Genomic DNA, 72,089 nt, shown 5'->3' with positions numbered 1-72,089 from the left:
GCTTTACTGGCTTCTTAGATTGTGAATAGAATTGCTTAGAAAGTTATTTCCAAGCAGACAAAACAAGGCTGGGACATAATCAATATCCTACGCACCACTGGCACCCACTTAGTTTTCTGCAAGGTGATACAATGATGCTGACAATTATAATCCAGATATATAAATCTTAGTATCTCATGCTCTGCTGTTTATAACATAGCAGTATTGTGTGCAGAATGGAGTGCAACAGTAAGCAAACCATATTCCAGTCTTGGTTGCAGTATGTTAAAGATAAAATATGATATATTCTGTATGACACTTTCAATTGCTTAAGAAAATATAGTTGTGTAAAATCTTAACATGACAGGAGATGTCCTTCTTTTCACTGTTGCAGTATTTATCACCTCTAGGATCTCCTGCCAAGGATAGCCCAATGTGCAGCCAGTGTACCAAAGCCTTTATTGCCTAGGAGCATTGTACATCACACATATACTACTTACACAAGCATAGGGCATAAAAGTGATGTATGAACACTCCCAATGCAGAACTGAAGTGCCCCAGGAGAACTAAGAACCCCAGTAGAAAGGAGAACATGTACATCCATATTAAAAGAAAGAAGAAAGAGAAGAGGGAGAACCTCTTGGCCAGAAAGAAAATACCACCCATGGAAAAAGAGAAAAAGAACTAGAGGAAGGAGGGAGGGAATGGATACTGCAACACTGATATGAAGGACATCTTTTATGGTAAGATTTTACACAACTGTACTATGTCCTTCCATATCACTCTTGTAGTATTTATCATCTCTGGGAGAGTTCAAAAGCTACTAAGAAGGTAGGGAGGAAGAAGACAACCCCATTAATGATGGCCTTGGCAAAACATGCCCTGGCTCTGGAAATGACATCCAATTTGTAATGTTTAGTGAACGTGTGAACTGAAGACCAAGTAGCAGCTTCAAGGATAGAGTTGGTGTCTAAACACGTGAAGAAAGACCCCGACAAAGACACTGCTCTATTAAAATGAACCCTAACAGAAGCAGACAATTGCTTGCCATGAAAGGAATAACAAAGGGAGTCATCAACAACATTTTTTAAGAGTACTTCTCTATCTTGTGAAGGACATTGGGAAGAAGAAGAAGATGAATAAAAGCATAAAAGAACTTTCCCTTCCAAGACAAAGCCATGGTGTCTACTTTCCAAGCCAAAGGACTTGGGACTGTGGAACAGAACAGATGAAGTTGCCTGTTCAGAGGGTAGGCAAAGAAATCCACTTGAGGAATTCCTCACAGATGAACTGTGTTTAGAAACACATCCCTATGAAGCATCCATTTATGAGCTCTGTCTCGGACCTGTGGGTGACCCTACAGGCAGTCTGTATACCTTCAGAATTCAGTTTTATAGCAGTCTGAAGGCTATTTCCCATGCTTGAAGGGCTAGCTTGCAAGAAAAGGTAAGACCTCATGCTCCCTTAATTGTTGATGTACCACATGACTGTGGTGTTGCCTGTATAAACTTTAAAGGGACCTGGCACCCAGAGTGAGTTGAAAGCCTGAAGAGCCAGAATGAGAGCCCTCATCTCCTTGGTGTTGATATGATCTGCCCTCTACTGAGGGGACCAAGGGGACTGAACCTTCAGATTGCTTAAAGCAACTCTCCAGCTGAACTCTGAGGCGTCTGTGTAAAGTTCCCGGAATGGCTGAGGAGGTTGGAAAGGAGCCCCTGGATTGAGAGAGATCTGCCAAATCCACCAATGAAAATCCAGTTTGAGACAAGGAAGCAGAGGAACTAGATAGCCTAGTGGGTGGTAGTGTTGAAGCCACACTGATCTTACCAGCATTGCAACTTTCTCATATGAAGCCTGGTCCAGAGAAGCATGGGGATGGTAGAAGCCTTAATCCTAGAGCCATGAGAAACTCCCTGCTGGAGGACACTACAGGGGAGCAGGAAAATAAAGTAAGTCATTGGAGACAAAACCTTGGAGACAGGGAGAGAGACTAACATTGGAACAGTTTGGATCCTGCAGTCTAGAAAAAATGTGATCCTGAGATGAAGTCAGCATTAACTTCTGAAGGCTGATAATGAACCCCAGGCTGTGTAATAGAATCTAGGTAAAATGAAGATCCCACACTTGCTTGGTTTGGGATGGGCCTGAAACAAGAGGTCATCCAGATATGGAAAAATCTTAATGCCCTGAACCCTGCAAAAGGTGACCACTGGAGCTAGGCATTTGGTGAATACCCTTGGGGCTGTTGATAGCCCAAAGGTCAAAGCATAGAACTGAAAATGTGAGGAAGAAACAGAGAAATACAAACATTTCTCGAATACAAGGTGGATAGGAATATGAAGGTAGGCATCATGGAAACTAGAAAGGCCTGGGGAAGCAGCAAAAGAAAGAGAGCCTGAAGAGAAAGCATTCAAATGATGACATGAAACATCCAGGGCATTTCTTTAATACCCCTTTTTCCTGGGGACCAGAAACATCTTGGAATAAAAACCTGGACCCCTTTCAGTCTGTGAAACTGGTCGAATGGTACCCTTGCAATGCCCCTGGACAATGAGGAAGTTGTTCTGCAGGAGGTTGAGGAATACTGGAGAAGGAGGGAAGGGTTTTCCAGGCCATATAGTAGTCCTGCCTGATAATGGATAGAACCCAAGAGTCTATGATCTTATCTTTTGCTAAACTGGGAGAGACAGAGAAAGCCTGAGGGACAGGGGAACCTGGCCGAGAGGAATGGAGATGGCTGCAGACTTGTCAGGAAAGGAGTGCTTTTGAGCCTAGGCATTTGAGTAGGCTTATCAGAAAACACACCCCTAGGAGCCTTCTTACCCTTGGAAAACTGTATAGGCAGTCTACATAAAAAGGAAGTTTACTAGGATAGTTCCTCTACAACTTGGAAATGGGAGAAACAAAAATATGCTTTAAATTGTTCATGACCTTATCCTTATTCTGCAAGATTTTAAACTCTGTCACAGTAGTGCCAAACAAGTGTTGGCTATCCAGAGCCAGATCTGGTAGTTTTGCTTTAATATCATCTGGCAAGGCTTGAAGGCAAAGCCAGAAATAGTGCTTCATCTCACAGCCAAAGGCAACAGCCTTAGAGGAGGCATCTGCTGCATCATAGCTGCACTTTATATAATGATGGACACCCTGAAAAATGCAACCCAGTAAGGAAAGAGCTGAAGCCTTAATCTCCGAGTCAATCTAGGAAAGACGAGACAAAATGTATCTTGTCATACAGGTCTGGTAATTTATAGCCCTAAAAGTTAAAGTAGCAGAAGTGTATACTTTCATATCAATCTTCTCCATAGCTCTACTGTCCTTGTCAAAATGAAGGAGCTTAGAGCAGGGCAACAACCTAGAAGGCTTATCAGTCGACATAGAAATCATCCAGCACCTTACAGAAACTGTCAGGCTTCTTATGGCCTGGTGGGTGTGAGGCTGGTAAGAGGGAAGTAGCAGAGAAGGTATCCAAAAGAGCAGCCAACCAACATAAAGTTTAGGAGAGTCCATTTGTAAGAACTCATAATAACTTTTCTGGCCATCCGATACCTGGAAGCAATCCCATTTGAAATGTTCCATCATATGCAGGACTGTGTTTCCAAAGGAGAATCAGGGCTGACAGATTCCTCCTTCTCAGACCCATAATCTGAAGGAGAAGGCAATTGAGAGGAGTAGGCTATAGAGTCAGCATGAGAGTCAAAATCCTCATCTATGGATTCAAGGTCCCTTGCCCTTTGGGGTAAAAGACCATAGGGGTGCAGGAACTGAAACCCTATGAGGAGGCTTTAAAGCCATCAAAGCACTGAACCTTGAATGAAATCTTGCCATTTCCTTTGTGGATCTTGGGCAGCAGACAATCTGTTTAGACATTTGTATTTTCTTTAAGGGGATGTCCAGCCTGATAAAATTGGATGGTTCAGATCAAGTTACGGAGCACCTCTTCCCTAACAAGAATCTGAAAAATCCAGCCATGGCTCCCCTTCAGTGCCTGAGTCAAATGTTTGCAAGGTGAGTGATGTGCGAGAAGTAGGTTCTATGCTGGCCTCCATAAAGGTTATGGCAGAAGAAAACTGTCCTCTGGGTTCTCATTCACCTCAAGAGAGGCATCTGGTGGAAGCTGGACTGCAACAGCCTCAGGCCTACATTTTGACCTTCCTGAGCAGCATCTGTACATCTTGGCAAGCGGATTCTGCTATGGCACCTTAGATCAACAGCTTGAGATCCTGGTACTCAGGATAAATGGTAAGAGAAGAACGACAACTATGTTAAATCTTAGGTACAAAAGCCTGACAGATGGAACAATGAGCATGGTCAAGAGATACATCTAAGCAAAACCGGCACCTATTGTGGCAGTTCTTATGGGAATCTGCCTTCCACACTGATATTTCTCTTTGTTGGATGACATGTAACACACTGAAAAAGAGTATAAAAAGAAAAAGGAGTTGAATGGTGTACTTCTCTTGAAGAATTAGGCTCAGTATAACCAGCAAAGTAAATGGCATTCAGACTAACAAACTATGACTTTTAGACTGGAGGCAGTGAAATTCTGCATTGGGAACATTCATACATCATGCCTTCTTCTTTGAACAAAGGCCTGCAAATTAGTTACTTTTCTGGCTGTAGCTGGGTAACTTCCAAGTATAATGTAAAATAAGGTCTGAGCCAAACATAAACAAGGGTGATTAGAGACAGAAAAGAAGCAGTCCTTTTACAAAATGTAAAAAAAAAATAACAGTGACAGTCCAAAATCCCATTATATGTCAATGGCATTGGAATTCAAAGTTACTTCCTTATGTCTGGCATGAGTCATACAAACTATTATGGGAAAGAGAAAGGGTTGAGGGAGAATAAGATCACATTGATACATCAAGCCCCATTGGTATCCATGTTGTGGAAAACAGGCTAAAATTACAAATAAAGCACTTAGAGTGACTTTGAGGTGTTAAAATAGGTCAGGAAACAAATATAAAGTGAAAAAAAAATTTTTTTTTTAGTTTTAGGGTGAAGATTTTCTTTAAATCCTCTACTAGAGCAAGTGTTTCACTTAGGATTCCCCTATCCCTTCACTTAGCCTTTTCCCTAATACCAGTTCCTGGCAGGGAAGACAGTCTCTAGCCTGCAGTCCAAATGTCTTCATGGCCTCTTCCCATTCTATTACCTTTCCCATCCCAGTTAATATTTATGTCACCAAATACAATCATCTTGTCATTCTTAGAGTATGATAGTATTTTTAGTGTGTTCTGGATAAGGTTTAAAGAAGCGTGAGTAGGGGTGTATAAATTTGTCATATTTTACCATGTCCATCTACTAAAATTTGGGTATGTTTCCATCATCTTTTGATGTATTGCTTTTACTGATGAGAGATGGGTTAAGGTTTGAATTTTTTATGAATTGGTATATAAATACTCCCTCCTACTCTAGATCCCAGCCTACAGATTGGTTGTAGTGCTGGTGTATGAAGGGTGATATCGAACTGTCCTCTTTTAACTAGGATTCTGTAACTGCTACTATAGTTAGTACAATTATCTGTTATCCAAGACTTTAGTAATGACCATTTATTGTTAATACTGCCAGTGCATATACAGGCTGTTGAAGGATATGTTGAGCTGAATTTGGATAACTGGGTATGGTTTCAGCTTAATGGGCTTTTGTTATCCTCTGTGTCTCTGTATTGTAAGCCTAATATTATGAGTAGAATGGATATTTTTTGTCTGCTACAGAGGGAATATAGTGGCTGTTGCTTCTGCAGTAGCTGATAACAATATCAAGATACCTCATAACAATATCAAGATACCTCATAACAATATCAAGATACCTCTCATTTAGTGATGGGATGTAATGAAGGAAGTTCTGCCACCCAACACAACTCATTTGGGTTAGCATTTTGAAGTAAAGACAATCTTAAGAAAATTAGTTGATTAAAGAGGAATAAGCTGACAAGTTTTGTACAACAGAAAATGTTTGCAACGCTATAAAGTGAAAAACAAGAAGTTCAAAACTTGGTACAGAAGTAGGAATATATGCATAAAGTTGAATATGCGATAGAAGTGGTGTGAGAACAGGAACTGATGCTTATTTATCCGTGGAATGTTCAGAAAGTATTAAAGATATGATGTATGTGAAAGTGGTGTGAGAACAGGAAGTGATGCTTAGCTGGAATGGACAGGCTGTATAGAGAATATGATGTATACAAAGGAAAGGGATGCAACAACAAGAATTGATTTTTATGAGTGGGAGCGGTCTGTAAGTATAAAGGAAATGGTGTATGGGGTGGTTGGGATGTGGCATACGGGAGCAAGAAGACATATGGATGCCTGCATAAATATGCAAAAATATAAAATATCTATACAAGTTAAAATCTAAAGTAATCTACTAGCTATACCTATTATTTCTCAATACTAATTACGTCCAAACATGTTAATAACACTGTTTAAATAAAACGTATTTATATGTAATATTTTCTAAACAAAGTACTGGCGTATTAACTGACATGCATAGAAAGTATAAATACATTTAATATGAGCATTGAAATTCTAGATACCAGGGATTGTTCTTCATTTTGTGCCTTAATGGCACTGACATCATGGGGATGGGGGGAGAAACAAAACATTGATAGTCTGCACACTGCAGAATCCCAGACATCAAAGATACTAGCAATGGTGCATCTTAAAGGCAGTAAAATAGATTCATGGCACATTTTGGCCATGTAGTATGAAGAAAAATTATGCAAATTTGAAAAAAGAAAAAGATTTGAAATTAAAATCAGTAAGTAAAACTACTGCTTTCTCTTTTGAGAAAATATACATTTGGAGGTTTTTACAGTGTGCATTTTTTATACCACTGGATTGAAAAATAATATGAAAAATAATTTTTTATACATGCAAAAACTGATTAAAGCAGACTGGCAGCATATATTTTGCAAGTATAACAGGTTAGCATAACTCTGAATCAAGTTTCAAGAATTTGCCCAGGCCCTTGGACAGATAAATGCATCATATATTTTTCATAATCCCAAACCATTGGGTGTAAGTATAATAGCTGCTAGCAATACAGTAAGTAGAAACTGGGGAAAAATCCTGTCACCATTAGTTTCTGAATTTCTTAACACAAGCACTGTAGTTTCTGAGAACTCAATTAATATACTGTTAGCAAAAAACATTTTATGAACTTTAAGAGTTCTGGCCAAAATGTTCCCTGCATTAACGAAATATAATAAATGATACTACATGACTTGATACATTTGATTTGTTTATATATTAACAATAAATGCTATATATAATTTATGTTTGTGTAGTTTGTCAAAAAATGAGATTTGGCATGCCAAGTAACTAGTATATATAGATGTATACTGTATTTAGAATAGCATACAGATTTTACATTACTTGAGATAAAATGCAATTTGTATTTTCCAGTTTGTAACTTCTAAATGTAATGTTATTCAGTTATATTTGAAAAATGTTAATATTTATTTATTTATTGTGAAACTTTTAAAATGGAAAATGAATATAACCTACAGGACCTCCACTGTGACAGCTTACTCTAAGGTTGTAAACATAACACTAATTTAGCATCCCAGACCAAGCAGTAGGAAACCTCCACGATTAGTTCACATTGTAACACACCCACCTCCACTCTGCATATTAATAGCTGGTACACATACCTCTCGAGTCAAAAAAGGACAAACCCCAAGCCCTTAGAGTCCACTGAAACTGCCTACATTAATGAGAATATTTTAGTAATAAGCGACTGTCAAGCATTCGGAGGCCACCCATAACATGCTGGCTAAGAATAGGGTGATAGTTATTGGTCTTTCTTGAGCCAAGATGCAAGACATAACAAGGGCTCTTAGATCCTTCCATCTTGGCAAATATGATTATAATGGGATAGGGGCTCATGTCACTGAATGACCTTGACTGCTCTACACAGAGGGATATGACTGAGATTACTATGCATGTGTCTGAGGCAGGAACGATTCACTGCTGTTTTGCAATCACCTAGAATGATGATGATAATGCATTTGAAAGATAAGATAATTGCCTTTAATAATTGGCTATGCAGCTGGTATCATTCCAGGGGGATCCAGTATGTGTAAGCTTTAAAATAGATGGATCACTAGCATCCCTGCTTTGCCAAAGATGGTGTACAACTCTTTTTCCCAGGGTTTTTGCATTCTAGCTAAAGCCTTTGCTTCACCCACAGTGCATTTTTAGGCAGAGTCCATCTGCTGGGCATTCTAGCCTAGTAGTTTCCAATTCAAAACACTGTGAAGTTAAAACACCTGGCTTTGATTAGAGTAGCAAACAATGCCTGAAACCGTGGCCGTCCTACAACTTGAACGCATTCGTATATTGCAGTTACACAGACATTGTTTCAAAGTAATGAAAGCATTTCCCACTATTTTTGGGCTTAGTGCCTATCATATCTTCAGACCTACTGGCAATTGTGAAGGAGTATCAGCATTTGTTAAGGATATCATCACTTCATGAGTGATTCCTTGGGACACCAGCTTTGAACTTTTGGATGTCCACATCAACATAAGTAATTTTATTTACCACTGCATAGTTAGCTATCGGAGACCTCCTACATCTTCTTCTGAAAATAATAATAATCTTTCAGGTTTACAAGATATCTAAAGACAACACCTTTCTATTGTGGGACTTCAGATATCTATCAATAAATTGACTGGTCAGTGATTGTAATGCCCAACAGTTTCTTAACTTTATAAGTGCAAATTTCCAGGTGCAAATAGTTAACCAACCAACGAGAAGTGTAAGCACTTTGGTACTCACAAATACAGCCACTTCTTTTGCAGCTTCATCTTCCTACATAAAGTCAGGGCATAAATCGGTGACGTTTTCCTATAAGTCTGGCAGTACTTTCCTTGGAAATACCTCCGGGTTTAGGGACTTCTCAAAAGCAAATTGAGTTTGGTTACTTGATGACCTAAATTCATCCTGCTGTAATCCACTTCCAGTGGATCCCTTGTTAATGCCACTGCCTAAGCATCTGATGTACACTCCACCTTAAATAGTTGTATCAATAAAGCAGTCCCTATCCACACCAAATATAATAAGAAATTTAAAAACAAGCCCTGTGGATGTTAAACAAAGTAAAAAAGAGCTTAAGATAATCATTAGAGAGTTTAACACTGAATGTTGTTGTTTGTCTTTCGGCTTTTTCCCAGTAAGGGGTCACCACAGCAGAACTCCGGTCCGCTAATGATTGGCAGTAGATTTTTACGAAAAGCTGAGGTGCCAGCTCGACGCCCAACCTTCAATGAAGGCATGCCCATTTATGCACGCATGTCTTTCGAACGCTACCCAACCGCGGGGAGGACCTGCAGACTCCACACAGAAGGCACTCCCAAGCCAAGCCGAGAATCGAACGGGAGAACCTCTTGCTGTAAGGTAACAATGCTACCGCTGTACCACCGCGGCATATGAATGTGAAATAGTCAGTGAAACCAGAAATAACTGCAAATCATTTTTAAATATTCCAGGAAGTCAAGAAGTAACACGCAAGAATGCTAAGAGTTATTATACAATAGTACTGCCCACTCTGACTCAACAGAAATAGGCAATATCCTAGTTGATAAAGTTATTGGAAATTTTACTCCACCCACAATTATAGCTATTCATCAAATTCCACAGTCCCAGATACCATGGGAACAAGTCCCCTCAGCCTTCTAATAAGGTAAGAATACCTCATCCAGAAGCCGTGAAAACATGCTGGGTTGCCATATTATTAGTACCAAATACAGCCTATCTGAACCCCTGCTTAACATCTTTTATTTAAGCCTCTCCATTTGGTATATTCCCAAAGCATGGAAAACAACCATTGTGATGCTACTGGATAAGGGTGGCTTAACCACAGACCCTGCTAACTAAAGACCAGTTAGTCTCATTAACCTCAAATGAAAAGCTATAGACATATTATCTTAGACCACATTAATCTGGACACTGAAAATCTCTTAACCTTGGACCCTCATCAATGCAGCCTTGTCAAAGGCAGAACCTTCATCTTTAATCTTATTTCTTTAAAAAAAGTCACAAAAACAGTGAATAGTGATTACAGTTATAGAACCCATGTGGTAAGTGTGGAAGGTGCCACTTCCAACAGTAAAAAAGAGACTAGTGATGAACCATAGGGCTCAGTGTTGGACCCTCTTCTATTAGGCATCTATTTTTAAAAACTTTAGGACAACATTCCAGCTCCATAGTTATTTAAACTTGCAGATGCCTGTAAACTTCCAGCTGTTATTCAATATTCCACTGATTCACTACTACTGCAACATGGGCTAGACTACCTTAACAACTAGTGCAAGTGTAGTGGTCTCAAACTAAATGTGAAAAAAATGTTGACTATTTCACTTTGGTAAATGAAACATTTCCATACCATACCGTATAAGTGGCATACCCCTGCAATCAAGCTATGTAATAAGAGCTCTATGCTCTCTTATTGATAATTCATTATCTTTTGACCACAGAAAGACATCTCCTATAGATACAGTGAAGTTTTAATTCTTCTTTACTCATACCCTCTTCAGACTGATTATTGAATATAATGTCCTTTTTGACACTTGGACTGAAGTCCTCAGAGATTCCTAACAGAAACATAGCTAGAGTGGGGCAAAGGCATCAATGGTGCAAGACATCAGGAATTGTGATCTTCAATAGATGTGCTGATCAGTGGTAGTTTCTGAATGCCAGTGTGATGAAAGGAGATACTGCCAGCACAGCTAGCTAAAATTTTGTAAATAATTATATGTCATTGGTGAATATCGAAATGATTTATATAAGATGCTTGTGTTCAAATGTATTAGAACTGTATGTCATGTGCATATCAAACTGCTCTGTATAGATGTTTGTGTTGAAAAGGTATTTTGTAAACTGCTTGTCCTTAAAATGTATCCACAGTGTGCCCTACTGGAAGAGAACAGAAATGTACATGCACTTGTTGTTGTGTCTTTCGGCTTTTCCCGGTTAGGGGTCGCCACAGCGGAACTCCGGTCCGCTAATGATTGGTAGCTGATTTTTACATGCCGAGTTACCAGCCCTGACACACAACCTTCAATGAAGGTACGCCCATTCACGCATGTCTCCATGCAGAAAATGCTCTAGCTGAGAATTGAACTGGACAGCATCTTACTGTGAGGCGACAACGCTACCGCAGCACCACCACCGCAAGGGTGTAGAAATGTACATGCACTATTGCAACTATTTAAATGTATATGTCAACAGACAAAACTGGAGGGTTAACTTCAGTACAGCAAACTTGAGAAAAATAGCTGAAATTAAATTACTTTACAGGACACAATAAAGAGGCTCTCTCTCAAGTTTTCAATGCAGCTAGAGACAGAGAGTCTGTGCAAGGAAGCTCTCTGTATTGTTCTTGGAGAGAACAAATTGCTATTTTTGAAGCATGAAGGAATACAATTGTTTTAGGACTTCCAGGATCTGCCAAAGATGTGAGGAAAAACCCCTGTTTGGATATTTTCACAGGTAGATGCTAAATGCTTCCAGCTTCTAGCAATGGGGAGTTTGGCCTGGGAACTAGAAGTCAGATGACAAGAAGTGATGTCGTCTTGCAAGCTAAGCCAGCAATAATATTTTATTATTAAGTATCTTAGTGAGACAGGCCATTCTGTATTCTATCTTGGACCTGACAAGAACTAGAAGAGCCATTCATCACATCTGCCTTGCTCTAGTGAAGTAAGTTTCTAGAGTACAGTATAATTCTAAAATAAAAAAACTATATACCAGCCTCTAGGTGAAACAAAGTAAAAAATCACATAAATCACCAGAAAATGAGGTACCACAAGGAATTCCGTACAAAAGGACTTTAATTTTCACAGAAATCCACAAAAAATGCTAAAAATCCACAGTGTTGCTCAGGTGCAACTCAGTAGATTTTTAGCATTTTTTGTGGATTTCTGTGAAGATTAAAGTCCTTTTGTACCTGAGCAACACTGCGAATTTTTAGCATTTTTCATGGATTTCTGTGAAGATTAAAGTCATTTTGTATGGAGCTCCCCTTTATTTATTTGAGACTGTCCTGCAATGTTGTTTTAAATATTTCCTGTGATTTTGAAACCTGATGTCACTGTGAATATATATTTATTATTGTCTTTTTTTATTATTTATTATTAAATATATTTAAACCTTTTATTGTGGCTGGTCTGTATAGAGATATTTAAGTTTTGAAAATACTTGCATATTTATTTGGTGACATTGTGTGGGCTACTCCTAATAGCCTTGCTCTTGGTCAAACTACCATTTGTGTTAATATTAATGTTACATAGTAAGATTGGACACCCTTTGTTAAGGGCCCTAAAGTAGCTGATAAGAACAGACTGGTGGCAGTAATAACTACCTTATAGTCTGGGCAGAAGGGGGCATAGCTAGTAAACCTGTGCCAGCCTTTCCCAGGGTTGTGTGTGTGTGTGTGTGTGTGTGTGTGTGTGTGTGTGTGTAAAAATCAAACCTCAAAGTGTGTGTGTCAGCTATTTGGGCAGAAACATGAAGCATTGGTTGGACAGAGAGGGAGTTGGGGGGGTCTTAGCTTGGTAACTCAGTTGAGATCTCAACTAGCTGTGTCAGTGGGGAATCTTATTGGGGATCTGGAGGAAGAGTGAGAAACCAGTCTCAGACTGACTGTGATCTCTGTGTGCTCTTAAGGTAAACTGCACTTAATGCAGAAAGCTGCATCCAGAAATACTCTGTGTGTACCTGTTATATTCCCAGTGCATGTCCTACACTGGTACCAGTGGTGAGGATTGAGGCTCTTTGATTACTGGTCCAGTGATGGGGCGTCACAGCCAGTACTGGATTTGCAGTCAGGAGTGAAGCATTATAGCTTCAGCACTCATTGGGGTTATTCAGAATATAGCCAGTCACTTCTTACATTTACACCAAGCATTTTCTTACAATTATTCAGAAAAAAGTAACTTTCTTTTCTTGATCCCTTCGGTGAACATGTTTATTTTTTTTCCATTTTTCTCAATTTGGAGAAGACGACTTAGAGATGAAGACGGGAGCAATAAATGATTGATGAGCTCTTTGAAGGACATGTTTTCCTCCTCAAATCAGAGGGGCAAACCCTTCTTTGCTCCTCAACTCATAGTTAAAGGGGGTACCAGACTGGGGAGCTGCAACCCAGCTCCACTGCACCAAGCTATGCCTCCAATTCCTAACTAAAAAGATGACTGGCCTTAAGAGCCTCAGCTATCCATACAAACTAGACTGACAACTCTCTTTCTGTATTTGGTTGGTATATTATGGACTTCATGGAGATCTGTCTCTAGCCTTTTGAGCCATGAGAAGATCCATTCCTTCTTCACCTCCTTTTCCCTCACAGAATAAATGGTTAAAGGAACTAGACCTTTATCAACAGATAAATAAGACACATAGTCATAGCCCATCTCCAACTGTGGGGGGAGGGGGGACTTCTACTACATGTTGAGCAGAGAAGTACCCTCGCCCACGTTCAATGTACACCTAGATAACAGAATGGAAAGCCTTAAGTTCCCTACTGTATAAACACCACTCTCCAAACAAAGAAATATACATATATAAACCATAGAGGTGACAAAAAAATTGCTTTATGTTTAGTGCCACGGCACCATGCCTTTTAGACTTTAAAGACACTTACATTTTAACCTCCTTCCTTATATAAAATGATCTGTTACATAATCAAACAATTAAGCAATTACACTAACATACCTAAGAAAACACCATAAAAAAGGAAAGAAGCAGAACTGAATTCTAAATATCAGACACTGAAATTCTATGGGTTAAATAATGAACTTGACTGGAGTGTCTTTTAAAATTAGATCTTGTTTATTATTGTTTTCCTTATTTGTTTCTATTAGTTGTTCTTAGTTACTTTAGTATAACTGATTGATTGATTTTGATGGTATAATAGAGGATTTCATTGTTAGTTGCATAGGAGGAAGGTTGAAAACAAATATCTTTTAAGCCTATAAAAGCATGCTGCTGAGGCGCTAGACGTAATAAAGCATTTTTCTGGTCACCTTTATGATGTTATGTGTGTGTGTGTGTGTGTGTGTCTTAAAAAAATCACACACACACGCATGCATATATGACTTACCTTCTGTTGGTAGGCTAATGCGAATGTCGACATCCTGAGGTAAACCACTCTACTTTGAAAATGGACACATCGATGTCCTAACATGCATACACTAAGGTTTCTTCTCAGCACATGCAAATATTACTTAAAAAAATAAACAAAAACAACATATTCCCATGTGAGGGGAGCTGTGCACCCCCACTAATTACATATACAAACGCCAAGATTGCACATACCCCAGGGGAAAAAGGAATGATCCTCTATCCGGGGATATCTGTATAGCCACCCAAATGTGGTTGATTAAACAGATGTTGACCACACTCCCTGTAGACCAAATCAATGCAACCTATATAAAATTCTTTCCTGGCCTACCTTGTGTTGCCCTCAAATAGGTTGTAGAGGAAATTTAGTCACTTGAACTACAGAGGTCAGTCAATAATTACCTGTGACTATTGCATTAGCCTCTTGCCTTTCTTCCTCCTCACTGATCGACTCCAGGAAACTTTTAATAACCTGCTGTAACCCGCTCCGATCGCCCTACGGGCTCACTCCGCTCCCCTACCTTACCCCCAGTGCTTCTACATTTATACTTCCTTTACCACACCCCTTCCTGTTTCTTCCCCCTATCACAATCACTTATCAATTCTCAGCCACACCCCCACTCTAACAACATCCTAGCTAAATTAAGATAATTGCCAAAATCTTTCCCTTCATTCTCAGCATAGAACCACTTCTCAGTATAGCAATACCTGTACAACCTCCTTTTACCTATCTTTATTAACCCTGATCTCACCCAAACCACCTCATAAAACTTTCTACTCACTCCTTCTCCTCCTTCCCTTATACTTTCACACCAGTTTTACTGCCTTCCCTCACACTTCCATATTTTATCTCTCTCTCCACTGACTACTACCACATCTATATTCTACCTATGGATCCAAAACATAAATCAGTTTATTCTTACCTTCCACTCATAACTTCAACTCTTGTAGCTCTCTCTATACCTTACACTCTAACCTCCCTTGAACAATTTTCCTTTCTAGAACACTATCCCTACCAACAAACTCTCCCTATTTCCCTAAGTTATACTTACAAACATAGTAATATAACCAGTACCTCCACATACCTACTTCCTAAATACCACAGATCAACCCACATAACCTACTCCCATGTTAAAAGAACCATTCTCAATATCTACAAAATTCTTAAGTGGATCAAATATCCTCAGAAACACCCTCTATTAGCCGGCGATATTCATCCTAACCCCGGTCCTAATACTAATATATTCAATCTATCAAATAACTCATCAACACCTATTAATACTACTATTAATAGATTAGCAAACTCCCTTCTGATAGCACACCTTAACATCCGTAGCATTAAAAATAAAATTACCTACCTTCATGCACTCATTCCTTTGACATACTCTGCATCACAGAGACATGGCTAAAACCCACTACCCTTGACCATGAAATTATCCCTCCAGGGTATGATATCCTTAGAAATGACCGTAAAATCAAAAAAGGTGGTGGAGTAGCCATTCTGTACAAATCAGGACTCCAAGTTAGCATCTTTGACATGCAACTACCAATTACACACAATACTGAAATCCTAACTGCCAAGCTAGAAATTAACAATTCCAAATCCATTTATGTTATCTGCATTTATCTCCCCCCAGGAAACAATATAAATACTCTTGAAAACATACCTAATCACCTCTCCGCTCAACTACCTCAAGAAACCATTGTTCTAGGAGACTTTAGCATAGACTGGATAACCTGCTCTCTGCCCAATCCTACCAATCACATAAATCTTCATGGATTCTCTCAAATTATTACCACTCCTACCAGAATCCATAAACCAACCAATAAAGCAACCACCTTAGACTGGATCCTTCACAATAGCCATCATAATACCTACAATTCAGGAACCCTTCCAGATGATATTAGTGACCACATGATAACCTATGTTATTAGGGATAAAACCCATTGCCCAAATTTTCATAATATTATAACCCACCGCTCTAAAAGTTTCTTCAATCCTCAGTCCTTCCATAATGAACTCAAAGCATGTGATTGGTCTCCCTTGCTAAATCTTGAACTAGATGAAGCAGTGACCTTTTTCAATACAAAATTTATTCAAATCCTAGACTCCCATGCCCCACTTCAATCCTCCCGCTGAAAGTCCAAAATTGCCCCCTGGCTAACAAAAGAAACTAGGCAAACGATCCTCCTCAAAAATAAAATTTGAAACAAATGGAGAACCTCAAAAAGTCCAACTGATCATCTTTACTTCAAACAGCTAAGAAATGCCACCAAGAAAGACATTCTCAGAGACAAAAAAGACCATTACTCTCAACTCCTTCAAACCCATAAAGCACAACCTCAAAAATTCTGGTCAGGCATTAACAAACTGCTACAGCCAGGACACTGTAAAACTCCGTCACCGTCTGGATTCCAAAATAACCCCAACCTGATTCCAAATGCTTTCAATAACTACTTTACTGAAGCCATTCTAACCCTTGCCAACTCAATACCTTCTAACACCACATCACCTCTAAACAACCCTAATCCTACAATTCCCACTTTTCATATACAACCTGTTCCTACATCCATCATTTCTAAACTTCTCCAAAAACTTAGACCCTGCACCCCTTCTGCCGATTGCCTTCCAGCAGAATTCCTGCAACTAGCAGAAAAATCCATTGCCTACCCCCCATCTCCATCCTTATAAACAGAACTATCTCTGAAAGTAAAATCCCATCCATATGGAAAGTTTCCCATATCATCCCCGTACACAAAGGTGGCACATCTACTGAACTATCAAATTTTAGGCCAATAGCCTTACTCTCACCAATTGCTAAAATAATGGAAAAATGTATACACAAACAACTACTAAACCACCTTATCCATAATAATCTACTTGCCAACTGCCAACATGGTTTTAGACCATTCCACAGCACAACAACCACCCTACTATCCTTTGCTAACTCTATTAACGAAAATCATAACAACAATACTTTCTCTTCTGCTCTATTTATAGACCTTTCAAAGGCCTTTGACATGGTGAACCACAACTTACTCATTGAAACCCTGAAAGCCCATTCACTTGACTCACAATCAATTCATTGGTTTAAATCCTAACTTGAAAACAGACAGCAGGCAGTCCTTTGGAATAATACTCTTTCTTCTTCCCTCCCTGTGAACATAGGAGTACCTCAAGGCTCTATTTTAGGTCCTCTTCTCTTCTCACTATTTATTAACAACCTACATACCAATATTCCACAAGCCACTTGCATCCAATATGCAGACGACTCAACATTAATTTGCACTGCCAGATCCATAAACTCTCTCCAACTCCAGACCCAAACAGTACTAAACAGTGTTGAAAAGTGGTTCATGCAACACCGCCTCCTTCTAACCCCCAAAAAACAAAATTACTACTTTTTGCTCCTACCCCTAAGACAACTCCCCCTAACTTCATAGTAACCTCCAACAATGGCACTAATATAGTCCCTGATACCACAACCCACTTACTGGGAGTTACAATTGACAACACCCTCAGCTTTGACGACCATATTAACTCAACAATAAAAACTGTCAACAAAAAATTAGGATCACTCTATAAAATCAAACCCTTCTCACCCCCCCCCCCAGCAAGACTTACTCTTGCTCAGACCCACCTTTCCGCTACCCTCTTCTATGCTTCTCCAATTTATACTAATCTATCTAGAAATAACATTAATAAACTGTCCACCTGTTATAATAACATAGCTAGATTTGCTACCTGCTCCCCCTATAGAACTCACCATTGCCAAAACCTCAAACAACTGGGATGGCTTGAACTGCATAATAAGCTTCTCTATCAGCAACTTCCTATAACTCAAAAAATCCTCTATCACCCCAATAATACACCAATCCTCACTAATTTGATCACCCCCTACAAAAATCTCTCTACACTTCACTCAGCAAACAAACTCCTAGTGTCTACTGTCAAATCAAACAACAAAGCAGGGGACTCGCTCTTCACCAATACAGTGGGAAAAAGTTGGAATCAACTTCCAACTGAACTTACCTCACTTGCTTCCACTCAACTATTCAAAAAGCCTCTTAAAGAATATGTAAAGAACCACTGGCTTTGCCCCTGCTCCAACCCTGACTGATTACACCCAATATACAAACATTTACAACACAATTTGGTTCCTAATGTTCTCTCTATTATAGCATCCACCCCCTAATCTTACATTCCCTCATCTTCTAAAAATAAAAGTAATAATAATTATTAAACACATCTACTTTCTTTAGGGTTTTTCACAAAGTATTTTTATCTCATCTCACTTTTACTGTATGTTACTAATTTATATTGTGAATATGTATACTGTAAAATTGCACATTTGTCTCTGTAACTGGTTGGAGCTTTTCTCTCTGGGCCTCTACTGAAAATGGACATATATCCAGTTAGACTAGCCCGGTCAACAAATGTAAAATAAAATAAATAAATAAATAAATAAAATAAAATAAATGGTTTATTTGTTAAGGTGGTAATGGCTTGTAGACTGACAGCTATTACTTATTTATGAATCTATGAACCTGTATCTTTTCTTAAAGCAAGTAAATGGGTTAAGGATTATTCATTCAGTGTAGCTACCTTCACTGCTTGGAGGAAACTACCATGATTATCATTCAAATAACTGCAGTATATTTTTAGAAATGCTCTAAATCCTGCAACTATGCAGAAAATATGATGCTACCTATGTTCTTATCAGTAACACTTTGTAATTCAACACTGCTTTTCTACAGCTATTACATTCACATATTCATCACATTTTGCACATGGGGTCGGGGTGTCACTTCAACAGTGACAATCATCTGTAGTCAAGGTTTACACCACCAGGTCGCTAGCCCTGAAGTGGTAGTTCTTCCACACTACACACTTGCAAGCACACTCCCACCTACAGCAAATTTAGAATGCCTAATCCACTTACTGCATGTTTTTGGAATGTGAGAAGAAACTGGAGCACCTGGAGAAACCCTGTGCAAACACAGGTAGGACATGCAGACTCTGCACAGAAGGCACCCTTGCGGAGACTCAAACCAGGGACCATCTTGTTGTGAGACAGCAACGCTATCCACTGTGCCATTGTGCATTGACATACATTCCTTAATATTCAACCTGCAGATGTATAACTATTTATGCCCTATTAGGTGACTATATTATCACTGATCTAGTACAACCAAATAATATTACTGATTTTCAGTGTGGTATTTCATTATGGAATTTTTTTATATGTAATATTTACCATGCTTTTATCATGTATGAACTACACTATTCTTGAACACTGTATTCCATCAGAGGATTATAAAGTTCTCACTGTGTCAGCTCACTGTAAATCTAATTTTCCCAGTATGACTAAGCAGACAACAAAATGCAGACAATAATACATTCTAAATACTAGTCTAGGGAGTGTAGATTTTCTTCACGTGCAATTCAGCATTGCTAACCTCCTACATCCTTCTTCAAAACTGTAATAGCCTATGCTTGGTGGTTGGTTGTGGCCGATTTTAGTAACTTGTTTAACAGTGCAGCTCTCACTTCCATACAGGAAATATCTCCATATGATGGCTTAGCCCGACATTATGTAGGTGGCCATCTTAGCTATCCATGAAAAGTGCATTTATTGCACTCTATTTAAAGACGGCTTCGGTATCTGAAGTTCTTGGCTGTTTAGTATTTAGTGGGCAGTCCGTCAAATGTTCTATTTTCCCTGGCCCCATATAATTTACGTGCAACAACATGAAGTGGCAAATGTTTGCAACTTTGAGAAACTGTTGTATTCAATGGCTTTACAGTAACAATGGAAATGGCTAAACAGCATTTATGGGCACAAGCCATGTGATACTCAATGTAATCATTACAAAGCAGGAAGTTAGTCTTTTGAGGGATCTACTACATTTTTTCAAAGTATTATAAATCAGATTTCAGTATATTAATTCTGTTGCACTAAAATAGTAAATTGAAATTTTCAACAAATAGTCAGCAAGAACACTGATTCTCATGTAGAAGTTCCATCCCACCAGTCTGATATAGTACAACCAAAACTGAGGTGAAAGTTCCTGATGGTATGTTATAACTCTCTTATTCCAACATTTGGACTTCTTTAGACTGTATTTCAATATAATGGAATCCAAAGGGGCTCTTGTAATCATATCATAGTGGTTTAATGATGATACATTATCATTTAGAAAAATGCCAAAGGGGAGGAGTTGCATTAAAAACTGTAGATCTTGGAATGTGCAGGCTTTTACTGAAAGCTTAGGAGAATAAATCTTTTAACAGTCAGAAATTCTAAGAAGACCATCTGATTTATTCAGGCTTTTAAAACTGTGTGCAGCTTTCTCTACCCATCAAAAACATTGCCCAGTGATGTCTCACGCACTCAGGCTGACATTTTGCAGAGTCTGTATGACTTCCATGTGCCCTTATATGGTTTTTCCCCAGGTGCACTGGTTTCCTTCTGCACCAAAAGATGAACTGTAGCTGAAGTAGTGAACATTCAAACTTTTCAATGGTGTAGATGCCATTTTTGAGTGTATGTGTTTGTGTCCTACAGCTGACTGTTATCCTGTCCAGGACTAGTTTTTTCTGTCTTATGTATGTTGAGTGCACTCCTGTGACCTGAACTGAATAAAACAGACATACCAGAATGAACAAATGAACACACAAAAGTAATATTCTTCTTCGTTTATGACATGTTTCTGTAAATCTCAGCTGGCTGAATTTCCCAGCATCAGTGAAACCCATTGACAAGACTCTGCAAGGAATGGTTGACCTACAACCTAGATATTTACAAAAAATGGCATAGCACAAAACTCAAAGGCACAGTAAAAAAGAAACAAAAACACATCAGGAACAGGTAAAAGGAGTAAAAATATTATACCTGTACTAGGAAGTGTACTTGACTGGACAATGAGATCACAAATCACTATAAGATTACAAAAATCTTAGACTAAAATAATAAGTTTCTTGCAGGCTAATTCAGATCTGCTATAGCATCCTTAAACCACTGAGAGTAGCTTTTTTATTTAAAACCACTGTCTTCACTTTTATCACTGGCCAGGCCCAGGAAATAGCAATTCATGTGATTTCATTCTAAAATGTTATATGTGGTACCTTAAACAGACCATAGCTTTTCCATGTTCTGCTGCATTTCAGTGAAAAATACGAAGCTTAAGAGTCTATTTGTAGATCTAGTATGGCAGATAATATTCCAGCTAAGTTATGCAAAACAAAAGCAATGGTGAGAGAAGTGTATCCCATAAACAATATTCTGCATTCTGAACCATGGTTTTCCTGATATCCTATAATTAGATATAATTACGCTGGAAGTTGGCACAGTAATGCAGTAGTTAGCATTGTCACCTCAGAGCAAGAGGTTCTCCGGTTTAATTCTTGGCTAGAGTGCCTTCTGTGTAGAGTCTGCATGGCCTCCCTGTGTTTGCATGGGTTATCTCTTGGCACTTCTGTTTTTTTCCCACATACCAAGGACATGCAGTAGGAGGATTTGACACTCTAAATTGCTTTTAAGCGTGAACGCATGTTTGGTACAGTATGGAAGAATGACCACAGCAGGGCTAGCCACCCAGATGTGAGAACATTAGCTCTAGATGACGGTCAGTGTGGATGAGACACCACAACCTCATGTGCAAAAATGGGGTAAAGGGGTTATGGATGGGTGGATCTAAATCAGAGAACCAATAGCTATAAAGCACAGCAATGCTAACTGCTGCATCTCACTGCACTCCCTTTTTTACCTGGGATGTCTTCAATGTGAAATCTGCATGTATTCTCTATATTCACGAGTTGTTTTTTTGTTTTACCAGGTGTTCCATTGTCCTCCCGCATCTGAAAGACAAGTTATTAGTTGGTACAGTTGCCAGATGGATTGCCCCTAAGTGTGTACATGCATGTGTTTATATGCACACACATGCACATGTATATGTGCATGTGACAGACTGTCATTCTATTCTACACTCATTCTCTATACTTCATACCATTGCTTGCAAGGACAGGGTTTGTCTCCCCTTGTCCCTGAATAGGATAAAGCAAGTACTGGAGAAAGAAGGAATGAAGAAATTAATTCATTAATTACAAATTCTTTGAAGAGCTCACTCACAGATTTTTTTTTTTAATTTTACAAAGACAAATGTACATATTTTAATAATTTACAGAAAAGAAAAACCTGTCTTGCTTAACTTGCATTATTTAGGGATTCTACTTCTATGGGTGGTTGCCTGTTTTTGAGCAGTTCTGAACAGAAATATAATTCTGTGACAAGTCCATTTCAGAATTTCTAATAGACTTTCACGATAAGGCACCAATGGTGATAAGTGCTCATCTCTTGTAAGGAGCTGCAGCTCAACACTTGACAGGAATATGCACTTTGCATACATATGATATTTGCTTCCATGAAAATGGTATAACTATTGGGACTTGTAAGGCTAATGTAATATTTTGGATATGTCCCACAAATGGCACTAGTGAGTGGGCAGTTTGGGTTTGGATACAAAATGTTTCTGAGGTGTGAATGAGTACACATTACAATGCATAGTAATGTGAGTTTTGCAGCAGTAGACTGGGTATGATAATATTACATGCACCCCTTTAGCAGGAAACTCATACTGATGAGGTTTTGATTACTTGGGTCTCCCATTTCATCACATTGGTACAACTATGGAGTTTATTATATTAAGCAAAGGGGGTGCGAAGGGCATTACTCACTCAACAAAAATGCCAATATTCTGCCATTAAATATTCTGTTAAAGGATATATAGCCATTACTAGAAAGTGATTTGTTTCAAGTGATGAACCTCTTAAATGACAATAGAAGAAAAATAAAAAATAAAAATAAAGTAGCCCCAAATACAGTCAGGACAAGTACCTCAAACCCTTCAGACAAAAGTGTTCATCTCCTATACCCTCTTACTTAAAATAACTATCTCTGAGATTGTACAACCTTGATGGAGGTTTTGAAATTATGATTAAATGTTCTTTGCTGGAAGCAGAGAGTTAAATCCATGTAGTATACTGACATTTGAATGACTGAAACCAGTCTTCCAAAATAATTTTCAGAGCTCTGCAGTTATTAGTGAAATTTTAGATTTTGGCACAGTTTATTACAAAATTTTATAACATGCTATATAGTCAGGCAAGATTGTATAGAAGGCAAATTCCAATATTAGCTGCTGTTGAGTATGATTTAGTTAACCTGGGATCAAGATGCCAATCTCAAAAGGGGGAGGGCAGTTTAAATTGCCAAGGCTTTCAATAAATAGACAATGACTGGGGAGGTGCAAACGTATAGTAATACATACACATGCATGTATGGGAACAAACAAGTATGTTCCACAATAATGTCACTGCATATCAATGCTTGGGGAGGGGATCCCACACTAGGGCAGTACAATAAAATATTCACATTGTAATCTCAAATATATTTTCCTGTTGATAATTAATAATGTTGTGGCAGAAGTTGCAATGAAATTATGCCATCTTAATTGTTGGGCTAATAAGTTAGCCAACATCGACAGACCTCTGAAGTCTATAGTGGAAAATACCTGGGTTGTTTTTGTTTTCAACAGTGGGGTTAAATTCTTTATTCCAGCATATCAAACATTTAAGGCAAGACAGGAACATAAGAGTAAACTGGAAGAGGAAGACATTTAATAATGTACTATACATCTCTGTCACAGATCACTAAGCAATTTCAAACTTTCAAAGATAAATCTAAAACACCCCTGTATAAATCTTCAATGAAGAAATACAGATTAGCAAATATATTTAAGTGACCAGTGTTTTTGTATATTTTACTCTGTTGGTCAGAATCCCATCTGGATGAGAACTACTGCCCAGGATGTTGAATATCACAACATTTCAAGTCATTAATATATGTCCCAACCCCTCCCATAATTCCATTTGGAACACACCCCATCTACACCACACCTTTATCTATGCAAACATGCAGCTCCTGACACTTCACTGGCCTTTTTTGTTCACAACAGGCACTGGAAACTGGACTGTTTTCCACTGTCTGATGATAGCCCTGATCCCCAGAATCATGACAATTATATACAACTTGGCACAAGTATTTCCCTTAAGAAGAACCTTTGGATGAACATGCATTAGGAGTTGTTTAGCAGTTAAAACAATGCCTTCACTGTGCAATGTTAGCTTCAGTTTTACTTAAAAATCTTTCAAATTACTGACACTCTTCAAAAATATACTGAAAGTATCCATACCCCTGTTCATGTATTACTAACTAGCTGGAATAGTACCACAGAAAATGGAATACCATACAGGATCTGTAACTTCAGTAGAATTCAAGTTTATTGTAAACTAATAAAAACAAACCAACCCTTCTCCTGGAGAGTTACTGATGCCTTCAACACAGCATCATAACTATTCAACTGATTATGACAATGTGGATTCAAGAATCATATTATATATATAAAAAAAAAATAAACAACATGCACACAAAATATAAAATTAACTTGCTACTCTTCTGGTAAAAACAAAACAGAGACATGTTTCATCAGAGCACAACAGCCATGAGTAATGGTATTCTCCTGGCACAATGTGAACAAAACAACCTACACCTAGCAAATGTCTCCAGGAAAAAACATTAACTCCCTTCAAATAACCTCAACAATGCTTATAGATTTATCACATTAGCCGCCAAACAGAAACACTATTGCAATGTCCTCACCAAGGCGAATGGGCTCATAATCCAGTGAAAAAGTTCCCTGTTCCTAGAGTCTGTTACCTACAAGAATGGAAACCTTGCTCTTTTGTTATCAATAGACTGACTTAATGGACCTCCATCTACAACCTTGGATTTCAAACCAACAATACCCCATAGCTATTAAACCCCCAAATAAATTGGACAAACATGGAACTTCATCCCGCTACATATTTGACCACGCCCCTCCTACAATGAATTCCAAAGCTAACTAACATTACTTCTAAAAGAAGTATCCTGTAAGTGCTACACAAAAGACTCAGTTAATGACAGCTACTCATTTGGACTTTACTCCTCACTTATTCATATTCCGTACACTGTTTGCACGCTGACAGACAAACATCGATACTCTTTCCTTTTTCTCTCACCATTTCTACCCATTCCTCTTTTCCCATCAATCCTCCGTTCACTCTCTTCCTTATATTTCTAAACAGAAATTGTAAATATTGAATGTACTATTGACAGCCAAGAATTTCCAAATGTAAAATTTCTTCTGGTATGTTATAGTTTCAATGCTTAGATGTCTAGAAGTTTGCTTTTTCTCACAAAACTTGTTGCATACCAATAACTTTTTGGCAACTGTCTTAAAATCTTGCAACCTAATTGATACTGTTTAGTAATTCTTGACTTGTGTATTATTTGTAATTCTTTACTTATCTATTCTGTAAACTTTTTATATTTGGATTGTATCTTAACCCCTGGGCTGAACCAGTGTTCTACTCTGGTAAGCAAAATAAAATAAAATAAAATAAAATAAAAATACATCATTTAGGACCAAATCTTCAGTATGCCTCTTCATCTCCAAAAATATATTTAGCAACAGACCCCTTTTCTTTCCTAAACTTTAAAGGCTATAAAGTGTAGTTATCTCAAAAAGGTCAGAGAGGAATGAGACACATAGATCACCTCCCCCAACAATGTCTTATGGACACCTTTGTCAAAGGAAAGATAACTTCAAAATGATCAACACACGGCAGGTTCAGGTTAAGGCACTTTAATCTTGCAGCAAGGAGACAAAAATGTGCTAATACAGAGTTTGTCTAACTAAAATCAGGAAGTGAAGCCATTCTTATACATTTCTTACAAGACATTGCCTACTAAGCTGACGTAACAAATCACAAGTTCTTTCAATATTATTTCATAGCAGCTGTTTGTCCATGATTTTCTGCTGGCATATCAAGTTTACAAAAAAAAAACTTCCTAAGAAAAACAACGTGGCCTTGATGACCACCGGTCAGATATGACTTCTCACTATGCAATGTTACCATTCAAGGTACTATGGCTAATTTGAGCACAAAGCAAATACAGATTATAGTTCATTTCTTTAAGCAGTCTTTGTTTGGTGTATCTTTTCTTTTCCGCAGCTGTGCATGTTCTCATAACACAAACAGAGCTGATTGTTCATATTCAATCATGTTATAGAAAACAGTATTGTTCTATTCACTCACTATTCATTCATTTTCCTGACCTAGCAGATAATCACCTGCTTCTCAGTACATTTCCAAAAGGCATAAACATGAATTTTGCTGTGCTAACAAATACTAGGTCAGAGAGCATCTTGCAATTTCAGAAAGCATACTGCAGTTTGAAAAAGCATCTTATAATTTCATACAGAATTAAGCTATACATAAAATAGAATGAAATGTGTTAATCCTTTTAGCTTCTAATAATCACTGAACATATACATTAGTACATATTTTTCTAACATTTCCCCCCTGTTAATACTTTTTATTCTATTTTCAAAAACATAAAAAACAGTTGCTTCTTCTCTTAACCTCTTTCTGTTCAGAATTTGCAGTTTAGAGAGTCATTCAGTTTAAACTTATGAAAGTGTTTCATTCTTCAACAGTTCTTCAATTTCAGTACTTTGATATAAAGTCTCAGAAACTGACATGTCTATAAAATCTTTGATCAATCTTTTCATGCAGGGAATACAACAACAAAACACACACTCCTAACAGGAGTAATCCCACACAGATGGCAATCAGGATGTTCATTAGGATGCTACCCCACTCCTCAAACAAATTCTGGAAAACGTCCGTCAGTGGGTTTGGGCCTGGTTTGGTCATGGCCGACACTTGCTGAATTACCTCAAGATGGTCGTTTATCTCATGCTGGTTGTCAGGAATATACGAACAGCACTCCTCTTTATTAAAGCGCATGTACCACCTTTTGCTGCTAGGGTGAAGTCAAGAGCCATGCTGTTTTGAAGCACCACAATTCTCATAGTGTTAAGTTCATCAGTCATTAATTTGAGAGCAGAAAAAGTTGCATTACTCATTACTTCGAGAAGTTTGGACAGTTTTCTCAGCTCCCAAATCGATTTCACTGCACCATATGCACGGGCTATACCTGCCCACGATATAATAGTGTCACTCAAGTCCATGTGTGTCAGTTTATCTTTATTTTTCACGGAATTATGGTTTCTCCAGCCTGCTTCGATTCGTCCCACTGGATTTTTAGGCCTTTTGATTGGATTTTCAGTTTTCTTGGTGACCTCTCTGACATTTCGAATTTTTCCCTGAGGCAAGACTGCAGTGTGTCGTATGGCCGGAACCAGGTAACCCAAAAAACAACTGCCGGACCAGTTCTCAGGTAACCATTTGTATGCCTTTTTCCCACAAACAAAATTACAATTTTCTACTTTAGTATTAATATACACTTGCCCTGCATGAAACATTTTCTTATCAATAATAGATAGTTGTTTAAAAAGAACAGGATTACATTGTATCTCGTCAATGGTTTTATGTATCGACTCAAGATACGAGTCATAGTTTGAATCACAGATATAACCTGCATTATTGGCTTTGGTATAACATTTGTAAGGAGCAGTCACATTATAATTACTCCAACCTACCTGAACAGTATAATTTTTGTGAAAACATAAAATTCCCTTTTGTCTAACAGGCAGGTACAATGCTATTTTGTTTTGTGACTTCACAGTTGTAGTATCAAAAATCAAATTTTCCAAGGTCTCATTGACCCCTAGGGGGACAGCAGTCATTAATAATCCCCCGTATGCTATTGGTATAGCTGTGCAGATCCAGCAATTCAAAACAATAAAAGTTTCAGCATACACATATTTAATTGCTTGGTAAGTGTTAAAGTTCAGATGCCAGTCTATGAGTGATTCACATTTATTCAGTTCAGCTTGTGTGGCTGGAAAAAGGAAAGGCCACAACAAAAAGATTAATGTTATCAGTATGGCCAACAGAATGACCATGCAATACTTCTGAGGTTGTTCATCATTTCTATTTGTTCCGTATCTGGTCATTTTGTTCTTGTGTAACAGTAACAAGTTTTTTGTCCAGTTCAAAGGTTTTAACCAATTTACAGTGTGTCAGATGAATCCAAGACGCTTGCCCTGCAATCTTGACTGCAGTGAGTGTTGACAGTAGCACTTGGTACGGCCCTTCCCACTTCGGTGAGGTCCAATTCTTCTTCTTGATAACTTTCACCCAGACCCACGTGCCTGTGACTACTGCTGCTTCCGATGGTCTGGTTTGTTCTTTATCTGAAACAGAATTTAACTGCAAAAGTTGTTTATTACTTAAGTCGTCTCATATATTCTGCAAGTGAACTGTCGGCCTCCTGGTCTGCAGGCATGAGAGGTTTCCACTGAGGTATATAATATGCCCTCCCAAACAGTATTTCAAAAGGAGTTAACACCTTTGCATTTGGAACAGTTCTCATGCTCAACAGTGCCAGAGGCAGGCAGTGCACAGAGTTCTTTTGCGTCTCATTAATCAATTTCCTAAGTTTGTTTTTCAAAATCTCATTATACCTCTCTACTAATCCTGCGGATTGGGGGTGGTATGCACAGTGGTTCTTTAAGGAAATTCCGAAATATCGGCTCAACTGTTGTATAGTTTGATTTACAAAGTGTGTGCCATTGTCACTGTAGATCTTTTCCGGTATGCCAAATCTAGGAATAATTTCTTTAACAAGGACTTTTGCAACAGTAGCTGCATCTGGATTTTTGGTCGGAAAAGCTTCCACCCATTTGGAAAACATCTATAATGACAAGACAATATTTCTTATTTTCACATTTGTTTAGTTCTAGGAAATCCATCCAGATAGTATGGAACGGGTACGGTGGTGTTGGGAAACTCCCTTGCTTAGGCTTCAATGCCCCTTGTGCATGATGCTTGTTACAAACATGGCATGCTGCACAAAAATTTTTTGTGTAGTTTGTAAATCCATATGCAGTGAACACTCGGTACACTAACTGTACCATCCCCCCTGTTCAGACATGGCACTGCCCATGGCTCAACAAAGCTGCATATCTAAACAAGTTAGACAGCAAAATTGGTTTTCCTTCTTTGGAGATGTACAGCCCTTTCTCAAGAATTGCTCCTCGTTTTATCCATTTCTGTTTTTCTACATTTGTAGTAAGTGTCTGCATTGTTTTCAACATTTCTAAATCTAAAATCTTAGAAGGTTGTAATTCCTCACTCAAAAGAAATACTTCTGAAGCTGAAGCTGCCTGTTTTGCAGCTGCATCAGCTCTCACATTACTTTTTGAAATCCTATCCTGTTGCTTGGTATGAGCTACACATTTACAAATAGCTACTTTCTGAGGTAACTGAATAGATTCTAACAAATCTAAAATAAATTGTGCGTGATTAATCGGTTTATCAGTAGATGTTATCATTCCTCTATTTTTCCACTGTTGTGCAAAAACATGTACAGTAGAAAAAGCGTACTGGCTGTCAATAAAAATGTTCACACATTTAGCCTTTGCTAAGGTACAAGCCCTTGTCAAGGCAATCAATTCTGCTGCTTGTGCAGATAAGTTGTGTGGTAAAGACTTCGCTTCTAAAATCTCAGTATCAGAAACTACTGCATATCCTACTAGATTCTGTCCTGTAGGACCCCTTCTGCATGAGCCGTCCATGTAATATGTCACCTCGGCATCATCCATGGGAACATCCGTTAGATCTTTTCTAGGCAGTGTCTTTTGCTCAATCTCCTGCAGGCAGCTTTGTGGTGTGCCATCTGCAGGGGTCGGGAGCAAGGTAGACGGATTTAAAGTTGTACATCGTTCAATTGTCATATGAGGTTGGCTCAAGAGTATAGTCATACAGGAAAGATGTCTAGCAGGAGAAAGATATGCAACTTTTTCTTGCAGTAAAATAATTGCGACTGCATGAGGCACTCTCAATGTGAGAGGGTGGAACAACACTACTGAGGCCGAAGCCTGTACTGCCATTGCAGCTGCAACTACTGCTTGTACACAGTGGGGCAGGGATCGCACCACTGGGTCCAGCTGTGATGAATAATAAGCTATGGGACATTGCTTATCTCCATGTTGCTGTGTTAACACTGATATCATGTAACCTTGCTTACAATCTACAGTTTGGAAAAAACGTTTATGATAATTTGGTAATCCTAAAACTAATGAGGATGCTATCAGTTGTTTCAGTTTGCAGAAAGCTGATTCTGCTTCTGGTGACCATTGTAATAAATCTTGTGCCGCCATAGGCTTCTTGTATATCAAGTTGGTCAGTGGAGCAGACTCCAAGGCATAGTTTGGAATCCAACTCCGACAGAAATTAGTCGTGCCCAGGAAGGACATAATTTCCTTCTTGGTAGTCGGTTTGGGTGCTTGTAAAATTGCTATTTTCCTATCTTCATCTAATGTTCTGCCTTCTTTGGATATTACATATCCCAGGTATTTAACCTGTTTTCTCCAAAGCTGCAATTTGTTTTTGTTTACTTTATGTCCTTGAGTGGCTAGAAATTGTAGTAATGCTATGGTATCTTCCCTGTATTCTTGCTTGGTGGGGGCTGCCAGCAGGATGTTGTCTACATAAAGTAGAATTTGGCTGCCTCTTGGTGGGCTAAATCCTGCCAAGTTGCTTGCTATCCCTTGTGCAAATATTGTTGGGCTTTCACAATACCCCTGTGGTAGTCGCGTGTATGTATACCTTTTCCCCTGAAATGTGAATGCAAACCAATGTTGGCTGTCAGGGCGTATCGGTATCGAAAAGAACGCATTGCTAATATCTACCATAGAAAAATACTTCTGTTGTGGCTTTAAATCATTCAACAGGGTGTGTGGATATGGCACCGTAGGTGCTCTAGGTATTACTGTGTCATTTACAGCTTGTAAGTCTTGGACCATACGCCATCCTCCGTTTGCTTTCCTAACAGGAAATAAGGGTGTGTTACATGGTGAATCGGGAGATTTTACCAGTACTCCTTCCTTAAATAAAGCTGCTATTATAGGTTTGATTCCTACTTCTGCATCCTTTCTTAAGGGATACTGTCTCTTTTGAGGTCTGAATGCTGATTTTGGCATAATAGTAACTGGTCCTGCTGTACGAATTAGTCCTACATCTGATTTCCCTGTTGACCAGAGAGTTTCTGGTATGCTCCGTAAAACTTTTTCTTCCTCTTCTAGTAAGAGTGCTAATCAGCTGTCCTCGCTAGACTGCAAGTGTACAGCTGGGTGTGTCTGTGTTATCTAGTTTAACTTCTTCTTCTGTACTCCCTGTTCTGACAATTCTAAAGTTTGTTTTTCCCACCTTGTGACTTTTTCTCCAAGATCTGCCCATTTCATATTCTTGTCCTTAATTAAACTAACATGTGTTAATTGATTAGATTTATAGAGTGCAAAGAATTCCTGGTGCAATGAACAGCTAACTACACTGTTCCCTTCTGTGTCCCAGTACAGATTACGTAATACTAATCTGTTTGCATGTCTTTTAAACAGTTCTTGCTTATATTCCTTATCAGGTCCTGGTGTGTTACAATAATACAGAGTACAGTGCAACAAATGCTGTTTGCCAGTGTCAAGGGAGGGGGACTTACTGATGGCTACATTATCAGTTCTTCGGTTACTGCCCCTGGACCAGTCGTGACTAAGTCCTGGCTGTACCAATAAAATGTTTCACCCTCCGGTCGCACCACAAAAGTATCCATTTGTCGCTGTGCTTCCATACCCTGCATAATCAGTACTACTGCTATGCCAAATATCTGCATAAGATCTCTGCCGAAAAGATTTACTGGGCATTTTGCAGAAACAACAATTTTGCTTTTCTGGGTCATCCCTGAAACAGGGTCAGTTATTGCTATGTTATGGGGGAGTAGCTCTCGATACAGCTGTCCATTAGCTGCTTTCACTAATATGTAATCAAGTGATTCTGAATTTTCTGGTAGTTTAGAAGGATGTATCAGGGTTCGTGAAGCCCCTGAGTCGCACAGGAATTTAACTTCCCTCCCCTCCACCAGAAGTGTAACTTCCGGTTTTGTGTCTGCTAAATAGAGCTCTAGGCTTAATAATGCTAAGTCCAAAATTTCACTTTCTTCACCATCGGTGATTTCTTGTACTTCCTCTATTTCTTCTATCACATCCTCTATTCCCTCTATCACATTTGCATTTATCTTTTCTCGGTTACTCCCTTCTAGTGATTCTTGACTATCATATAGTCAGTCCTCACCCTCCTTATCTTCTATGGCTACCTTCTTGTTTTGCTTGCAATCCCTTGCTAAATGTCCTTTCTTTCCGCACTTAAAACATTCACCCCTTTTCTTTCTCGCTTCAAATTCTTCTGATCGTTTATCAGATTGTTTGTTTCCCTGGGCATTTTTCTTGCCCTTTTTACCAGACTGTACTACATAAACTTCGGCTCCATCTTTTACAGCAAATACTTGGGTTTTCTTTTTCTTTTTGTTATTAAAATGCTTTTCAGCATGTCTTGCATATTCAAGTAATGACTGCAATCTACTTGTACGGTGATCTACCATGTGCTTTGTAATAAAGTTGCTAATGGGTGCAATACTGCCTTTCAAAAATGCATTCTTTAGCTGCTGCTCATACGGGGAATCATGTGTCTGGTCTTCGGGTACCTGCATTCCACAATGGTTATTAAAATACTCTAATAATCTAGCATAATATCCTTCAACAGTTTCACCTTCCTGTTGAATGCATTGATTAATGCAAGTCCAGTCTGCCCTAGGCTTCCACTTCTCAGAGATTCAGCCTGTTAGACCTTTATCCAGTTCTGCATTGCTATGTGGGAGTGGCTTGTGTTCTGCGTCACGGGGATTCCAGTTGCCACTGATCATGTGCCAATCTGGACCTACGATTTGTCTAACTACTTTTTCTACTTCTCCATTTAAATGATAACTTAACCTCATGCCCTGTAAGCCTTCTAAGAATTTTCTAAAATTAACTTTTGGATGGGGAATTCCCTCTGTGGCTTTCCGGATGTCTTCAGTCCACAGTCTATACACTAGGAGAGTCGGGTCCTGTCCTGCCTGAGGATTTGGTACTTCTATGAGTGGACATATCTCTTCTTCACTCATAGCTCGTGAATTTTTGTTTATTTCATATAACTCAGTATCCCCTCTTAAGTTACGTGTTCGAGACCTAGTCTCGATGAGATCTCTGACGTATGGTTTTGGCTTTGAGGTGACAGCCGGGTATAGCGGAGGTGGATCAGCTTGTCCACTCGTTTTATATTCTGGTGCGGGAAGTGGAGGGGGCGGAGGGGCTGATGCTATTACTAAATTGTCTTCTTTATCTAGAAACATAGCTTTTGAATTATTACTTTCTTGTTCTCTACGGTTTGCTTCCTCAATCCACCTGTGTGCCTGAGGAATGCCCAATTGACGTTGTTTTTTTACCTGACCTTTTGCGTCAGTTTTAAGCTGTTTGACAAGTTTTATAAGCGAGGATTTTTCTAATTTGCCGTTAAATTCATATTTATTAACCCATTTTGTATAGTATCTAACATTGTCGGCACGCTGTAATTGCATATATTTTGCATCTTCGGTTAGCGGTGGATCTTTGGACCTTTTTGTGCACTTATTACCCATATTGTTCTGACTATTAAAAATGTTACGTAACCCTTCTTATTTTCACGTGGTACCACGATTTTCTATTTCACAGTTTATCTAGAATAACTGTCTTACCTATTCTGTTTCCCTGATCTATGACAAGACTGCAATCTTCCTGTCCCTGACTTGTACAAAAACAAATCTCCTGACAGATGATTTAAATCAAGTCCCTGATCTAAAACAGAAAAAAAGGTAAATCTCACCTTACCTGAGCCTCCGTGATTGATCGTCTCTGGTTCATACACTAACTCATCCTCCAGTCACAGATCAGAAAAGTGGCTGGCCTCTTTTGAACGACAATTCAGTCGGAGGTCTTTCAAAGCAGAAGAACCGATGTGGTCTCTTCCCCGTATGGTTTCATGCCACCTGGCCCATCCGACCTGAGGCGAAGTGAGAGTTTCCGGTCCAAAGGACCAATCTGTCAAAGGAAAAATAACTTCAAAATGATCAACACACGGCAGGTTCAGGTTAAGGCACTTTAATCTTGCAGCAAGGAGACAAAAATGTGCTAATACAGAGTTTGTCTAACTAAAATCAGGAAGTGAAGCCATTCTTATACATTTCTTACAAGACATTGCCTACTAAGCTGACGTAACAAATCACAAGTTCTTTCAATATTATTTCATAGCAGCTGTTTGTCCATGATTTTCTGCTGGCATATCAAGTTTACAAAAAACAATGTGGCCTTGATGACCACCGGTCAGATATGACTTCTCACTATGCAGTGTTACCATTCAAGGTACTATGGCTAATTTGAGCACAAAGCAAGTACAGATTATACTTCATTTCTTTAAGCAGTCTTTGTTTGGTGTATCTTTTCTTTTCTGCAGCTGTGCATGTTCTCATAACACGAACAGAGCTGATTGATCACGTTATAGAAAACAGTATTGTTCTATTCATTCACTATTCATTAATTTTCCTGACCTAGCAGATAATCACCTGTTTCTCAGTAAATTTCCAAAAGGCATAAACATGAATTTTGCTGTGCTAGCAAATACTAGGTCAGAGAGCATCTTGCAATTTCAGAAAGCATACTGCAGTTTGAAAAAGCATCTTATAATTTCATACAGAATTAAGCTATACATAAAATAGAATGAAATGTGTTAATCCTTTTAGCTTCTAATAAGCACTAAACATATACATTAGTACATATTTTTCTAACACCTTGAAGACTCTTTGCTGGTTTTCCCAATATTCTTGATTGTAGTCATTTTATAGCTATCTTCTACCATTTAGGCAAAAAAAAAAAAAAAAAAAAAAGCTGCTTCCACCATATGTTACAAATGATACCCCCTTCAGAAAGACACTGTCATAAGAAACCTGTACACCTATGTGGACAACTCTCTCTCACATCTGATCAATGTCTTTCCACCACTGACAGGAAATTCTTCTATTTGTCCCGATTAATTTAAAAGGGAATATCTTCAGTATCCAAAGAAATCATCTGATCACTGCACTCTTATTAAACTTATCACTGAATACAATACCCTTTTGGTATGTCCAAATCAGAAGACCATCACTTATTTTATTTATTTGACATTTGTTGACCAGGTTTGTCCAACTGAGCGAGAGCCCTTTTTCAGTGGTGGCCCGGGGAGAAAAGCTCCACAATTATGTATGGCAATATACAACGGCAGGACTAGATACACAATAATACTAGAAATGAGAAAAAAGTAGTGACAGGTTATCTGTTAAAATTATACAGAATGATTACATATCAACATCATTCAGAGTACAATTTCCTTAGGAGGACAGTATGTTGGTCACAGCAGCAGGACTAAGTATAATCACTGTTTAGATAATTAGCAATCATTTTAGAAGAGTAAAACATCAGGATTAAATATGTTTAAGTCTATGTGCAGTTTTAGAGTAAAAAATGGGAGAAAGAAAAGGGGTAGGGGTAGGGGTAGCTTATTCAAGTGATGTATTCAAGGAGGCTGATTACATGGACAGATCCATGAATTGTTCAGATGGGTTTTAGTAGCAATTTTGAATTGATGTCGGTGATTTATGCTGTGCATATCCAGTGGAAGCTTATTCCATGCTAGGTCTGGGGAGTAGCTGTAAACGTTTTGTCCTATTTTAGTTTTAGGCTTGTAGATAGAAAGAAGGTTTTGTTCTAAGCTTTGGAGGGACTGTAAAGGGGAGTAGAAGGAGACTAGAGAGGTAATGTTGAGACAGAAGGTGGGCAGATGCAATATGGAGTGAACTATTTGAGGATGGGAGAAAAGTAGTTGGTGAGGAAGCTCTATCCACTTTAACTTTTTAAGAGCTAAACAGTGATGTGAGTGGTAGGAGTGGTCAGCAGCAAATTTAGCTACTTTGTTATAGGTAGATTCTAGTTTTGCTAGGACAGTGATCTGAATGTTGGTGAGGATTTGTGATCCATAGAGTAGGCTGGGGTGTAGGTAGGATTGGGTCAGGGCAATTTTGGCTTTATTGGATAAGATATTTTTTGTTCCTGTAAAGGAGCTTGAGCTTTTGGTGGGTTTTCTTAATGTTGTTGAGGATGTGCAGGTCGAATTTCAGACAGTCATCAATGATGACCCCTAGTAGCTTGGCATGAGATTCCACATTGTTATGTTATGTCCACATTGTATGTTATTGGAAGATGAGATTGAAAAGAAAAATTTTTAGAGGAGTTATAGATTTTGGGTTTGAGTTTAGTCTTTTTCGGGTTTAGTATTAGATGGTTATTTGTAAGCCAGTTCTCTATAGCTAAGAAAGAATTCTGAGTCATAGCATTTAAGTCATCAAGGGAGTCTGCTTTGGTGATAACTGTATAGTCATCTGCATATTGGATGAGAGATGACTGTGGCAGGAGGTAGACAAAAGATTTGTAAGGATATTAGACAGTAATGCACCAAGGATGGATCCTTGGGGAACACTCATTTTTACTGGAAGAGCAGGACAGATTGCCGAAAGCCATTTACCTGATTGTAGATGGTCACTAAGGTAACTAGAGAACCAGGAAATGGTGGCGGTGGATAGATTAAGTTCAGAGAGTTTGTTTAAATGAAGGGGGTGGGAAAATGTGTCAAAAGCCTTAGAGAGATCAAGAAATAGGCAAGAGACCAGTCTGTGTTGGTCTCCAGCTTGAGATATAGTATTAATGAAAGAAATGAGGGCAGTGGAGGTACTATGTTTAGGTCAAAAGCCGTGTTGAGTTTTAGGTTCTCTTGAAGGAGGAAGTGAAGGATTTGTCTGTGAATGGATTTCTCCAGGATTTTGGACTTAGGGGATAGGATAGCAATTGCCCTTAACTTAGAAAGTTCAGAAGAGTTACCTCCCTTGTGGATGGGTAAAGTGTAGAATTGTTTCCAGACTGCAGGTACCTTGGATTCAGTAATGGAGCGGTTAATGAGAATGGAGATGGAGACTGCAGGTACCTTAGATTCAGTAATGGAGCGGTTAATGAGAATGGAGATGGAGACTGCAGGTACCTTAGATTCAGTAATGGAGCGGTTAATGAGAATGGAGAAGGAGACTGCAGGTACCTTAGATTCAGTAATGGAGCGGTTAATGAGAATGGAGATGGAGACTGCAGGTACCTTAGATTCAGTAATGGAGCGGTTAATGAGAATGGAGATGGAGACTGCAGGTACCTTAGATTCAGTAATGGAGTGGTTAATGAGAATGGAGATGGTGACTGCAGGTACCTTAGGTTCAGTAATGGAGCGGTTAATGAGAATGAAGATGGAGACTGCAGGTACCTTAGATTCAGTAATGGTGCGGTTAATGAGAATGGAGATGGAGACTGCAGGTACCTTAGGTTCAGTAATGGAGCGGTTAATAAGAATGGAGATGGAGACTGCAGGTACCTTAGGTTCAGTAATGGAGCGGTTAATGAGAATGGAGATGGAGACTGCAGGTACCTTAGATTCAGTAATGGAGCGGTTAATGAGAAAGGAGATGGAGACTGCAAGTACCTTAGATTCAGTAATGGAGCAGTTAATGAGAATGGAGATGGAGACTGCAGGTACCTTAGATTCAGTAATGGAGCGGTTAATGAGAATGGAGATGGAGACTGCAGGTACCTTAGATTCAGTAATGGAGTGGTTAATGAGAATGAAGATGGAGTGGGCAAGTGAGCTGGCAGCTTTTTGGACAAAGAAAGAGGGTAGGTCATCACTGGCCCTCGCCACCATCCCCCTCAGACCATCAATGGAGAGGGAGCAGGGTTTGAGCTTTAGTAGGAGGGTTTTTATGTAGTTAGTAGATACAGTTTTGAGAGAAAAGGTGAGAGAGGGGTCATGGGTGTAGGAGGGTTGGAGGGGAGGCTGGAATTAGGGTAGGAGTTGTTTTGGTTAGTTATTTTGCTAATAGTGTCTATGAAATAGAAAGTGAAGTTGGTAGCAGTTTCTAAGGGGGAGTTATTGAGGCAAGGTTAAGGGGGAAGAGGTAGCCAGAGTGAAGAATATGGTTGATGGCATGCCAGAACTTCTTTGGATTGGGTGAGTGAGTGTTTGTGGGGTTGTTATAGAAGTTCTTTTTGTCTTTGTAGATGGCTTTTTTAGTGAGGTTACAAAGTTCTTTACATTGTTAAAGATGGGAGAGAAGTTTGTTACTGGACCAAAGCTTCCAATCTTTGTCCCTTTTTTGCATTAAGAAGTGGGTAGTCTCGGTTAGCCCAGGAGATATGATTGATTTTACTCTAACGGTTCTTACCAGGGTTTGAGAGTCTAGTATATTGAAGAATATTGAGTTGAATTCAGTTACAGCCTCATCGAGGGGTAGCTGCCTGAGAAAGAACCAGTTAATAGCTGAGAGATGGTTGTTTAGCATAAATGGGCTCAAAGGTGGTTAGCTTGTAACAAGTTATGAACTTATGAGGTCTACTATAATCAAATCAAGGACTTTGATTGGGCAGTGGTCACTAAGATCATCTGGCAGGGTTTCTGGGAAGTGATATTGTTATGTTCCTGCTCTCACCCCACCTAACTCCCTTAGCATTGCACCCTATTCTCTCCCTCTCCCTCCCGGTCTCTTTTTCCACCTCTCACTACGCTACCTTTCTCTATACCGCTTTCTTTTCTCTCTAATTCTTCTAACTTTTCCCTCTTTGCTCACTTCTCCCCTGTCCCACTTAGGTATCTCATAGAATACCTATGTGAAGCTCTTTTGCTTCTACTGTTATATTTCTATAGTATGAACAAATATATTTGTAAATAATTATTAATGGTTTTCCTAAGTTCTCTTTTAATTTTTTTTTTACTAAACTGTAGTTTTAATACTATAATATTGCTAATAATTTGTTTATATTGTACAATGTCTTTATAGAGCTTTTCTCCCCAGGACTCCATTGAAAATGGGCTCTTCATGGCCCAATGAACCATCCTGGTAAACAAATTGCAAATAAAAAAATAATAAAAAATTTAAGGGGGTGAGAGACTAGTATCCATTCAAGAAGAAAAGCATGAGTAGTGGATTTAATAGTAAATGCTGGTATGGATATGAGTTTGGAGAAACCATGTAGATTAATACAGGAGGCAGCAGTATTTGAGGCTAGGGATATCCAGTTACTGTTGACATCTCCTAAGACTATTGTTTCATTAGGTATGTGATGAGAGAGCCACGACAGAACACTTTCAAGTATAATGATGTCATCAGGTGGAATGCAGATTGTGGCTATGGTAATTATGTTATGGGTATTACTTTAACAGTTGGTGATTAGTATTTTGGCTGGGGGGGGCATAGGGGGTTGGAAGTAAATAGTGTGGGAAGAAATAGCCAGGGGATTGTTATGGCTAGGCTTGTATAGGCCCTAGGGCTGATAGCCTAGTACCAACCTATGAACCTATGAATAGATAGTGGTGTCACAGTGAGATGGCTGGAGAACATGATAGCCACTCCACCTCCTTTCCTATGGGTTCTGTCGAGACAACTTAACTGGAAAGGGCCCAAGGGCATCTAACCATGAAAATTAAAGGCCTTAAAACCTTCAATTACTCTGACAGATTAGTACAACTCTTCTTGTCCTCAGTAGCCTACAGTTTACTGGGAATGTGAAAGACCCAGTCTTATTAGGTTCATAGGTTCATACTAGGCTATCTGCCCTAGGGCATTTATAAGCCTAGCCAGAATGTGTTTGGCTTTCGCCACCCATTTTAAATTTATTTTTCTATGCCCTTTTTCGAGGTTAGTATACTGTGCCTCTGTCTAACAGTGACACAGAAGTGATACCCGGGGTAAACCTATGATCTCCCATCCACTCATCAAGATTCCTCTTGAAGAGAGTCAATGAGGGACTCTGCCTAACCTGGACTGGGATTTTATTCCAGAGTGAAGGGAGCCTCTGGGTTATGAATCTGTCCCTCCAGCATGTCCTATTTATTTCAGTGCTGAGGTTCAAGTCTCTCGAGCGCGTAGCTCGATGTGATTTGGATTTTCTGAGGTGCAGCATGTCCATTAATTCCGGGTTGGACATGGCTTTATACGTCAGGCACAGAACGCCTCTGAACAGGTGGTATGCCACTGAGTAGAGCTGGAGTTTCTTTAACCGGGAAGCATATGGCATCTGTTTGAGCCCTTTGATCCTCTTGGTGAGGTACTTTTGGGGTCTTTCCAGTTGCTGCAGGTGTCTGGTAAGGTACATCCCAAAAGGGGCATTGTATTCAATTATGGGCCTGATGAGGGATGAATAAAGAGGCACGATGACCTCCTCTAATCTAGATGTGAATCCCTTCATGATTAGGTGGGCTATATAAAATGTTTTTCTAACCACTTTGGCCATGTGGTTGACAAATGAGAGATTGCTATCAACTTGGGTCCCCAGGTCCCTAATTACTTCTTCTGTACTTAATGGATTACCACCTATGTGGTAATTTGTGGGCACTTTGTTTTTGCCAAAGGGGAAGACTATACACTTTTTGGCATTTAGCTTGAGGCCATGGCTCTGGCACCAGTTGTCTGTTTCTATGAGGCCCTTTTGAAGGATGCTTGTATCGGCTGGAGAGTCGATTATGGCACCCAGTTTGCAGTCATCTGCGAACTTGGTCAGCCACAGTCCTTCCATGTTGGCCTGTACCTCTGAGAAATATATACCGAACAAGAGAGGTCCCAGGACTGAGCCTTGTGGGACACCACTTGTAACTGGTTTGGAATCTGACATGGCTCCAGCAATTCTAACCATGTGGGTTCTGTCCTTGAGCCAGTTTGCAATCCATCTAGTGACATAGGGGTTTATATTTAAGCTGGTGAGCTTATCTATAATGCCCGAGTGGGGTATTGTATCGAAGGCTTTTGCGAGGTCCAGGTAGGCTGTGTGGACCACCTTCCCCTCGTCATTGGCCTTGGTGACTGTTTCAAAGAAATCAACCAGGTTTAAGAGGCAGGATCTGCCCTTAACAAAGCCGAACTGGGTAGGATCCAGTGTCTGTAGGTCCCCAATATCTTTATTTATGAGGTCCATGATAATCCTTTCCATAGCTTTGCAGACCAAGCTAGTCAGGCTTATGGGGCGATAGTTTCCAGGATCCGTTGAGGGAGAGGGACCACTGTTGCTGTACGCCACTCTTTGGGCACATATCCTGTAGTAAGGCTGAGATTGAACAGTAGTTTTATGTTTGGGTTTAGCTCTTCTTGGAGTTCATGTAGGATGCAGCCCGGGACACCGTCTGGTCCCACTGATGCTGTGTTTTTTGCTTTGGAGAGGGTGGCTCTTACCTGAGCATCTGAGATGTCAGGGGGGCAGCACTCTGCTGGGATAGATATTTGCCCTTTGGTGGGGGAGTTTGCGCTGAACCTGTCAGCTAGGATGTTGGCAATGTCTGTGGGTTCAGTGTATTTTTTGTCATTTTGGACTAATTCTGAGCATGTCTGGGAATTACCACCCAGGTTCCTAACATAACTAAAGAAAGCCTTGTGATTATCCTTAGTGTCCTGTGCAATTTTTCTCTCGAAGCTGGCCTTAGACAATTTTATGAGTGCCCGTAGTTTTTTGCTAATACTGATCAGTGATGCCTTCCCTTTTTGGGATTTTGCTCTATCATTTAGTAGCTTCCTCCTTCTATTGTATAGTTTGTTTATGGGTCCACCAGACAGGACGTCTGCCTTTGGAGGATTCGGTCTTGGTTTTATTTGGGATCGCATGATCCATGCATTCCTGAAGGTGTTCATAGAATGCGTTTATAAAGGATTCTGCGGTCTGGGCCGTATTTTCCACAGGCCCAGGAGCTTTGAAGGATTCCACCTCGGTTTTGAGGAGTGTGAAATTTGCTTTAGAGAAGTTTTTCACTGTGGTTTTCTGGGCAGGGGGTGGGGTCGGGATGTGAATATCTAGTGAGATTAGTTTATGGTCTGATCTTACCAGAGAGGGATGCACTTCTGGTCTGGAGCATAGAATTCCCATGTTGGTGATGATCAGGTCCAGTATGTTTTCCCCTCTTGTGGGAGTGGTAACAAGTTGTTCCATAGCATATGAGTTTATAAATTCTAGGAACCTTTGGGCTAGGGTGTTGGAGCTAGAGTAATGCTCCCAGTCTATGTTTGGGTAGTTGAAGTCGCCCAATATAATGGTGTTTGGAGAGACCTTCATATATTCCAGTGCTCTGAGGAAGGCCGAGTGGGGTTCCTGGGTTTGGGAGGGTGGTCTGTAGCAGGCTATAAACTGGAAGGCAGTTTTACCCACTGTTAGTTGCACAAGGATAGTCTCTGATGCTTCGTGCTTTGCCACCAACCTGGAGGTGTGGGTATCTTTGATGAATATCGATACTCCCCCTCCTTTTGTGGTTCGGTCCAAGTTTTGGGCCCGAAAAGCATGGTATGAGGTATAACCTGGTAGTGCTGGGGTGCTCTTGGGAGCCCTGAACCAGGTTTCTGTTACTGCACAGATATCGATGTTCTCCATGCTAAGGAGAGTTTCGAGTGCATCTTGAGGTTTAGACTTCTGGCGTTGAGTAGCATTACTCTTAGTTTCTTAACCCTTGTGATACCTATGGAGGTGGGTTTGTCTTTTGAGCCTTGCCTAAAAAAGGCACTATGTGGGGTAGCAAGAGCCTTTGCCAATATCCGAAAGCCCAGGGGTACAGGTGCAAGCCGTCCCTAGCGAAGCATCGTGGCTTGTCGAGTATATCATCCCAAGCTGACAGGCATTGGATCCCCTTTGAATGACACCAGTACTTAAGCCAATTGTTGAAATTGATCATCTTGTCTTCATATTGTGGCATCATTCTTGGTGAGGGTAAGATGCTACTCAAGGTCAGGGTCATACCGGCATGGGCTACATGCTCAGAGAGCTCCTTTATGTCTCTTTTCATGTAGTCCAGGGAGGTACATCTCAGGTCATTCACACCAGCATGGACAATGCTGAGTCATATTTGTACTTGCCTTGGAGTGACCTGAGTGCTTGTGTTATGTGGCGGATCCTAGCGCCCGACAGGCTGCTCACCGTGACCCTCTCCTTGTTCAGCCTGGTGAGCGGGAGGGCTGTGACTGTTCGGCACACTGGCTTTGTGAGATATGTGTTGCACGTGTTTTGTTTTGGGGTAGCGGTTGCTTGGGTGTCTGCTTTGGAGGTCTCTGCTGCTTAGGCAGATCTTTATTTAGAGCCTCCGAGTATGTTTTTGTGTGATTATGTGTTTGGTTTGCTGTCGTGGTAGGTCTATGTGAGACTGGAATTGTAGTGAGTGTGGTTTCCTTCTCCTCCTGACTGGTTATGCCAGTAATGAGTTGAGAGAGTTTAGCCTCCAGTTTGGCTATATGGTTGCATCTCTCACATGTGTTGGAATTTGTTGGGAGGAGGAGAGGGTTGTCTGTGTACATGAGGCAGTTGTAACATTGCCTCAAGATTCCCAGACTCACCAGCTGGACCGGAGAGGAGATTGACAACTGACCTTTGGACATGCTAGAATAATATTGGGAATTCCTTAATAATTGAAAACAAGGGCCAGTGGGGAGTGAGGGTGTAGTGCTTTTAATTTTTAGTGCTGACTTATATAATTGCTTTAGTGAGCAAGTGCCAGGTAACTTATGTGCAATGTGTTACAGGTAACTTAAATGCAAAAACGACAAACAATAACTTTCTTTCAAGTGAAACAAGGAAATAAGTACAGTAAGCAATGCAGATATCACTAGTGATCCACAGAAGCGCTGAGAAGCCGCGTATTAGGTGGAATTAGCATTCCAGGGAAATAACAAGCAAACAAACAACAAGCATATAAACAAAGTTAGATTCAGCAGGCCTGGATCTAGTCTATGCTACAGCAAACAAGGTGTACCAATTTCAGTAAGATACAGTTAAAATATTCAGGCACTATAACTCTTTAACTTATTTGTCCTTTTACTTCTTTGCAAAACCAGTGGCTCTACAGACACCTACACAAAGGACCTAAATCTACACCAAAAATAAACAAATCATGCTGGAGGGACAGGTTCATAACTAAATACTCATAGCCTGTGGAATCAGTTACCACTATAGGTCAAAGTACTGCAGTGGCTACCTTTAAGACTAGGCTTTATGGTTGGATGGGAGACACAGATTTACACCAGCATTACCATGTACAGCTCTGCTCAGTTTGAGAGATGAATATTATTAAGTTCTTAAAAAGTTTGTCTGCTTAAAGTTGCATAATAGTACGCCTAATGTGTTCCTAAAACTGAGCTCCATAGACTTCAGCTGTGGAAAAAAGATTCTAGCTAATGAGCCAACATGGTAAGACACACCCACCTGAGAACTAATGCTCACAGCAGAGTGTGCCACACCTTTTCTGGAATCTTTTGTTCACAAGCAGAACACTGCTTTTATCTTACCAGTGCTGCATAATATGATGAACATAAAATGGCTGCATATTACTATTTTATTCTTAGAGTATATGGGAATTCAAAGCTCTGCACCATTTTCAGAATTCTACGTAAAAAATCACTTTGTCTTGCATAAATACAAATATACAGAATATAGTAATATAAATGTACTTCTGCCTCACAATTGGTGGTGCGCAAAAGATATTGTGAGGCACAAGGTCTTCCGACTTGTACCTCATGCCAAAAAAGGTCATAGTGTTAAAAATAAATTATTGTGAATGTCTCATGTGCATGATATACTGTTTTGGAAAATATGGTATGAGGCAAAGGCTTTCTATCTGACAACACACACACACACACACACACACACACACACACACACACACACACACACACACAGGCATGGAGACCTACAGGCACGCACACTCACATGAACAAGGCTTTCTAGCTCAAGCCCGACAGCCTTTCCGGGTAAACTATTTCCTGAAGAATATTGCCCAAGGTGTATGCCTTACAGCAGGCTGATGAGCTAATCTAGAGACCCCTTGTGTTTTACAACTCCAGTCACAAAAGAAAAATGAATATTTGTCTTAACACATAGGGGCATACAGTGCAAATTTACACTTTAGGCCCATACCTCTCAACTATCATGATTTTCACAGAATGTCCAGATTTCTGCCATATAGTTTTGGTCTGTTTCCCCATAAAAATTGCATTTTTTTCTATCGAATCACTGAAGACTGAAATTACTAATTAATGAAATACATTTGTGCTTCAGACTTCATATGCTTCAGAAAATGCATGGTAACACAAATCCTATTATTCTAGCAACTTTCCCTGTTTATAAGAGCAATATTTAAACTCTATCCCTATTTTGGGCCTTTCACGCCACCCCATTATTTTAGGCTTTGACCAGATTTCTTGTGCTGAGAAGTTGATAGGTATAAGTTTAGCATACTATATCAGGATTATTTGCTGCCATGAAGACATAAGGAAATAAAATGTTATGATCATAAGTATATTATCTACATGAACACACATCCCCATCCCATTGCAAAGGCAACCCTTCTCCAATGTGTCTGAATATCAGCCATCAGCTACAGGTTCTTCATACAATCAAGGTTTGCAATACAAATGTGTACAACCCTCCACACTTAGGTATGGAAATAGGAGGAGTACATCATTATTACTGAATGCACTTTTTGGTGAAAGAAGATGAACAAAGACTTTCTTTTCTGATGCGTTCCCAACTACTTCCACACGAGCCTTCACATCACCTAGGTTTGGATAGAATCTCGTAAGTCATCGCCACTAATGTCATTGACTCCAGGGACAAGGGTAAGAAGCTGTCCTCCTCTGCACTTATTATTTGACAAATGCTGTCATATTTCTTGAGAAACTCTGAGTGTCACATTTAGTAGCTTAACAAAACAGAAAACAAAACTGACAATTACCAGTTGAAGAATGGTATTAAAGCGACAATACATTATTGTCAAATATGATTTCTCTTTACACTGTGTGCATCTGGAGATGTGGAATGCTTTGGACTGTGGGGTATTAGACAGTAAAGGGGGAAGTAACTGTAGGAATCCTTACCTAACATTTCATTGTCCTACAATTGGTAGGTAGTGATAAAACACAGCTAATGTTGTAATGCATTTCAATTACTGTTCTTCTATAGATACAAGACTATTTACATTTTCATTAAATAACAAACAGCGTAACATTTATTTTTTTCTGTGTAAAAAAGTTAAAATGCTGTTGGTACTCAACATTAAAATAATACGAGTATAAAAAAAATGACCAGAGTTTTATAGATTGGCAAAGCCTTTGAATGTCATTCAAGTCACAAATGATGAAGTGATTTTAGATTTTAATAACAATTACCACTCTTAACTTTTCTTAAACCCTAGAACAAAAATATATAGTGAAGGCTTTTTTATATTTTTTTAGTAGTACTGGTTACCTGCTCTATTCTATTGTAATATAACTTCCTTCTGTATCAAAGTGAAAAAAAAACTGTGAACTACTGACAAATTGCTTTCTGTGGTTCAGGGTTTAATTTCTTCATTTGCCTAACAATGTGACTGAGCAATTCACTTAACCAGAAAGTGTTCCCATGCTGAATGTGAAAAAGATCCATGTGGATCAGTGCTCTACTCTATTCCACAAGTACAAATAAAAAATAAACAAATAAACACCCAGTCTGTTGTCATATATACGTCAATCAAGCAAAAAGGATTTGTTTACTGTCTGGAATCTTTAAACACTCTAATTTCATTTTGTTCAGAAACAGATACAAAACAACAAACTATACACATCAGTAACACAATGCAATCATACTTAAAATATGTACATAATCCAAAGTTGGTACAAGAGCAGAAGTTATACAATAAGATTTTTGTTATGTAACACCATATTTAAAATGTAGAATGGAAAGGATCTGGAGCATCAATCAATTACATATTAAGAACGTGTATACAGTTTCTGAATGATGAAGGTACCCAATAGAAGGGGTCTATATCAGAACATCGAAGTATTAAAACTTCGAATGTTCTGATATCGAACACTATTCAGCGAACGCTAAGAATAGCGAAGCTGCAGAACAGCAAATTCTTTCCTCGGGAATTCAGTTAGCCGTTTCTGTGGCTTCGATATTGTTAGCACTGTGGTGAAAAGTTACGGGTTGGGTTTAGATAAATGTGCAATTGTTTGTACGTTAGGGTTAGGGGCGGGTTAAGTGAGTTAGGGTTAGGGCGCGGGTTAGGCGTGTATGCGATAGTGACAGACTTTAGGGTTGTGGCGGTTTAAGTGAGTTAGGGTTAGGGCGTGGGTAAGGTGAGTGTGCGATAGTGATGGACCTTAGGGTTAGGGTTTGGGTTAAGGTAAGGGCGTAGATAGTAGTGTATGTTTAGTTTAGTATAGCATTAGATGAAGGAATTTAAGTGTATGTGTGTGGTTGCTGTTTGCTTGATGTGTATGTGTTTTGGAGCAGCAAATTTTTTCCATGGGAAAAAATTCGCTGTTCTGAATGTTTGATATTTTCATGTTTAGATGTTTTGGGGCCAATGAAGTAGCGTTTGCTATTTTCATCTTTTGATAACGTGATATAAATGCAATAGAAGTGCTCTTTAACAAGAAAACAACTGGGGAGGGGAGTAACTCTTTCCTCATTACACCTGTATAGTGCAAAAGGCTTGGTACTTTGTCAGCTATATGAATGCTTGCTAAAGTTTGGACAGCATCCAGTGCATTTCTGATGAGATTTATTTAGGGACATTTTTGAGCAATTATTTATTATGAAGCCATTTGTAGGTCAGATCACCTTAATCTATGGTACTTTATTTTTTTAACCACAAAGTCTCCTGTCTTTGACTGCAAACATCCTGGCAGATTAAGCGATATATAGTTACAAAGAATGCTAGTGCAGGCTTTGAAAAAAAAAGTCTAGGTAAGGGGTGCTTTAAGCTCAGTCCCAGTTCACTGTTCTAGCAATTAGGCTATACTAAATTATGCAGTAAAACGTTTATGTGATAAATGTGAAGTCTAAATTTATGGATAAACACCTGCTTGCCCCAGCTGGGTATTCTTATTTTAGTATATTAAGTAATGATAGCCTGGAAAAAAACACTGTAGCCCAAATAAATGGGTTATTGTCATTGTTCGAGGAAATTGCCATGTGCCAGACTGAATGACTTTCTGATATCCATATAATGCTTCTCATTTTAAATCCGATTTTGGCTCAGAAATCCAAGAATGTTTTGATCCTGATCTCCCATGATATTTGGAATGAGCTTCAGTCACTATCATGAGCTACCAGCTGCTAAGGTAACATAAATAAAATCGGTACTTACGTATTATCGCAACCACATTTTCATGGCAATACCGGGTTGCGTACTGATCGTCGGATATGTTCAGTGACGTTTTTAAAATGTTATATAGTATGTTTTCTTTAAAAGCCCAGGTTGTTTTCGGGTGTACAGAAATAGAAATGGAAATCAGCCCACTGACTCCACTCTTCTGCTTCTTCTGTCTTTAATCTGACTACTACAGTTGTTAGCGCCAACACTGAAGACAGAATGCTAGTGGTTGTACTAAAGACCAATCGCAACCCATTATCTGACAGCATTTGCTGCCAGGGAAAAAGAATGAACGTTCAGTGCACTTGCCATAAGCAACACGCTGTCGGTAAAGGGTAAAGTGCATACAGAAACAACAGCGGTGTGCTTCTTAGATTTCACTGATAACACACCAGAAAACAACCTGGGCTTTTAAAGAAAACATACTACATAACACTTTAAAAACATTACTGAACATATCCGACGACCAGTAAGCAACCCGGTATTGCCGTGAAAATGTGGTTGCGATAATACGTAAGTACCATAAAATCATATTTGATACAAACATTAGTTATTAATAAGTATGAGCATACAACAATGACCCTCAAAGACTACATCTCTCTAATCCATTTAGCAGTATATAGTGTGCTCTCATAGGAGTTTGTCTCATGGATATTTAAGAGTAAGTCTGCCACCTAGTGTTGTATATGAAAACAAGATCTGTTAATCAATAACAAAACGGTGACAGCATGAACTAGTATTCTGTTGCTTTATACAACATCTATATCTACTAAAAGGATAACATTTTTGTGGCCTTGAAATTTATAAAACGGTAAGGCAAGCCTCTGTTCCAGTAGAATAAGCAACAGGAACTGTTCCTTTCATTTCTGGGTTACTGTGCTTGCTAGAATTAAAACACAACTAAATAACTTTCTTTATGAATATTTACATGTAACACATGATTTAAAATATTCTGATGAATGGGTTCATAATTATGTCTGTAAGGTGTTTTTTTTTTTTTTTAAGTGCTATACAACAGTTTAAGGCAGTGTACAGTTAGTGTGCTAATACAGGGAATGTATAATGCAGTAGTTGTAAAAATACCCATCCTTTCTTGTTGAAAACATAAGATTAATTCTGGTAATTCCACTTATCTCCCCCAGTCTGTGGCTTCCTTTAGCTTCCACCTTTTCCTTCCCGCACTATAGGTCCCAATAAACTTTTTCAGTGGTAACACAGAATGCATTGTTATTCATGCTTCACTCTTTCATCAGTGAACAGTATAGTGGTAACACTCAAACCTTTCTGATGAATGTCTTTTGACCTCTTGCAATGATACACATAAAATCCCTCACTCTACTATGCAAGGCATTCTGCCTTACAACTCCCGGGTCATATGTACAGAAGGGCATGCAGAATGTCTGAATACTGGTCACTGATCTGTCACAAAGCAAATGTTAACATAGGTATAGCTTTCACAAGGGCATCAGATTGTATACCTCAGAAATCAGTCTGATATGGAGCCCTACTTCTCAACTTCTTTGTTCAACAGTTCTGGAGAGATTCAGAAATAACTGGAGGACAAAGTTTCAAACTCAGGGACATTTTAAGCATTACTATCATTCACTTAAAAAGTTAAGAGAACTGCAGGTTTTGCATCAATATGCACATTCTAAATTACTGATTGGACTGCAATCCTCACTAATTTTCCAGAAAAACAAAAATTGTATGAGAAACAGGTCAAAAATATGAGGCAAAATCAGTGATGTTCAGCATAAAAGCATGCACAAAACTTATTGCAAGTAGGACACAATGATGCTAAGAGTTTCCCTCGAGAATGAAGCTTAAGAGGTGAACACTGGTATCCATGCTGAGAACACATAAGAAGGTTATGATCAGTGTGACCTGATCCTACTTTTTTGGAGTGCATGGAGCTTTATCTGCTCCATATATTACCAGTTACAGAAAAAAAAGTATAGGAAAGCCAGTAAAACAATTACTACTGCTAAACAGACACATATGACCAGTCATTTCAAAGAACTGCTTTAAAAGCTGATCAACACTTCAGCTGGACGCAAGTTTTCTTTAATGTGGCAAAGGGAAACATGTGACAGCTTTTAAAGCAGTTTTCCCTTCTGCCTCTATTCCTTTCTGGTTGACTGTGTTTATTGCCAATCCATAGTGCAAGACCAAATCTTAACAGAGATTAGGAGTGTTTAATGTGCATAGGAATTGTATTCTAGTAGAATGGTGGCATTCTCAGAAGGTGGGGCTGAGATTTTCTATTTGATTCATAAGTTGGGAATAAAGTATTAGATAAAGCATTATATGTTACTACTGTATTCTCAAGAATTGGCATGAGTATTAATTGGAACAGTCATATATATTTTTTTATTTTGTCAAGGTGTAGGTTTTACTGTTTAATATGATAACTTGTAATTATATATTTAACGTGACTACATTAAGATGCAATTACATGATGAGTGTGTCAAACTCCTAGGCATTTTCTCTTCATGTATAGAGATGCTCATTGTGCACAGTGTTGATGTAAAGAAAATGGGCAAATGTGGTATAAAAGGGAGGTGTATCTATTATATATGATAGATACACAAACTGGTACTAACACCTTAGTGGTAATTTCCTTTAATCTCTTTTGCATCTTTTAAATGTAAGGGTTTGTGGCTGATGAAGTTTGTAGATGACCGTAAACTTGTGCCATTATCAACTCCCCAGAGGAACCTAGATCCTCAGAGAGAGTCTGTCCAAAACAAATTGCTGGTGTCATCTCACAGATTAAAACTAAATGTCAAGTTTATAATCATATCCTTTGGCAATCATGACTCCCCTTGTAACTATCACACTGACAACACACCCCTGATAATTTAAGGAACTCCAAGGCCAGGCAGGCAGCAGAACCAAAAACATTTAATACAGACCAACACAGCAATGAAAAAATAAGCACAAGGTAACACAATGTCACCAAAATCACAAGGTGATAATTTATTGTGTAGTTAGAGCTCTGGGAATATATATCGACAATGAAAGTACATGTGTGAAAGATCTTAGCATAACAGTAGATGTCCTATTTCTCACTGCTGCAGTATTCTTTATTACATGGAGAGAATGGGGGAAAAAAGCCACAGACCAGCCATCTAAAAAGCCATGAAGGATGTCTGGAAAAACTCACCTTGGTCCCCCAAAAATGACATCCAACTTGCAATGTTTGGTAAAAGTGTGTAAAGAAGACCAAGTATCAGCTTCCAAAATGGATCTAGTATACAAACCCTTGAAAATAAAGCCCCAGAAGAGACTACTGCCTTGGTAGAATGACAACAAGCAGAAGAAGTAAGCTGTTTGTCATGAAAAGAAAAGCAAAAGAAAATTGTCAAAGATCTAGGAGGAGAAGGTTTGCTTAGAAGCAGACAAGCACAATTTTGTGAAACGAAAACAAAAAAAGTTGTTCAAATTTCCTGATATCTATTGTCCTGTCTATGTAATACCTGATCCACTATGGAAATCCAAGGTGCAATGAATCCTCTCACTAGCATTCTGTGGAGAAGGGAAAAAAGAAGGAAGGTGAATTGTTTGATTCAAAGACAAATCATTAACCAACTTGGGAATAAAAGAAGGACTGGTATGAAGAGAGCCTCTGTTTTTGTGAAAAAACAAAATAAGGTGGAAGTACCATGAGTACCTCAATTTCGTAGACTATTTCAGCAGAAATAAGAGTCACCAACAGTATAATATTTCAAACATAGAGCTGCAAGGAAGACAAAACCACAGTTTCAAAGGGGTCATGGAGTTAAATTTCTCCAGAATAAAATTAAGGTCCCAAGGAGGAGGAATATGTTTTCTTGGGGAGCCAATATGAAGGATATCTTTCAAAAACTGTTTGAATTTAAAACAAGAAGCAAGTGGTGGACTCAAAGGCAGACAAGCAGAAACGGCTGATGAATATGCCAAACAAGATATCAGCAACTCACACACGTAAGAAAGGACTTTAGGAATACCCATAGAAAAGGGGTCTAATTTATTTCTGAGACACTAAACAGAAAATCTCTTCCATTTAGTCATACAGGGCATTCTAGTAGTTGGTTTTCTGGTGCCGTGCACGTCCTCAGAAAACTGGTTTCTAAAAGGAATCAAAACTCTGGCACCAAAGAGTTAACTGAAGAGGGGGTAAGTGAGGGTGAATGTGAATTATCTTGCCCTGAATGAGATGAAACAGATGAGGGAACCAGTGCTGTATGGGCCAAAGGGAGTCAGCAATGAGATTTTGGGCCTGTCCCACAATTTATTTGTGCAGGATGTTTGGTAGCAGAGGAAGAGGGGGATAGGCATACAGAAATATCCTCTTCCAAGAAAAAGACAGGGCTTCACTTTCCAAGTCAGAGGACTTGTCTATCTGGAACTGAACTGAAGAAGTTGCCTGTTCAGGGGGGAGGCAAAAATATCTACTAGAGGAATACCGCACTGGTGTATTATGTCCAGAAACACCTTCCTGTGAAGCATCCATTTATGAGGATCTGTTCTGGACCCTCTCAAAGTGTCTGCCATAAGATTGTGCTCTGAGAGAATGAAAACTGCCTGAAGAATCCCAAGCATGAACAGCCACCCTGCCAAGAAGGTAAGACCTTTGTGCCCCCTCGCTTGTTGATGCACCACATGACTGTGGTATTGTCTGTAAAAATCCTTAGAGAACCTTGAACCCAAACAGACTGGAAGGCATGAAGGCCAGAATGAGAGTTCTCGATTTCTTGATGTTGATATTGTCTGTCAGTTGTTCATGCGACCAAGTCCCAGGAACTTGAGATTCATAGGTTCATACATGTTTACTAGGCTAACAACTACAAGGGCCTTTTTTACCCTAGCCATGTATCCCAAATTTCTGACAAGTTCTAGTACCCTTCATAAGTTTAAGCAGAGGCTTGGTAGATAAAACATTTACAGGCTACCTGTGTCCATTAGTGACATAGGTGCCAAACCAGGGATAAATTTCCCGTTCTCTATCCAATCATCTGTTGCACTTAAATTAGGTTGGGGAGGAACTCTACTTCTCATGGATGGAGAGTCTGTTCCAGTGACAGGGTAGTCTCTGGGATACATACCTGTCTTTCCAACAGGTCCTACTTATATCACAGGCAAGATTTAAGTCTTTAGAATGGGTAATTCTGGTGCTGTTTGTTTTGTGAATATGCAGGAGTTCCATCAAAGTGATGTCTGACAATGCCCTGCACACCAGGCATAGAACTCCTCTCAACAGCCTATAGGAGGCAGAATACAGGGATAGGGTCTTGCAGTGGTCTGCATAGGATATTTTACTTATGCCCTGTATTCTTTTAGTGAGGAACATCTGTGGATGTTCCACTTGTTGGATATACCTTGTTACGTACATTCCAAAGGAGGCACTATACTCAATGATATGTCTGATGAATGCTGAATACAATGGAACAATGACTTTCTTGGACCTAGATGCTATACCTTTGTTTATAAGTTCTGCAACATAGAATGATTTCCTCACTATTGTATAAACGTGATGGTCAAAGGCTAGATTACTGTCTATGTGGGTCCCTAAATCCCAGACTACTGAGTCAGCTCTAATGGGTGTGTTGTTAATATGACAGTTACCAGGGGTGGATGACTTCCTGAAGGATACTATTACGCATTTATTGGCATTTAGTTTTAGTCTGTGGCTCTGACACCAGTTGTTTGTCTGTGTCAGCCCTTCCTGGTGAACATTTGTATCAGTGTGGGATTCAATGAGAGCTCCTAATTTGCAATCATCTACCAATTTAGTCAGCCAGAGAGACCACTGATATTAGCCTTGACTTCAGAGAAGTAAATGCCAAAAAGGAGCAGTCCAAATGACTGATCCCTAATGGACACCACTTGTGAGTGGCCACTTTGTAGTGGTGGACTCCCCAATTCTAACTTGCTGGTTCCTGTCTATGAGCCAGTTGGCTATCCACTGGGTGACGTGTTTGTACCTAACCTCTTGAGTTTGTCAACAATGCCAAATTGAGGTATTGTGTCAAAGACCTTGGCCAAGTCAAGGTAGGCAGTGTGAACTATTTTGCCCTCATCCGCTGCTTTGGTGACTTTCTCAAAGAAGTCCACCAGGTTGAGTAGGCATGATCTGCCCTTGACAAAACTAAATTGGGTTGGATCCAGTGTCTGGAGGTTTACTGTATCATTATTGACCATTTCCATGATAATTCTTTCCAGGGCTTTGAAACTTATGGGTCTGGTCTGTAGTTTTTAGGGTCTATAGATGTCCCACCTTTGTGCAGATGGATGACTGTTGCTTTTCTCCATTCTTGAGGCATGAAGCCTATTTGAAGATTACAGTTTAATTCCAGAGGACCTGATAGATCATGTTTCAGTCTATTTAGAAGGCATCCTGGGATATTGTCTGGGCCCATTGATGTAGTGCTCTTGGCCTTAGAGAGAGCATTAATGGCCTGTTCCCAGTGGTGGCAGGGACACATATTTGATGGCATTTCTTGGGGAAGGTTGAGGGGTAAATTTGGAGCTGAATTTATTGACCAATAGGTTTGCTATGTCTTCTCACTCAGTATAGGTGGCTCCATTTACAAAGAACTCTGTACACAATTGTGTATTTCGTTTGAGGCTGTGGATTTAGCTAACGAGTGCTTTGTGGTTGTCCTTGGCCTGGGAGCCAAATTTACCTCAACTTTGGCTTTGGTATACTTTATTTGTCCTCTGAGTTGTTTGTTTAGTTTGATGAGAGAGAGTTTTTATCCTGCTAGGTGCTGCCCCTTCTAATTTTTGCCATGATTTTCTTCCTTCTCTTATACTGCCTACTGATTTTGTGATTCCACCAGGGTGGCTTGTTTTTTGTTTTGTTGTTGGTGGAAACTCCCAAACCTTCATCAGGTGCATCTGTGTACAGCTCCTGAATGGGAAGAGGACCCAGAAAAGATGGCTTGGATTTAGGGAAATCTGGTGAATCCACCACTGGAACTTGAGCTGGAGACAGGATAATCTATGTTACCATGTCGAAAGACGAGTTTACCAAACATGTCTTAATCGAAACAGAATTATTGACCCTTTAAAATCCCGAATGGACGCTTCAGCGGATTTTTTTCGCAGGGGAAAAGTGCTTGACTGTCATCTGGGATTTGCCCTTTTCCCCACTGTAGTGTGATCTTGGAGTTGGTATATTTAGTTAGAGGGGGATGGGGGGTGAAGCCCCCTACTATGTAGGGTTTGAAAGTTTGTTTTTGTTTGTGTATGGCTGAGCGATTTTTTTTCCTCTGGGAAAAAATTTGCTGAAGCGGCTGATCAGGATTTTAACAGGTCAATATTTCTGTGTCGATTAAGGCATGTTCGGCAAACACGTCTTTCGACATGGTAATACAGAGCTAGGCAGGAAAAGGGCAATTCAGGGGATGACAGTGCTGAAGTCAAACAGTTTTGAGATAACACTGGAATTTCTAATATTGAGTTTGGTGAAGGGAACCATGGGAATAGTAGATGCCATGTACCCCAGTACACCCTTGCAAGAAGGAATGAACAAGAGAGAGAGAGGAGACTGAAAATAAGCAGTCAAAGAGAGGACCTTGGAGGTAGGAGACAAACCATCATTGCTATATATAGTCTGAATCCTGTGTCCCAGAAACACTTGGTCCTGAAAGGGGGTCAATATAAACTTTTTGAGATTTGGAGTGTCCCCCATTCTCCACCACCCTACTGCAAAAAAAATTAGTAAAGAAGATCCCAAAGCAGGAACTTCTGAGGGCCCAAATCCAAAGGTAGTCCAAGTAATGGACTATTTGAATTGCCTGAAGTCCGCAGAAGGCTAGCACTAGTGCCAACATTTGGGAAATACTGTAGGAGCTGTTGTTGTTGTTTGTCTTTCTGTTTTTCCTGGTTAGGGGTCGCCACAGTGGAACTCTGGTCCGCTAATGATTGGCAGTAGATTTTCACGAACGCCGAGGTGCCAGCTCAACATCCAACCTTCAACGAAGGCATGCCCATTTACGCATGTCTTTCAAATGCCACCCAACCATGGGGAGGACATGCAGACTCCACACAGAAGGCACTCCCGCACTTCAGCTGAGAATCGAACGGGAGAACCTTTTGCTGTGAGGCAACAATGCTACTAGGAGCTGTAAAAAGACCAAAAAGCAAAACAGAGAACTGATAATGTGATGAAGAAACAAAGAAATGTAAAATCTTTTTGAAGATGGGGTGAATAGGAATGCATAGATAAACAGTTTTTAAATCCAGGGATACCAGAAAAAAATCAGGAATCAAAAGGAAACAGCATCTGGAGAGACAGCATCCTGAAGGAAGGAACTCTGTAATAAAAGATCCTGAAGAACCAAAGGAAAATGAGGCAGCTGGCAAAGTGGAGGTTGAGGAAGGCCTGAGAATAGGGGAAGGAACTTCCAAACCATAAAATAACCTTTTTGGATAATGGAACTCACCCAAAGAGTCTGTGTAGATCTGTTGCCAGATAGGAAAAGACAGAGTTAACTGGAGGGTCAGAGAAATCTGGCCAAAGGACAGAAGTGGTTGAATGTCAAATGGAAGCAGAGTTGTCAGGGAAAACTGACCTTTAGTACCCTGAGAATGCTTGTCAGGAAAAAGTGTCAAGGAAGCCTGGTTACCTCAACAAAGCTATCTAGATGTGCAAATGAAGGCTTAGATGGATACTTTCTCCTCAATTTAGAACAGGAGAAAGAAAGATTTGTTTCAGATCCTGAAGAACCTTACCTTTATCTTGTAGGGTCTTAAAGCAGAGGGGCTGTAGTACTAGAGAGAAAAGAAATCCTAGTTTTCCAAAGGAAAATCCAGTAATTTAGCCTTGATGTCCTCGGGAAGAGCCTGTAGGCACAACCAAGAGTACCTTCTCATCACAGATCCAGATGCAGCAGTCCTAGAGGAAGCATCTGCAGCATCACAGCTGCATTTAGTAAAATGACAAGCCACCTGAGAAGAAAAACTCAAAAGGAAAATGTCAGAAACCTTTGCCTCTGAGCCAGGCATATCAGTCAAAGTGCCACCAAGCTTAGAAAGGAGACCAATACATACCTAGTCATAAGGGTCTAGTAGTTGATGTTCCTGAAAGCTGAGGTAGCAGAAGTGTACACTTTTCCATACCTTTCCAGAGCAGCCCAGGGCAAGACTGTCCTTATCAGAAGGTAAAACTTTAACTGAAGACAGCAAATTAGATGGTTTATAAGTAGCCAATTCAACAACAGCCAGATCAAAGGAATGAGTTGCACACAAAAACTTCTGAGCTTCAGGAACTTTAGAGAACGTCACACTTCTTACAGGGCCTAATAGAGAGACAAAAAGTCAGCAAGCAAAGGAGAGTTGTAGTGCTGAAATTGAATTCATCTTCAAGTCTTGGCAAGTACCTTCGTGAATTGGACCCTGTTTTTCACAAAATCGACACTGATATAGAGACTGTATTTATATAGCATATATCATGGACAGAAGTAAGTCAAAAACAAAAAAGATAGCTGGGTGCACAAGACCCAGGATAAAAAGTGCCCAATCCTGGTAGGCGCACTGGTGCCAGGAATGGAAAAAAATGACAGTGTAGAATCCTCAAAATATGAAAACATTCTTACAATGGGGCCAGGCCAGGCCAGGCCAGGCCAGTCCCAGAGTGAGGATGCCCCCCCCCCTGTTTTAGAAGGAAGTAGCAGTCCACAAAAATCACAAAATGCGACAGGCTGAAGAAGAGCCTTACAGATGATAGAGTGGACTACTGAGGATAAGAAAGAAATTATGTTTTGTTACCATTACGTAAAAAGCCCAGAATTTCCAGACACAAGATATACAAAATGATTGAGAGAGACATTAGAGGAAAGAAAAATACTTATTCAGGGAAAACTGTCAAAAGCTTCAAATAAAATTTGAGTTCATTAATACAACAGATTTTTGAAAAACAGTATATAGGTTAAGAAAGTTTAATCTGTTTGGAAAAAGAAGCATCTGAGGAAGTGCAGAAATATAAACAACAAAACATAGAGATACTTGAAAAATATAAAAAAGAAATATGGACATGGGAAAGAAAGAGAGATTTGATATGGTGCAATATCTATGCAAAGGAGAAAGCCAAGTTAACGAATATAGAGAAGGCACCCCCAAAGATATTCAAAGAGAAACACAGGCAAAGGCATCCAGATATAGAAAATTTCACAATAAAAAATCAATATCACAAAGATGGAATGTGGAAAAGAAGATTAGTAAAGCAGAAGTTAAAGAAATAGAAGGTGAAGTTATAGACTGCCTACGAAGTGAAGGATTTAATGTAGAAGGTCTAACACAGACTACATCACAGCATGATGGAGTGAGCCCCCAGAATAAGGAAAAGCAAGAAGATCAGGAGACATGTGAAGAAGAAATATGGACAGGGAAAGGAAAATAGATTTAATATGTTGTAATATTTATGCAAAAGAAAAGGCAAAATTAACCAATATAAAAAGAGCAGCACCAAAGATATTTGAAGAGAAATATAGGCAAAGCAATCTGGATATGGAAAACTTTACAATACAAAAAATAAGACTAAGACGAAAAGTAGAAAAAGAAAAGTCAAAGAAATAGAAATTGAGGTTATGGAGCACCTGCAAAGAGAAGGATTCAGTGTAGGAAATCCAATACAGAAAGCACCACAACAGGATAAAGAAATGGATATCCATAGTAAGGGGAAACCAGTGGAACAGGAAGCAACTAGTCAGGTGCCATATTAAGATATTTTGGAGCCTTCCATAGGAAACCTGTATAAACATTCACTTGAAGCTCGACAGCAAGGAAAGGAACATGAAACTGTAAAAACTCTGATGCAGTCAATTTTGAGGAGTTATAGGCCATTGAGTTCCCATATGATGGATCAACAGATGATACAGGATGAAATTGGAGAGAAGGTGCCACAGGAAGACGCTATAGAACTTTCTATAGAACACCTGCAGGAAATGGAAAACAAGGAATGTGACCTCAGTTTGGATGAAAATGAGCTAAGAGAAGAGTTGCTCGATTTAATGGACGTGGATAGATACATTAAGATCAATCCAAGAAATAGACTGCAGAAGGTCAATAAAACCCAAAAAGTAAGAAGTCTGATGAAACAAATGAATGCAGTAATTAGGACTGCCTATAGAGATCCATGTGATATAACAGAAGTAAACAGGATATATTACTGTGCAGCTAAATTAATAACTGTTAAAGTTCTACCACAAGAACACAGGGTAGTGAGGGAAAGGAAGGGGAGAAATCGAATACCATCATGGAAGTATCAAATAGAGAAAACTATAAAGCAATTAAGGCAAGAAGTGTCACTCTTAGAAGATTATAGAAGCAGGAATAGATTGACGATGTGATTAAAGCAATGCACAGTATTAGAACACACCAGGATCTATCATGCACTATTGCAAATAAACTAAAAATTTCAGCACAGGTGGAAAAACTTAGAAGATACACAGATAGCGAAAAAGGGAAAAAGTACAAAATAAGCAATTTATTGATGACCCAGAAAAGTTTTATAGAGAACTGGGAAATAAGGTAAAAGGAATTGAAAGACCGCCAAAAAAAAGAGGAAGTAGAAACATTTTGGAGAAATCTATGAAGATCCTGTGGATCATAACAGAGATGCTAAATAGATAGAAGAAGTAAAAAAAAAAAAAAAAATGAATAAGAGGTTTAAAGGTACAGGATATGAAATGTGACAAAGTAACAGCCAGAGAGATTGAAACAAAGTGAAAAAAGGCTCTAACTGGAAAACGCCAGGCCCAGATGCAGTACCTAACTTTTGGTTAAAAGTATTAACATCTTTGCATGAGGATTTAGCCATGAGTAAGAACTGTTTATATGCACATCCCAAAAAGACACTACACTGGCTAACAACAGGCAAAACAATACTCTTAAGAGTGAACCTGCAAGCTACCCTAAAAATTATAGACCAATGACTAGCCTTCCGACGACATATAAACTATACATGGGAATTGACGCCAACAGAGTTTATAGTAATTTAGAAGAAAACTCAATTATGGCAGTAGAACAAAAGGGCAATAAAAGAAAGTCATATGGAACAAAGGATCATTTGTTGTTAAATAAAATTATAGCGGAGAACTGTAAAAAAGAGGAACAATCTAAGTAGGTCATGGATTGACTACAAAAAAGCATTTGATAGTATCCCACATTCGTAGATAAAAGAGTGCTTAAAATTGTATAAGATACACCCTACACTGATTGGCTACATTACAGTAACCATGAAACAATGGCAGACCACTTTGCAATTAAGCCATGATAAAGGATGATTACTATCCCAGGGATAACAATTTAAAGGGGGATATTCCAGGGTGACTCTCTGTCACCGTTGCTATTCTGCCTTGCCATTAACCCATTAATTTGTTTACTTAACAGCTTAGGCCATGGCTACAATTTGGCTCCTAGAAAACAAAAAACTCTTCTCTTTGTCGATGTTTTAAAACTGTATAGCTCATAAGAGTAACTGAAAGCACAGCTGCAGGTTGTCAAAATTTTTTCAGATATTAGAATGTCATTTGGTCTTGATAAATGTGCAAAAGGAACCTTTAAAGCAGGCAAACTGCAGGACCAGGAAAACATCAGTTTGGGACAAGAATGTGATATAAAAGAACTTGAGCAAGAGGGAGTGTATAAATACTTGGGAATTGATGAAGAATCAGCAATAAAACATGAACAAATGTGAATAAAACTCAGAATATTTTAGAAGACTTAACTTAATCCGGAGGACAGCACTGACATCTAGAAACACGATCTAAGCTATAAACCAATTTGCTCTTCCTGTCCTAATTTACAGTTTTGGAGTGATTGACTGGCCTCAAAAAGTGTTGGATAGATTAGACATTAAAATAGGGATACTTCATGCTCACCAAATGATTTATAAAAGTCAGTGTATACCAAGATTATATATTCCTCGTTCCGAAGGAGGGATGGGCCTCCTTGAAATTGATTACATGCATAGATCTGCAATCGTGGGACTCCACACATATCTACTGACCCCACAAGATCCAAATGTAGTGAAAGTTTTAAAACAGGAGGAGAATAAATCTAAGATGACTTCTCTGATTAATTTAGCAGAAGCATATCAACATCAAGCAGGAATGGGAATCAAATCAGTAGATAAAAACCAGGCAGCAACTGAATGTACCAAAAAACAAAAGAAAGAATATAAGGTGAAGGACCAGATGAGAAGGCAAGAAATGTGGAAAACACATAAATACAGATGCAAGTATTGAAAACTTCTGAAAGAACCTCATGTTGATTAGGTATGAATGCAAGAATGGTTAAGGAGATGTGAATTCAAACAAAAAGAGATGAAAGGTTAAAATTGGTGGCCCAAGATAGTGGTCTACATACACGCTGGTTTACAAAGTCCATTGAACATATGGGAGAGAGAGACACATGTAAGTTTTGTAAAACCGAAGAACTGGAAACAGTCGCACACCTCGTTACTAGTTATGACATACTAATGGCAGAAGGACTGTATACTGAAAGGCATAATAATGTGGCAAGATTGTTGCACTAGGGATTTTTCAAACATTATGGTACTGAAGTGGCTGAAAAACATTGGAAACATGAGCCACAAAACATCATAGAAAATGTTGAAGTCTACATCACATGGGATCATCCATTACCAACAGTTCAAAAGATAGATAGACAAAAATAGCATTGATCATTGAAATTGCCACACCCAGTGACTACAGTGTTCTGCATACAGACAGACAAATTTATTAGATATCAGGATTTGCAAGCAGAAACCAGAGCAGTGTGAAAGAAGGACACCCAGATAATTCCAATAGTAGTAGGAGCAATAAAAAGAGTCTGCAATCATATTTAGATACGTTACCAATACATGTAACTCTGTATGAACTAAAAAAAGGGGTCATGGAGTTTGGGAATCACAGACTTGAGAAGCCAAAGACAATGTGTTCAAAAGGATATCCAAAAACTGGAGGCCTAGGAGCATTTATTTGAAGGAGTTCATGGTACCTCTTTTGAATGTCAGAAACCGGGGAACAATCCCACTCAAAATATTCCATCATACAAGAGAAGTCTAGAGAAGGCTGGAGTCTAGTAGATTCTGTGAGTGTCTTTTTGGCTTTTTTCTTAAGTGTTGGCTTAACATCATAGTGGGCAGATTCAGAAGTCATGCATAGCTCTCAGCTGTCCAGATTTTTGTAGAAGGTCCAGATTTTCGACTCATATTTTTGGTCTGTTTCTCATAAAATTGTATTTTTCTGGTAAATCACTGGCAAATCACTGAGGACTGAAGTCAAACAATAATGACAAACATTTGATTTTCAGACTTAATATTCTTCAGAAAAATTCATGCTAATGCAAAACCTGTTATTCTATCAACTTTCTAAGTTTGTAAGAGCATTATTTAAAAAGTGTCCCTATTTTTGGGCCTTTGTCCCCCCATTATTTGTGCCTTTGTCCAGATTTCTTGCTCCGAGATGTTGAAAGGTATGACCATGGTACCCTGAGCCAATAGTATTAGACAATGATTCTCCAAGTAAATGGGAAGGGATGAGAGATGACTGCAGTGTCTTAGGGAAAAATGCCTAACAGATTTCACACTGAATATGGTTGCGTTTAACACCCAAATAAAAAAGGCACTGCGCAAGTATGTCTTTATGAGGAATCTGCCTTCCACACTCACATTTTCCCCTTCAAGGATGACTTGTAAAAAAGTAAAACCAAAAGAAGAAAAAGAAGACAGAAGAGACTCCAATGAGGCACTGAACTATAGAAAAATTGGTAGCTGAAACAACTCAACCTACATCTTGTAGACCAAATTCAAGGTAGCATTCAGATGGGTGGCAAAAAAATTATGTGGATTAGCGGGCTCATATGTGACATATATACCTTGGATGTAGAAGATACATCACCTGGAAGGTGTAAGGGCATTAGTATACTGGCCAGATATTCGGCTATCCTCAGCAGGATATCACACTTGTAAAGAGCACTGTAACAGTGATAATGAAGGACATCTGTCCTTTGATTACTACATATCCACTGATGTAAGAAGTCATTTTACATTACACATCTTATATCTAAAGGTATTGCATGAGGATCCAGAGATGTAATTGTTCCACTGTACTCAACACTCAATCAGCTGATCATGGACTATAATGGTCCTTTTGATATGTGCCTGTCCAGACAATTGCCACAAACAGATAAGCTGGTAACAAACCAAACACCAAAAACAGAGGTCCACCTATGGTATATAAAGAAAATAATAAATTTTATTGAGCGCTTTTGTCTCAACACAGAGTCTTCATCAGAATAAATAACACACCTTCAACTACGCTCGCACACACATACACACACACACACACATATATACATATATATATATATATATATATATATATATATATATAATTATATATATGTCTACTTCATATGATCTAAATTTCATTTGACTGAAATTCATTTGACTGAGACCAAAACACAAAGTTCAAAAGACTGAAAACTTATTTGACTGATAACACTGACACATTAAAGTAAAAGGTATATGCCCTTTTCCCCACTGTAGTGTGATCCTGGAGTTAGTATATATAGTTAGGGGGGGTGAAGCCCCACACATACTTTATACATTTTAACCCATACACATGGATATTTATAACTGCAATGAATAACTCTTTGCAGAAAACAATATTTACCTAAACTATGTGGGGGACACCTCCCTAACTATAAATACCAACTCCAAGATCACACTACAGTGGGGAAAAGGGCATATACCTTTTACTTTAATGTGTCAGTGTTATGAGCTTAAGTCAAATGAGTTTTCAGTCTTTTGAACTTTCAGTGTTTTGGTCTCAGTTAAATGAATTTCAGTCAAATGAAATTTAGGTCATATGAAGTAGACCTATATTATATATATATATATTATATACACACATATACAACACATACACACATCGACCACAAACCCATTGGTCCAAACGTTATGCACATAATTAACTAATTTAAACACAGTAGAACCTCATTAGTTGCCCACCTCCCTACAATGACCACTTCCTTAGCTGACCTAATTTTCATAGACTGGACATGTTCCAAATGTACTCAATGGAAGACTGACCTCTCTGTGTTGACTACCTCTGTAAGTTGTATCTAGACCACTTGGACTGTGACAGACAGTATTAATTTACCCTCTATAACCTGAAAAGTTGAGTTGGATTAGGCCTATTGTCCTATTGTTTATCACGTGTTGCTGAAGATTTTTTTCAACATGAAGGACTGATCTGAATTGTAGGTACATCCTACAATTACTGAAAAATGTTACAGTTAATCAAGACATGATGGCCCAAAGGAAAGAACTCAAAGAGCTGACATTGAAGGAAAAGGCTGATCTACATTTTCTGAAAAGCAGCAGCCAAAGAAAGATGACAGAACATTTTGGTGTAAGCAAGACCACAGTTAGTAACATCCGAAAACATAAACATGAGTACTTGGAGATACATGGCAAGGGAAGCGAAACCTACAGCAGAAAAGGAGGAAAACATCAATAAAGCCACATTAAGCTGGCTCAAACAAATGAGGGCAGTTAATGCACGGATCTTCAGGTCGATGATCCAAGAAGTTGGTAAAATCGCATTGGAATTTGGGGTGGCAGATTTCCAAGCATCAAGTGGTTGGCTCAAGAAATTTTAAACAGCGATATGAGCTCTCCCAGAAAGTCTTGTGTGGTGAATCCAAGGAAGTTCCAGTAGAAGTTGTGGAAGAGTTCATCAAAAAGTTCCCAGTCTTCACCAGAGGCTTCAAAGATGACAACATCTTTAATGCTGACGAGTGTGGACTCAAGGTGATGCCTGACAGGAGCCTCGTCATGATGGGTGACAAATGTATGAGCGGAAAACTTTCCAAAGAATGTTTCACAGTTCTGCTTTGTGCTAGCTCAACTGGAGAGAAACTAAAGCCCTTGGTGATTGGTAAATTGGCAAAGCCATACGCATTCAAGAACCTGAAACACGAAGACCTCCCTGTCACTTAGAGAACAAACAAATGCACATGGATGACTGGTGTCCTATCTGAGGAGTGGGTAAGGGGTATCAACTGAGAAATGAAGAAGAAGAAGAAATGGTCTAAGCAGACAACCGTCCTGGCCACCCGCAAGTGAATCATCTCACAAATGTTGACACAAACTTCTGCCTCCAAACACTACCTCAAAAATCCAACCTCTTGACCAAGGCAGCATCAAAGTATTTAAAATGCACTACCGAGCCCAGCTCCTGCAGTGGATCATTACTAAAACACAAATCTGTAGTCCACATGTGGAAGCAGCTTCATCCACTGCATCAGTTAACATTTTGGATGCTGTCTTCTGGATCAGTTCTGCTTGGAATAAAGTTCAGCCAGAAATGGTAAAGAAGTGTTTCAAGAAAGTTAAATTTGTCAAAACCTAAGAGCATGATGTTTTGGCCTCATCAGACAGTTCATCTCCCGTGGCAGAATTCGAAGGAGTGGATGTTAAAGGTTTTGTTGCAATGGATGATGAGGTGGCAACCTGTAATGAACCTGACCGAGAAGCAATTTTCCAAGCAACAGTGACCCGAAGTACAGACCAGCGTAAAAGTGCATGAAGCAGCTGATGAAGTGGAAGAATCGAGTGAGGATGACACAGAAATTGCAGAGAATCTAAAAGAAGATGCAGTTGAAGTAATTTGCTGTGTAAAAATGGCCAGGTATCCTGAGTGATGTAGCCAGCGTTGAGAGTGCTTTCTCCACTTACATTTGTAATAAGAATAAGAAACAGACCAAGACTGACTCTTTTTTCAAAAAGAATGATTAAACCATGAGAAAACAGTAAATGTATTGATTTTGTGTGATACTGCATGCATGATTTTACAATGATTAAACCATGAGAAAACAGTAAATGTATTGATTTTGTGTGATACTGCATGCATGATTTTACTGTTTTGATTATGTATGATTTCATATGATATTCTCTAATAAAAGTTGTACAAGAAAGTAAAGCAAATGTACATATCAGTACAGTAGGCCTAGTTCCTTATGTTGACCTCCCCCGTATGTTGACCAGTTTGTTATAGACCCTCGGGTGGTCAACTTACAGAGGGTCTACTGCAATTAAATAAAACATGGGCTAGACAAAGTTGCATTCTCCCCATTTGCTACAGTTGAACCTAAAATCTTTATATGCACTATAATCAACAAACATTATAACAAATATTGTGCTAAAATTGTTATAAAAACATGGTTAAAGAATAGTTAACTCAGGACACTGCTGCCGTGTCAATAGGTACATTTATTTGCTAGAATAATTCAGATGCTAGAATCAAAACATCTTACAGCAGAGAAAACAAAACATTAAAAGACAAATGCAGTGCAAACAGCATACAACAACCATTAAAACAATATAGAATTATGTAAAAATGCATCAAACGTTAAACATCTGAATATGGTGGAAATACCTCACCCACATCACAGAGTGGCTTGCTTCCACAGAATTGTGTGATAAGCAACTTATACTCATCCTGATTCTCTAGTCAAATCTGAACAATCTGTATTCACCTTTCTCAATGACCTGAGTTGCCTAGCTGGGACATTAAATATCAGCAACTCCTTTAGGTAAACAGGATCCAAATCATGGCAGCAATTTGACAGCCAGTACAGATTCTGGAAAATTGGAGTCATATGGTTGGTTCTGGAAATACCAGTCAATAATTTGGCAGTAGAATTCAGCACCTACAGCAGTTGTGGCAATTCACTACTTGTAACCCAAGGCTTTATAGTACTTTGCATGAGACACAACCAGTGCAGTTACCACACTGACCAGGTCTGAAAGTGGTAGAGATGCTTGATCAAAATATTCATTTAACAGAAATGTCCTTATGATGACAGATGACACGTGGCCCCTTAGTGTTAATCTGGCATTAACAAACACTGGATCAATGACCCGAGACACAAATGCCCGTGTACTACTATACTACGTATTAATGGGCAAAAGGAATGGAAGATGAGAAGGCAAGTTCTGGCATGAAACAGCAAGATCTTAATCCTTGTCAGGTTTAGCCTAAGGTGACCTCACTTCAACTAGTGGGCAACTGCAATCAGGCAGTCCTCAAGAATGATAAAGCCCGGCACACGGTTCTCAGAAAAGCAGAGGTAAAGCTAATTATAATTAGTCAACCAAAAAATAACAAAAGTGTGAGATGCAAGTCAAAGAGAAAATAAGGTTCTCACACAACATACTTTATTTTCATCAAAACTGATTGCTTAAAATAGTATGTGGTGTATGAGAACCATGTTTTTTCTTTGCCTTACATCTCACAGTTTGGATATTTATTTATTTTTTGGTTTGTTGAGCTTCAGCATTTTTTGGTTTAATTATTAGTGTAAATAAAGATCTCTCTTCACAATGACATCCCTTAACATCAGCACATGAACTACAATTGCGGCAAAATGCACTTGAGAGAGAAGTGAGTGGAAAAATGTACTTCAGACACCACTAGTTGGAAGTGATTGCATTGGTAAGAAGAAAACCATTGCAATTCAGTGCCCATAAAGCTGCAAAATTTTTTCAAGCAACTGATAAAAGTCGCAAGCCACTGTGAAATCAAGAAGGACTTGGATAGAATGCATTTGTTGATTTTATGCCATAATGATGTCATTTACTAATCATAAAAGAGTAGTCTCACTACTGTGCCTTGAGCTAAACTCTGCACCCAAATACCAAAGGAGAACTTTGGGTGAATTTGAATGGATATCCTATATGAATACAAACTTTCTCAAGGGTCTTCTGCAAAACTTGGACATTAGAGGTTGGTCAATATTACTCCAGACCATTAGTATCAAAATGATGGGTAATGAGTGTCTCCATTAGTATCAAAAATGACGGGTAATGAGTGTCTCAGGTATGAAGCCTGCAAGGACATTGAAGAAATTATCAACATGGCTTCATCGTAATCCACACAGAAATTCACCCCAACAAAAAACAAAGACAATCCAAAACAGTGTCACTGGATGCTCTAGTGGGTGAATTAGTGACAAATGAGTATCTAAACTTAGCAACATTATCTACAAAGAACTGAATGACCTCCATATCTCTCAACCTCTTAGTGCAAGAAATCTGGACAAAGCCTGACAATGGAGGGACAAAGGCCTCAAAAGAGGGACAGGTTTTAAATATCGCTATTATAAACTTAGAAAGTTGGTGAGTGACACGGTTTGTGTTAACATGTATTTTCTGAAAGATCGCAAGTCCGAAACTCAGATAGATGCCATTATTCAATTGCTTCAATCCTGAGATCATCCCAGTGATTTGTCAGGAAAACCGCAAATTGTATGAAGAGAAGACCAAAAATATGAGGCAATAATCTGGACATTCTGGGAAAATCTGGGCAGTTGAGAGCTATAAGACCTCCTTCAATTATCTGAGAATAAAGCCCTCTGTACAATAAGATAGGCTGGGCTGCACAGACAGACAACCACATGCAAAACTCCAGCTGGGTGATATGATGTGGCAAAACTTTCATCATACACAAAAGCTGCTGTCTTACTTAAAACCTCTCACCCACAGACAGAACAAAGTTGTTCCAGTATTGTCTTGTATTTGAGCATCTAGCCCAATACCATACTCATGGGTGATTTTAACTACCCCTCCATTAATTGAGAGGAATACACAACCAATAACACGCAGGCCCAAATATTTCTTGACTTTGTAATCCAAATGCCCTGGAGCAGCTGGTCTGCACTCCCACTAGGGGAACAAATATCCTAGATGTGGTACTCGCACATATGGAAACATGCCCTCTACCCTTCAGTGGTTCTCTAACTACTTTACAGACAGGCAACAAGCTACTAAGTGGCAACACTTTTTCTCCCCTTTCCTCAACACCACTACTGGTGTTCCCCAAGGATCCTTCTTAGGGCCTATGCTATTCAGCATTTTCATCAATGATGTCCACTCTACTTTCAATCAAGGGACAGTCATCCAATATGCAGATGATTCCACTAATTCTCCACCCAAACTCCTGAAAGTTACCCAGTTAGCTCTCAACTCCATCAAAATGTGGATGGCTAGCAACCACCTTGCCTTAAACCCTAAGAAAACTAGACTTGTGCTATTCACCCCTAAGAAGACCATTTCTATAAACAAAGTCTCTTTCTCTATTCTCTCCCAAGATAACACTATCATCGAGGTTGTCACACATGCTAAACTTCTAGGTGTCACAATAGATGAACACCTAACTTTTGACATGCATACTCTCAAAAACATTTAAAAAGTGCACCAGAAACTAGGCATGCTATACCATCACAAAACATTCCTTAATTACTCCTCAAAACTAGCCCTCGCCTCCTCCTTCCTGCTCCCACCTCTTCTTTATGCTGCTCCTCTCTTTACCAACATACACGCCAGTCTTAAATCCAAACTAGACTCATGCTATAACAAAATTGCCAAGTTTGTAACTAATGGATGGCACTTATCTCACCACTGCACCTCTACTCGATTACTGAACTGGCTAGAACTTCTTCATAATCTTACATATGTACAACTAACAACTGCCCACAAACTAATATTCAATCCATTCAGCTGCCCTGCCCTTTCTTCTCTATTTGCACTATACCACCCTAATAGACCACTCCACTCTGAAAATCAAATACTCTTGCAACTCGAAAAACCTAACCTCTCTGCTGGTCAAATGCTCCACTCCTTTTCCATTGCTAGACTTTGGAACTCTCACCCACCTTCACTTAGATTCACTAGTAATGCTTCTTTCAAAAAATCTTTGAGACATCTTTCCTCCCAGTGGTTTTGCTCATGTGCTAGTTTCTCACACCCTGACTCTCTCTCTCTCCTACTAATCCCACCTTTCCTAACTCCATCCTATATTACCTTCAAAAACTTCAGCTTTATCCCTGGATGATGATCTGTTTCTGTATCTATGTATACATGTACTGTCAGCAGACAGATTTATGTACAGTTGCATTGCCTTCTTACTTTGTTAAAAAATTTTACTATCAAAATATGGAAATGCACCCGGTCAACTCATCACGTCGTCAAACTGGAATAGTGAAAATGAAAACATTTTTCAGCCCCCATCTTAAACCATGGTAATGTCGAGAGTTAAATATTTTGCCATTTTGACAATGTGTCCATTGACTTCCATGTGCCGTCCGGATGTTTAGCATCTTGGAAAACCTGGTTTTGACAGTCTGTCACTCAACTGGGTGTATTTCCAGGTTTTGATAGTAAACTGTAAATCTTTGTATACTGTTTAAAACTTTGTTAAAAACTTAGTATACTGTTTAAAACTTGTTGTAGCCAATTGAGTTGTTATCAAATGTATGTTTTGTATAAATCATTACAGAGATTTTCTCCCTGGGCATCCACTGAAAATGGGTACTTTTTGGCCCAGTGGACCTTGCCGGTAAACAAATGCAGATAAATAAGTAAATGCTGCAACCTCCAAATGTTATGTCCTCACTAGTAAGATCATATCACAAAAGTGGACTCCTTTGAAATAAAGGTAAAATTAGTCCCCTCACCTAACCCCAAAATCTTTAAAAACGTCTCTAAGGTAAATTACCCCCTATTATGGAATAGCATAGCTAGTTTTCAAGCTCCTCCAAATCCAGAAAACACAGAAACCTATGCAGAGTTATACACAAAAGCCCTATATGACCATATAAATAACTGTGTAAAAATGGCAATACCAGACCATAATAAATCTATCAAACCACAAAAATAAGCCACCCTGGTGGACCCCTAGTATTAATAGGCTGTACAACAAAAGAAAGAAAATCTTGTCGAGAAGTTAAGAGTAAATGTGTACAACAGAGAAATAAGTCCATCATTAGTCTAAATAAGTGAATCAGGGTACTAGTTAAGTCTCTGAAAGCAATCTTTCAGGTAAAAATAGCCTCCAAAGGTCAGGATAACCATGAGCATTTTTCAGTTATGTTTATTTTTATTTATTTGACATTTGTTAACCGGGTTAGTCGAACTGGGCAAAAGCCCTTTTTAAGCAGAGGCCAGAGGAGAAAAGCTCCAAACATATACAAAATACAAGATAAAATACAATAACAAAAGAAAAAAATTACAGTCTTAAAGGCAACACCCAATAATGTACAGAATTAGTTGTAGATGGCATGCCTATACTCAGCCAGAAGACATGGAAAATCTGCTGGCCGACAAATTCAGCTCAAATTTAACCTCCACATCACCCCCAGTCCCCCCCCCAAAAAAAATACCCTCCACTACTCAACCGTCAAATATCATCAAAGAACAGGTTGCCACTGTGCTGTCTATAGCTAAAAACACAACTTCAATGGAGCCTGAGAATATACTAGGTTGCTTCTTAAATGGCTTAAATCAGGACTTATCAGGCCCATTAGGATCTCTATTTAACCACAGCCTTCAGACTGGATTTGTCCCAGCAGAGTGCTGGGCAGCAACAGTCATCTCTCTGCATATAGGGAGACCAACTACTGGCCTGGGAAATTACAGACCCGTAAGTTTGACTAGTCTTTATGCAAGGCCATGGAAAGAATAATCATGGACCAGATAAATAATGACATAGGAGACCTCCAAACACTGGACCCAACCCAATTCAGCTTTGTCAAGGGCAGGTCATGCCTACTAAATCTGGTGGATTTCTTTAAGAAAGTCACTAAGGCCATGGATGACGGTAAAACATTACATACTGCCTACCTCAGCCTGGCCAAGGCATTTGACACAATTCCCCACTTAGGTATTGTAAATAAACCATAAAACTGAGCATAAAATCCCTGTGGCACAAGATGGATAGCCAATT

This window comes from Protopterus annectens, chromosome 17.part0 (genome assembly GCF_019279795.1).
Source record: "Protopterus annectens isolate FY-2018-M chromosome 17.part0, PAN1.0, whole genome shotgun sequence".
In the NCBI taxonomy this organism is placed as follows: Eukaryota; Metazoa; Chordata; order Ceratodontiformes; family Protopteridae; genus Protopterus; species Protopterus annectens.
Note: the sequence above shows the minus strand (reverse complement) of the source record.